This window comes from Camelus bactrianus, chromosome 19, assembly GCF_048773025.1.
Source record: "Camelus bactrianus isolate YW-2024 breed Bactrian camel chromosome 19, ASM4877302v1, whole genome shotgun sequence".
NCBI classification, from domain to species: domain Eukaryota; kingdom Metazoa; phylum Chordata; class Mammalia; order Artiodactyla; family Camelidae; genus Camelus; species Camelus bactrianus.
Genome location: NC_133557.1, coordinates 46910336 through 46982424, shown reverse-complemented (window position 1 = coordinate 46982424; position 72089 = coordinate 46910336). Strand labels below are relative to the sequence as shown.

The window sequence follows — 72089 nt, the reverse complement described above, 5'->3', positions numbered from 1 at the left end:
TCCCACCCGACTCTACACTAACCATGTGGGTGACCTGGGAAGGCCTGTGTGCTTCTCTAAACCCCAGTTTAATCTCAAATAGAAATGAGGGTAATAACACAAGCCGCAAAGGGTTAGTGAGTCAATAATGAATTGTACCCCAAACTTGCAAGATGGAACCATTAAGGAAAATTGGGCAAAGAGTACACAGGCTGTCTCTGTATCAGCTCTTACAACTGCATGGGAAACTTCATTACATCTCAAAATAAAAAGTCTAATTTTTTAAAGAGGCTATTGAGATTAAATGAGCTCACTGTCTTAAATAAGGAACACACACTACAAATAGGACAATGCACAGCCCATGAGATACACTCAATAAACATTCCCACCGAGCCCACTGTTCCCTCCAACTCCAGAGCACAAGGATGGGTCCTCATGGCCAGAGGCCACTGCACCTGAAGCTAACAAAGGTAATGGTCCCCACTTCCAAGAGCCCCTGCCACCACCTTAGGTCTAATTTTGTATTTGTAACTTTCTTTTCTTATACTTAAATAGGAATACCCAATTGCATAGCCTTCAGGTCACCAAAACCTGACCACGGAAAATATGACAGCAGCCCTCCCCAGTGAAACAATAAAATTAAAAGCCATATCCACAAGAACTCTGTGTAATTATAACGGCAGGAACTTCATCCTGGACTGAGAGGAAGAGACCTGGGGAGGAGGAGGAAACTGGGGCCCCCAGACCCAGGGGCCACCTGTCCCATGATAGAACTTAGTCTCAACCCACACACTCCAGGAAATTCTAATTACACATAGAGTGCTATGGACAAGATTTTTTTTTTTTTTAAAGAAACCCCTGATTCTCTAACAGGTCAGGTTTCTACTGAGACACAATTGGCTTATGTGTATATTGTTTCACGAAAACCTAAAATAATATCACTCCAAATTGACACATTAAGAAACGGAAGAAAAGAGAGGTTTATCACATTGTGCAAGATTAGAGAGAGGCCAAGTCAGAGGCTGTATTTAAACCAAAGCCCCTGCTCCAGCACTTATACGAAAAGTTTGACATATTGTCCCCCTCCCGCCTCTGCCTGCAATAAACCTCTGAAGTCTTTTCTGCACCACTTGGAAAGAACCAAAATCACATCAACTTTCCACAAAGATCTGTGTCACCCCTTGGAGGATGTATCAAAATCTGAAGCGTTAGGGTGGGAGGAGAGATTTGAGTTCTCGGTTTCTCGAAAGGAGATATGGGTTTAAAAGAAACCAAAAAGCACTTATCTAGTCCAAGCTCTCACTGTGCAGAGAAGGAGATGGAGTCTCAGAAGAGATGAGGATAGGGACATATTAACAAATATTGCCTCAGTGCAGCACCAAGCCAGCCCTGAGCACTGCTGTGGGAGGATCTGGGAGGCTCAGGAGAATGAGTGTTAGAGAAAAGGAAGGAGAAAAAGTATATAAAGCCCTGTCTCTACACCGCCATACCATGAAGTTCCATCAAATGATCCACTACAGGTGCAGCCAACATTAAGGTGGGCTAAACGTCGGTTACAGAAACCCAGAAGTTTAAATTGTACTGGAAATTCCAACTTTTACTATGTTTTTTCCCAGTTCAAGCATGAGCTCAGCGGGAGCTCCGTGCCAGGCACTACACGATGCCTGGAGTTCTCCCAAATACAGATCTCTATGAACACGTGTGCAAACCACATGCAGGCCCACCAGAAGAAAATCACCTACAGATAAGATGGAATTAATGAAAGTGAAGGCAGCCAACCAGCATATATTACTAGCAAAAAGTATGCTGCTATAAATACTCATGGACATAGCAAACCGTGGTCAGCAGGTGAGAAAGGAGGAGGGACAGATTAGGAGTTTAGGATTAACAGATACACATAACTATATATAAAATAAATAAATGACAATGACCTACTGTATAACACAGGGAAATATATTCAATTTCTTGTAATGAGTTGTACAAAAAACACTCTGAAAATTATATGTGTACATTTGCATAAATATAACTGAATCACTGCTGTACTCCTGAAACTAACATTGTAAATTGACTACACTTCAATAAAAAATAAGAAATTAAGAAATAAATAAATAAAAGCAACACCATTAAAAAAAATTAAAAGAACTCTTTAATCTCCTTAGCTGTAGGAGGGAGAGAACACTGGTTGCAAGCACCAAGTCCACTGGATCACTCCAGCACTGGTTGTCAGTCTTTCTGACCATCAGGGAGGCACTTGGCTTCACTGAGGTTAGTTTTCTCTTCTGTGAAACACTACAGTCACAACTAATGATGCATATAATCTCATCATTCACAGATCCAACAATTAGTAAGGACTTCCCATGGGCCACGCTCTACAGAGATAAAAAGATAGGGTCCCAAATATACTCATAGATAGAAAAAGTTTATGTCATAAAGACATTAATTCTCCTCATTCTAATATATAGATTCAATGCAATTCTGATTAGAATTTCCCCCAGATCTTTCATGGAATGTAACAAGTTAATTTATGCTCAGGAACAGCCGAGAAACTTCTTTAGAACTGGGGAGGGTTGGATGGGTCATTCATTTCCACAGCTATTTTTGAAGCAATGAAAACATTCTGGAATAACGATGGTCGCACCACTGTGAATATGCTAAAAGCCACCAAATTATACCATTTAAATGGGTGGACTTCATGGTGTGTGAACAAATTTGCAATGAAACTGTTATATGAAAAAAACATATCCTGACAACTATTTATCCCTCTATACTAGTAGTATACCCCACATTTTAAGACAAACAAAAAAACAAAACCAAACAAAAATTTTCTAACAGACCTTTAAGACTGAAATATTCTTGGGTCTCCAATGCCTCTGGTGGTGCTGCTCCTGTTAACATACACTAGTTGAGCTGGGCTAGTTAGGGACTGTGGCTATCTTTTTAAAATTGACTGTCGTATGTTTCACCCTAGGAGGGGAGAGGTTGGAGGATGTCTCATCCCTCATGCCCTCAGCTCATTTTTAACTGAACCAAGCCCTGCTTTCAATACTGTAATAACTCTCGCTATAAAAACACATGATATTGGAGTTTAGAAGCAAGATGGAGGAGTTGAAGAATGCTCATAGTGCACTCTCTCCAATGAATACACCAAAATTCACATCTACGGACCCACTCAGCCAACCAGAGCACCTGCTGAATGCAGACAGAACATCACCTTCTTTGAAAGACAAAGAAGTGAAAAAATCTGTTTTATTCCTGCATAGGCTTTAGGTAGATAAATAAATACACTCCTTAAGGACCATAATAGAAAACTGATAATCCTTAAGTCACAGTGCCAGAGAGATATGAGCAATATGAAGAAGCAGAGGAACCACCCCCAATTAAAAGAGCAAGAGAAATCCCCTGAAAGCACAATCAAGGAAATAGACATTGATGACCTACTAGATGAAGATTTCAAAGAAAGGAGTGATCAAAGTACTGAAGGAACTAAAAGAGATAGTGTTTAGAGATATAAAATATGTCAAAAATATAATAGAAGCTATAAAGAAGAACCAAGTAGAATTGGTAAACTCATTGGCTGAAATGAGAAGTGATCTAAAAGCTGTACATAGCAGGCTAGATAATGCAGAGGAATGAGTAAGTGACCTAGAAGACAGGACAACAGAAACCACCCAATCAGAACAGCTGAGAGAAAAACAAATAAAAAACAATGAAAACAATAAAGGGACATATAGCATAATACAAAGCATGCTAATCTATGCATAATAGAGTTTTCAGACGGGTAAGAAAGAACAAACGGGATTGAAAAGGTATTTGAAGAAATCATGACTGAAAACTTCCCAAACATAAAGAAGGAATCAGATATCCAAGTACAGGAGGCTCAGAGGGTCCCAAACAGGAAGAACCCAAACAGATTCACACCAAGACACAACCTAATCAAGATGGCCAGAGCCAAGGATAAAGAAATGACCCTAAAGGCAGCAAGAGAAAAAACAAAAGTGAGTTATAAGGGAACCCCCATAAGGCTCTCAGCTGATTTCTCCACACAAACACTACAGGCCAGAAGGGAGTGGCAATATATATTCAAAGTTCTGAATGAAAAAATATGCAGCCTAGGATACTCTATCCAGCAAGTCTATCCTTTAGAATAGAAGGAGAGACAAAGAACTTCACTGACGAGCAAACACTAAGAGTTTAACAACAATAAACCCATGCTAAAAGAAATATTGACAGGTCTACTCTAAATAGAAAAGAAGAAGGATGCTACAAAAATGAGAAACTCAGAACTGGAAAGGAGATGATTGCCATGAATTACAAATAGAATAAATACAAAATTGTAAAAGAAGACATCTAAATCATTAAGAGTGGGAGAGGGAAGCAAGAAAACATACAGTATTTTGTTTTCCTTTCTTCTTTAAAGACAAAATTGTGTTCTCAGTAGGATGGGTTTGAGCTAATATTATTATCTGTTTACTACAAACATTTACAGTAATAGGTTAATAGACTTACAAAAAAGGGTAACCACAAGCCAAAAGCTTACAAGTGAGTCAAAAAAACTAAATGAAATCCAAGATAATACACAGGAAACTTACCAAATCACAAAAGGAAGAAGAAAGGAACAAAGAGAAAATGCCAAATCAAATGCAAAAATAAGTTGAAAATGGCAATAAATACTCATCTATCATTAATTACTGTAAATGTTAATGGACTAAATGCTCCAGTCAAAAGGCGTAGAGTGGCAGACTGGATAATAAAGCAAGAACCTTCAATATGCTGCATATAAGAGACACACTTTTGGGAGAAGGACACATATAGATTAAGAGTGAAATGATGGAAAGGATATTCCATGCAAATGGAAAAGCCATAAAAAGCAGGTGTTGCAGTACTGATTTCAGACAAAATAGACTTTAAAACAAAGGCCATAAAGAAAGATAAATAGCCCATATTATGATGATTAAAGGAGTAATACAGATGAGGATATTACAATCACTAATATATACGCACCCAACATAGGAGAACCTAAGTACGTAAAACAACTACTAACAGAGATAAAGGAGGAAATTGATGGGAATACAATCACTGTTGGAATATTTTAACACCACATTAACATCACTAGACAGATCTTCCTGACAGAAAATAAATAAGGCAACAGAGAAATTAAATGATACAATAGAAAAATTAGATTTGGTGGGTATTTTCAGAGCATTGCACTCTCTAAAAATAGGATATACATTCTTTTCAAGTTCACATGGAACATTTCCTAGGATTCATCATGTACTTGGGCACAAAAGAAGCCTCAACAATTTTAAGAAGATACAAATTATCTCAAGCATCTTCACTGACCACAATGCCATGAAACTATAAATCAACTACAGAGAAACAAAGAAGAAAACAAGGAAAGTATGGAAATGAAACAACATGCTATTAAAAAACCAATGAGTCAATGAGGAAATCAAAGTTGAAATTAAAAAATACCTTGAGACAAATGAAAATGAAATCACAACCACACAAAACTTATGGGATGCAGCAATGTCAATGCTAAGACGAAAATTTACAGCAAAACAGGCCTTCCTTATAAAAGAAGAACAATCTCAAATAAACAATATAATCCACCAGCTAAAAGAACTAGAAAAAGAAGACCAAAAACACCCAAAAGTCAGCAGAAGGAAGGAAATAATAAAAACTCAGGGAGGAAAGAAATAAAATAGAGATTAAAAAAATACAAATAAATCAATCAAACAAAAGGCTGGTTTTTTGAAAGAGTAAATAAAGTTGACAAACCTTTGGCCAAACTCACAAAGAAGGAAAAAGAGAGCACAAATAAGCAAAATAAGAAAGGAAAATGGAGAAATTACAACCAATAAAAATGGAAATATAGAATATCATATGAGAATATTATGAAAAACTGTATGGAACCAAAATGGACAACCTACAGGAGATGGACAAGTTTCTGGAAACATACAGTCCACCAAGATTGAATCAAGAAGAGACTAACCACTTGAACAAACTGATCACTAGAAATGAAATTGAATTAACAATAAAAAACCTCCCTACAAATAAATGTCCAGGACCGGACAGCTTCACAATGGAATTCTACCACACATACAAAGAGGAACTAATACCAGTCCTTCTCAAACTCTTTCAGAAGACTGAAAAAGAGGGAATATTCCCAAACTCATTCTATAAAGCCACCATCACCCTGATACCAAAACCAGGCAATGCCACCACTAAAAAAATAGAATTACAGACCATTATCACTGATTAACATAGATGCAAAAATCCATACCAAAATACTAGCAAATAGAATCCAACAGCACATTAAAAAGAGTAGACATCATGATCAAGTGGGGTTCATCCCAGGGACACAAGGATGGTTCAGCATATGCAAATCAATCAATGTAATACATCACATCAACAAAAGAAAGGAAAAAAATGATCTTCTCAATAGATGCAGAAAAAGCTTTTGATAAAATTCAACACCTATTTATGATAAAAACTCTCACCACTGTGGGTATAGAGGGAACATATCTCAACATAATAAAAGCTACAGCCACCATAGTATTCAAAGGTGGAAAGCCCAAAATCTTCCCTCTAAAATCTGAGACAAGACAAAGCTGGCCACTATCACCACTCCTAGTCAATATAGTCTTGGAAGTCCTAGCCACAGCAATCAGGCAAGAGAGAGAAATAAAAGGGACCCAGATTGGAAAAGAAGATGTAAAAGTGTCACTATACGCATACGACATGATACCACATATAGAAAACCCTAAAAGGTCCACACAAAAATGACTCGAAATAATCGAAGAATTCAGCAAGGTAGCAGGTTACAAGATTAACATTCAAAAATCAGTTGCATTTCTTTACACTAATGGTGAATCAACAGAAAAAGAAAGTAAGGAAACAATTCCCTTTAAAATGGCACCAAAAGTAATAAACTATCAGGAATAAATCTAAGGAGGTGAAAGACTTATACATGGAAAACTATACAAACACTGATTAAGGAAATTAAAGAAGACTTAAAAATATGGAAAAAATATCCATGCTCGTGGAGTAGAAGAATCAATATTGTTAAAATGGTCACCCTGCTCAAAGCAATCTACAGATTTAATGTAATCCCTATCAAATTACCCAGGACATATTTCACAGAACTACAACAAATCATAATAAAATTTATATGGAAGCACAAAAGACCTAGAATTGACAAGGCATTACTGAAGAAAAAGAAAGAAGCTGGAGAAATAACCCTCCCAGATTTCAGAAAATACTATAGAGTTACAGTAATCAAAATAGCATGATATTGGTACAAAAACAGACATATGAACCAATGGAACAGAATAGAGAGCCCAGAAATGAACCCACAAACTTTTCATTAACTAATCTTTGACAAAGGAGGCAAGAACATATAATGAAACAAAGACAGGCTTTCCGCAAGTGGTGTTGGGAAAACTGGACAGCAGCATGTAAATCACTGAAGCTAGAACACTCCCTTACACTATACACAAAAGTAAACTCAAAATGGATCAAAGATTTAAACATAAGACAAGAAACAGTAAATCTCCTAGAAGAAAACCTAGGCAAAGCATTGTCTCTCATACATCTCAAAATGTTCTCCTACGGCAGTCTACCCAAGCAATAGAAATAAAACAATAATAAACAAGTGGGACCTAAGTAAACTTACAAGCTCTTGCACAGCAAGGGAAACCATAAGCAAAACAAAACAACAACCTACAGAATGGGAGAAAAGTTTTGCAAAAGATGAAACTGACAAAGGCTTGATCTCCAGAACATATAAGCAGCTCATACGACTTAATATGGAAAAAACAAACAATCCCATCCAGAAATGGGCAGAAGACCTAAACAAGCAATTCTCCGAAGAAGAAATACAAATGATCAATAGGCACATGAAAAAATGCTCAATATCACTAATTATCAGAGGAATGCAAATCAAAACTATGATGAGGTATCACCTCACACCAGCCAGAATGGCCATCATTCAAAAGTTCACAAATGACAAATGCTGCAGAGGCTGTAGAGAAAAAGGAACCCTCTTAAACTGCTGGTGGGAATACAGTTTGCTGCAGCCACTGTGGAAAACAGTATGGAGATTTCTCAAAAGACTAGGAACTGACTTACCATACGACCCAGGAATCCCATTCTTGGGTATACATCCAGAAGGGACCTGACATCAAAAAACACCTACACCACAATGTTCACAGCAACACTCTTTACAATAGCCAAGACATGGGAACAGCATAAATGTCCATAGGAAGATGACTGGACAAAGAAGATGTGAAATACCTATACAATGGAGTACTATTCATACATGAACATGACAATATAATGCCATTTGCAGCAACATGGATGTCCCTGGATAATGTCATTCTAAATGAAGTAAGCCAGAAAGAGAAAGAAAAATACCATGTTGCTCATATGTGGAATCTTAAAAAAACAAAAACCAAAAAACTAAAAAAAAATAAACAAATGTAAAACAGAAATAGACTCACAGACATAAAATACAAACTTGTCATTGCCAGGGGAGAGGAGGGTGGGAAGGGGCAGACTGGGAGTTCAAATTTTGTACATACTGACAGGTATATAAAGAATAGATAAACAAGTTTATACTGCATACCACAGGGAAATATATACAAGATCTCGTGGTAGCTCATGGTGGAGTAGGATGTGACAATGAATAGCGTATGATTGAAAAATTGTGCTCTACACTTGAAATTGACACAACATTGTAAACTGAGTATAACTCAATAAAAAAAATAAAAAGAATATTAAAAAAAATAAAACAGTTGTCCTGGGGTCCCCTACTCCTCCCAATGCCAGAACCCAAGGCTGGGGAGCCTGATGCTGGGCTTATAATTCCCACTCCTGTTGGAGGTTCGTTGTGACTTATTCTTCACCTTGTGAGTTGCCCACAGTGAGGGGTATGGGGTCCACCTATATCATGAGAATGCCCCTCCTACCATCCTGCTGTGGTTCCGTCTCTGTGATTCCACTGAATGTCTTCTTTTGCTAGGATCCAGCCTTTTTTTTTTTTTTTTTGATGCTTGTTTAGCTGTCAGTTGTGGTTTCACTGTAGTCATGAGGAGAGGCAAATAGTGGAAGCCTATCAGCTGGCTTTCAGCAGAGTCACGGCAGGCCAGAAGGAACAGCCATGATATATTTAAAGTACTCAAAGGAAAAAACCTGGAATCTAGGCCACCTACTCAGCAAAGTTATTAATCAGAATTGAAAGAGAATTAAAAGCATCTCGGATAGGCAAAAACTAAGAGTTCATCATTCCTAAACTGACGTTACAAGAAGTATTAAAAAGTTTTCATTATGTGAAAAAGAACAAGAAGTAAGAACTTATGTGAAGGGGGAAATCCCACTTTAAAGGCAAAAATGGAGCAATGGCTGTGAATCAAACACTTAAACAAGCTACTACATAGGCTAAAAGACAAAATTTGTAAAAACTATACTTACAATAAACACTTATAGGATGCATATGAAGATGTAAAACATACAATCAAAAAAGGAGTGGAGAGGGAGTAAAAGAGCAGATCATTTTTGAACTCATATAACCTTAAATGACAATCACTTTAAAACAATCAGATATTGTAACAAAGCAACTTATATGAACCTCATGGTGTCCATAAATCAAAAACATACATTAGATATGCAAAAACAATTGAGAAGCACAAATGTAACAATAAAGAAAATCAACTACCCATAAGGGAAGAGTATGAAAAAAGGACAGAGAAGAACTACAAAAACATGTAGCAAGGTGGCAGGATACAACATTAACATGCACAGATCAGTTGCATTTTTTACACTAACAATGAAATAGTAAGAAAAGAAAGTAAAGAAACAATCCTCTTTAAAATCACAACCAATAAATGATAAAATACTTACGAATAATTCTGACCAAGCAGGTGAAAGACTTATACTTATAGAACTACAAAACCCTGATTAAAGAAATTAAAGAAGACCTAAAGAAATGGAAAGAAATACTATGCTCTTGGATTGGAAGAATCAATATTGTTAAAATTGCCATACTGTTCAAGTCAATCGTCGGATTTAATGCAATCCCTATCAAGTTACCCAGGACATTTTTCACAGAACTAGAACAAATAATCCTAAAATTCCTATGGACTCATAAAGACCAAAAATTGCCAAATCAGTATTGAAGAAAAAGAATAAAGCTGGAGGAATGACCTTCCACAACTTCAGATGAATCTACAGAAATACAATAATCAAAACAGTGTGGTACTGGCATGAAACCAGACATATAGATCAATGTAACAGAACACAGATCCCAGAAATAAACACAGACTGACAGTCAATTTGTCTTCAGCACAGGAGGCAAGCACACACACTGCAGTAAAGACAGTCTCTTCTGAAAATGGTGCAGGGAAAACTGGACATCTGCATGCAAATCAAAGATGTAAGGACACTCCCCCACACCTCACACAAAAACAAATTCAAAATGGCTTAAAGATTTAAATATAAGACAAGACACTATAAGCCTCTTAGAAGAAAACATAAGCAAACCATTCTCTCACATACTTCTCAGCAATGTTCTCCTAGGGCAGTCTACTCAAGCAATGCAAATAAAAGCAAAAAATAAACAAATGGGACCCAACTGAACTTACAGGCTTTTGCACAGCAAATGAATCCTTAAGCAAACAAAACGGCAACCTACGGGATGAGAGAAAATATCTGCCAATTATGCGACTGACAAAGGCCTAATTTCCTGAGTATATACACAGCTCACACAATTTCATAACACAAAACAAGCAACCCAATCCAAAAATGGGCAGAAGATATAAACAAGCATTTCTCCAATGAAGACATAAGGCCAATGGGCACATGAAAAAATGCTCAATACTTCTCATTATCAGAGAAATGCAAATCAACCCTACAATGAGGTACAACCTCACACCAGTCAGAATGGCCATCATGAATGAGAAATGCTGTAGAGGTTGTGGAGAAAAAGGAAGCCTCCTAAACTGTCACTGGGAAATGTAGTTTGGTACAGCCATTATGGAAAACAGTATGGAAATGCCTCAAAAAACTAAAAATAGACTTACCCTATGAATCAGCAATCCCACTTCTGGGTAAATATCCAGAGAGAACTCCAATTCAAAAAGGGACCTGTACCCTAATATTCACAGCACCACTATATACAACAGGCAAGACATAGAAGCATCCTATAATGTAGCAACAGATGACAGGATAAAGAAATTGTGGTATATTTATGCATTGGAATACTACTCTGCCATTAAAAAGGATGAAATAATGCTATTTGCAGCAAGGTGGATGGACCCAGAGAATATCATTCTAAGTGAAGCAAACCAAAAGGGGAAAGAAAAAACCACATGATATCACTCCACATGATATCATGTGGAATCTTAAAGAAAAAGAAGAAAGAAACAAGGTCACTATGAATTCATCTACAATACAGAAACAGACTCGTACACATAGTTAACAATCTCATGGTTACCAGGGAAAGGGGGTGGGAAGGGATAAATTTGGGAGTTTGAGACTTACAAATGTTAGCCAGTATATATGAAAATAGATTTTAAAAAAAGTTTCTAATCTATAGCACAGAAACTTACATTCAGTATCTGGTAATAACCTATACTGGAAAAGCCGCTACTGCCACCACCTGAGGAAGCAAGAGAAGAAAGGAGAGTGAGTTACCCTGGGCTAGAGCCCGGTCCTCCACAAGTCCTTGCCCGCTGTGGACGCTGCCCTAGACAGCACTGCACCCTCATCCCAGGAGCGGGCTGTCATGAATATGTGTCTCCGAACCCGAGGCAGCAGAGGCCGCCCCGAGAACAGGCCCTGGAGGAGATGGGAGCAAGTCAACCTGCTCCCCCTGAGGACAGGCATCCTGCCTTTCAGCCGCCGCCCACTGACTGCAACGCACCAGCCTCCAGGGAGCAGGCCATGGTCTGAGGGCAGGTTGGAGATGTTCCGGGGCCACACCTGCTTTCCCAAACCCGGGAATAAGAGTCAGGGAAGACGCGGGGTTCAGGGACTATTACGGAGAGCGGACAGCACCACGAACCAGGCGGCGGCCTCAGACCCTCCTCAGGGTCCTAATGGGCCTCGTGGCCCGGGACTCAACTAAGCACCCCTACCCATGCGCCTCCCCAGCTGCGCAGCTCAGACCGCACTCGCCGGCTCCGTGCCCCATCCAGCGCCCCTTAACCTCCCAGGTGCCGGCAGCGGAGGAGACGGTAAGTGTCAGCCCAGAATCCAGGCCGTTCTCCTTTTCAGGGAGCTGCTCCAGGAACACCTGGCTTCCACTTGGCTGCCACACGTTCTTCGTGGGTTCCGCTGTCCGCGCGTCTGTGCGTTTGCGCATGCGCGCCCCTCCGCATCCCACCGGCATCGGGGACTTTCGGCTGGGGCTCCTGCTGTACCGGAAGTGGTGCCTGGGGCCAGGAGGACCTGGGTGGGGACAGCGGTGGGGCGGTGGGCTGGGACCCAACCTTCTGCAGGCCCACTCTCCTGCTGGCCTACCCTCCTGCCCGCCACACCACTGCCCGCCATTCCCCAGATCTCCATCCCCAGTGCCCCCATACAGCCACGAATGGTGTCCTGGCACTCAAAGCCACGACCGCCCTGGGCCGGAACACACCCCCAGCCCCACTCCCCTTGCTAGCCTCTCCCTTCCCGATACTATCCTCCCATCCTGGACAGACCCAGTCTCCCACCAGACACCGAAGATGGGGCTCCTTCTCCTCACACCGAGGTCCCTGCCACATACTCCATCCTGCTAGGTCCTAACTTATGGCCCCTACACCCCAGCTTCACCACTCATGCCTCACCACAGGACCTCCAACTTCCCGAAGTGGTCCCCCTCAAGCCTCAACTTGGTCAGCTCCTTCTGAGCGGCCCATCACCTCTCAGCATGTACCTTCTTCACCGCAGGTTCCCCCCTCACCGCTAGTGCACCCCTACCTGGGGATGACTATCTCACCACTCACCCCGTGTTTGGGGTTTGGTAGTCCGGACTCCAGTCCCCATGGTGACTGCCACCAGCGAGGGTTCCGGCCTAGTGTGCACCTGCATAGCTAGTGTCTGTGGCTACAGGGAGAGGCGGGCCGAGCTAGAGGCAGATAAAATTCCCGCCCTGGTGTCCTGAACCTGCGTGCTGTGCCTCATCTGAGTCTGAGTGTCAGGGTGACCTCTGGCTGCCCGCAACTGGCCTGTGGACCTGGGGTGGTTGATGGTCCTGATGGTGATCCAGACCCCTAGGGCAGAAGCACTGGGAACGTGGACCTGCAGGGATTGGGGAGTTTGGAGGGTGCAGCTAAGCCCAGAGATGGAGAGCCGGCAGTTGGCTGTGTGCACAGCGCTGTGTGCATGGCGTGGGCCCAGCCCATGTCGGTGCAGGGACCCTGTTCATTCACACTGGACCAAAGGGAAAAGGGATGGGAGCTTTTAAAGTGTTCATGTTAGGAAGCCAAGGCTGGAGAACAAAGCAGGCAGCTTCGCTGGCAAGGCCACCTTGGAACGCACCATGTTCCTGGTCCCTTGCATCAGGGGACACTGACCGTTGGCTGGCCTATGAGATGTCCCTTGACATGGTATGGTTTACAGGCAATTGAAGGGACTTTGACTGCAATTTTAATCACCAATAATTGTTACTTTCTCTGCAGGAGATCAAGTCCACAGTCATGGTGAACCTGGAAGGACTCCTGCCCAAACCCCAGCCTGGGGCAGAGGAGGACCCACCTGTAAACATCCTCTTACCTCTCACTAAAAGGCACTGTAAAAGAAAAGAACAGATCTGAATCAATATTAGATCTGTTCCTTTTCCTTTAAACCTGTCTTCTGTTATCTAGGCTTATTCTTGCCAGCTCTGCACCTTTTGTAAAACAATGTTGCCTTTAGCCTGAAATATGCATGACAGCCTATTATCAAGGCTCTGACCTTTAAGGATATTAACACTTTTGCCCTCCTATAAAGATAACAAGTTGCAGGATAGAACATCACCTTTGCTTTCTTCGAGGTTTTACAGGGATACCATGATCCGACCCAATTGGACCACTGCAAAGGATTCCAAGAACAAAGAAATCCTACACCAAGAAGTTTGCAGCAACGAACCACAGCCCCCCCTTTTTCAATAGAAAAGGAACCTGAAGTCTGACATGGGGAAGATGGTTCTCCAGGACGCAGTCTACCATTTTCTTGGTCTATAGCTGTCCACGTGGGTCAGGTAATGGTGCCCCTGCAAAACCTCTAACAAAACAAGGTATTTTCTATTCGGCAACTTATTGTCTTTATATCAGTGCAAAAGTGTTAATATGCTCAAAGGTCATGGCCTTGAGAACAAGCTCTTTCATTTACCAGACAGGCTAAAGGCAACATTGTTTTACAAAAGGTGCAGAGCCAGCAAGGCTAAGCCTGGAAGACAGGGTACAGGGTTAAAGCCAAAAACAGATCTAATGTGGAGACAGGTTTGTTCTTTTCTATTAGAGTAACATCTAGTAATATGTTTTAAGTTTACAAGAATAAAGTTTAGCCTTTTCCCATTTAAAATTCTACAATTCAGGGGCATTAAGTGCACTCATAATGCTGTGAGACCAACACCACTGTTTGGTTTCAGACTATTTCCTTCCTCAAAGTAAAAACTTGTATTCAAAGCACAGCCCACTTCCTCCCTCCCCTAGCCTGTGAAAAACCCCAATCCCATTTCTCTTTCTGTGTCTTTACCTATCCTAAATGTTCCCTGTTAATGAAATCATATAAAAGGTGGCTTTTTGTGTGTGCCCACATACCTTAAGAGGGGACTGGTGATTTTTGTGTGTGTGTTTACATGAATTAGCATGTTTGTATTTTGAAAGGAAAAATCCAGATGAATTAAAGATGATATGTACAAAATAAAGCCTTTTAAATAACTCTGTACATCATCTGGGGGTAGGCACTGCTGTTCTAATTATGAAACCAGAGCCAAAAGGGAGATGCTTAGCTCTTCCTGTGGCAAAACAAATCAAACAAAACTAAAAAAAAAAAACAAAGGCCAAGAAAGACAGTTGGAAAGCCAAACCACAACGTGGAAAAAGCTTTCCTCATGACCCAAGGTCAGAGAAAGATTTCATATCACTGTGGGCCAAAAACCTCATAAAACCCAGTGTTCTAAAAAGAAACAGAACACACACATGCAGTTCCAATGAGAGGCAATGCAGGTGGCCAGTGTGCTCGAGATGCTCATACTCTAAGGTGAGGACACAGGCAGATGGACACACTGTGGAGGCAGCACTGTCACCATCGCACTGGCAGGTCTTTAGCCTGGTGACAACGTGAGGAGGCAGAGGCCCCAGCAGCTACCCTGGAGGGAACAGAGAATAGAAACTCCTCTCCAGGGGAACAGTGTGCAGGACTCATCAAAGGGCCACAGGTGCATCCCTTCCTCAGGGGTACTGTTCCTTAGAGCTGATCCCACCAAAGTGTTTGCACAACTTTCAAAGATTTTTTTTCTTCAGTAACATGAATACCACATAATATGTCATCAAGGCATTTTCAGAAGTGATCTGCCCTGGGTTCTAACAATACACACACATGAATACGCACATATACACGTAAACATATGCACACATACATACAGGAAAGAGACAGACAGGCTGAAACACAGAGAGGCAGAGGGAGAGAGAGAAACAGAGAGAGACAAAACAGACAGAGAAGAACTGAGAGACAGGGGAAGAATGAACACTGGAGCTGGGAATGTGTGGAAGTCATGCACGTTTTCACAAGTCAGTCTACATGTCAGAACCTGGTCCTAATGTCCATCCACCCTTCAGGGGAGGGTGTGGGTATCACACAAGGACGTGTGACCAGAAGGCAAACAAGCAGGGAGACACTGAGCCTGAATCTGAACATGACAGAATGACTTAGGAGGTTGTATGCCAGAGTGGACAATTTCAGAATTGTATTTAATTTCAACCAGGGGACAGGGAGCTGGGAAGCAGGCCCCAAGAAGGGAGAATTTCCCCTTTCATCAGGGCAGACCCCAGCCTGTGTAGGCTGTGCTCTGCCCTCTGCCAGCCCTGTGTGGTGTCCTTCATTTGCTAGGTCTGTGCACGAGCTCCCTGTGATCCAAGCCCATGGGGGTGACATAGGCAGTGGACACTTATGTGTCTATAGACTTATGGCTTACCTAGGAATCAGGGGCCTGAATGATGCCCTCTGCACTGATGGGCGACTGGGGAGACACTGAAAGGCATGTGGCTTGTCCAGGGTGACAGCACTGCTGACGGGAGAACCGGGTCTGAACCCAGCTGTGTGCTCAGAGGTGTGTCCAGAGCTGGTGCCCTGGATGTATCCAGGTCTCCCCAGGGCTAAGTGCTGAGCTGAGTTGGTGTCACTGTGTGTGGACATGGCATGGGGTGGGAAGTGAGCCATCGGCAGCCCAGAAATGCCCTTGGGGAGCTTTGTGTAAGGAGGAAGCTTGGGGAAGGGGACCCCAGGAAGTGACCTCACAATAGAGCTCAACAGAATTCGGAACCTAGTTCCAAGTTCCAAGACACCGACTTTGTAGAGGAGCCCCCTACTCAGCTCACTTGGTTGGTCAACTCAGCGCAACTCAGAGATGTTCTGCCGCATCCCAACACCCGAGGCGCGGCCTGTGGAATGCTTGCAACAAGGGACTGTTATCATCGGTGCTGACACTGGGTGAATCTTCACCCCAGGCGCATCTGGCCTTTTGGCCAGAGGGACACAAAGGTAACACAGGGAGCCCCAGGGCAGGCTTACCGAGGCTGTGCGACCACTCAGATCCCACCTGGGTAGCCCCACAGCCCTTTCCTGGCTGGTGCAGATGGGGCCGTCATGTTTGTGTGGGAGGGTACTGCCTCAAGCAAGAGCAGGCTGAGGAAGAGTCAGAGGCCTGTGAGGCCGGTCACGTCCACAACCCGGGTCCAAGATGGCTGGCTGGGATGTGGAGAGCCAGGGCAGGGCCCTGCTGCCTGAGGTGGAGCCCATGCCGTCTGGGTGTGTCTCTTCCCTCCCAGGTGACTGTCTGAGCTGACCAAGGTCCAGTCTGATGTGGCAGCAGAGGGTCGAGTGGGCAGAAGTAGGGGTGGTCCTGCTCGGGCAGGGCTCTGAGAGCTCCAGGCCAGGGTGGCTGCTGGTCACTGTCATTGCAGAGCCAGACACTACAGGAGCTGGTGGACAAAGACACCCATTCCACATCCCCAAGTGAGGGGCTGGTGCACCACACTTCTGAGGGCCAGCACAGGCTCCGGGTGGATCTGGACATGGAGGTGACCCCACTACCACGGCCCATAGGTGAACAGGGCAGGCCTCCTGCCCAGACAACACCCAGGCCTCTCACCAGGGTCAGGCCCGGGGCTGACGGGCAGCTCAGCACACCCGGCTCCGACCTGGAGCACCGTGCCCTCCTCCGTATGAGTCAGGTGGAGGACCAGGAGCCCACAGGGGCCTAGCCCAAAAGTGAGAAGGGCAGGGCTGGGTGCATGTGTGTAGGTGAGGGAGGGCCGAGGGCTGGGCCACACAGGGAGGCATCCCCAGAGGCTGCTGTTGGGACCAGAGCAAAGACTGGCCTCAGACAACCTGTCTGGAAGAATTCAGTCACAGAACACATCCTGTGGGCTCTTCCTGGGTGAGACGTGTCTGAAAAGCTCTGGGAAGATTTCTGTTCTTGAAAAGTCACATGGAAAGGGAGGCACATGGGTAAATTGTTTTTCTGTCACAGCTTGAGCATTTCCACAAGACTCAAAGCTCTCTCCAAGTCTAAAAGTTACAGATCCAGAGCAGGCGGGTTAGGGGAAGATGCCAGAGATCAAACGAAGGACCATCTGGGCCCACCAGGAGACCCCAAGCTCCGGCTTGCAGCTCCTACTGCTCCTCCAGAACCTAAACCTGGAATGCTGGGTAACGGAGAACCAGTTCAGGCATCACCACCCCCTAGGGCTGAGCACCCTCTGCCCCCAGCCACACCTTCTTCTCCAAATTCCCACGATCAATCCCCTCCCCCACCCAAAGTTGACTTCCCTTCCCCTGGAGTTGTTTTCATTTGGTTTTTCTTTAGTTTCCTTGGTTTCTTTCACATCTTCTATGATATCTTTATTTTTATGTTTTTAGTTTCTTGCAATAAAATATAGACTTTTTCCCTTTTGAATTGTGCAATTCAGGAGAATTAGGTGCATTCACAACGCTGTGCGACCATCACTACTATCTAGCTTTTCACTATTTCTTTCCTCAAAGTAAAACCCTGGATCCAAAGCACACACTCTGCTTCCTTCCTCCCCAGTCCCTGACAACCACAAGTCCTCTTCCTCTCTGCCTGTTTTTACCTCTCCTGGTTATTCCCTATGAATGAAACCATATGAAAGGTGGCTTTTTCTGCCAACCACATGGTTTAATTGGGGGATGGTGAATTTTTTTGTTTTCACTTGAAGTAGCACTTTTCACTTTGCCTGCCCCCAGGAGCTTCCTAAGAACAAACCCGAAACAGACTCGCACACACATTTTTGTCTGAGGATCTGCTTCCTGGGGAGCTCAGCCTTGACATTCCATACAGAACTTATCACAGCACTCACGTATTAACGCTGGCTTTTTGCTTTCTTCTATATATGTGATCTCATCGATGAAGTCACAAGTGATTTTAGGGAAGGAACTACACGTATTGCATCATCAGTTTTCCTCATCGTCTCCTGAGCAGCACAGAATTTTATGTAGGACGGGGAGTGTGAGTCAACTTTTCAGTGCCAAAGTTTTCCATTATGTTGCAAGTTTTCATTTCTACCACCTGGTGTTTAGGATACTCATGAGTTTAATGAAATGCATGTAAAATATGTAAATAATATTCATATAAGGTATGTCATTATTGGAGCCCAAGCTCCTGGTTTTGGATGTACATCATTTTTGTACATATCCACCAAAGGGGAGGTCAGCTGGGAGAAAACAGCCTGTAGTTTCAGGAGTCAATGACTGGACATAACGTGCTGGCTTATCTTTTTGAAGTGGAAGACTGAAGGGTATCTGGCTGTTATTTATAGCAGTTCACAATGTCACTGAGTCAGAGGGACCTCGGGGCCATCTGGTGTCTGACCTTCTTCTATCCAGTTTGTAATTTGCAAAGAGGTCAATATAGTCTTAGCATTTCAAGTAAGAACGTGAAAACACCTTGGTAAACCAGATGAAGAAGTAACCAAGTGGAAAAGGGTCTCCCATCAGATTCTATGCCCATTTTCCTGGATCCTCTGTGTTTTAAGATTTTTGTGCTTTGGAGATGGATGACCTGGGCCCCACCTCCATCATTGGTAATTAGTATTAGAAAAGTCACTCCTCTTCCAACCTCAGCTTCCTTATCTGTCAAATAGGGAAACAGTAAATGCACCAACTTCATAAAGGGCTTGTGAGGGTTAAAGTAAATGAATTAATTACTGAGTATTGTGCCCAGTATGGTCTTGGGCACCTCCAACCCCCACTGTCCTCATTATCACAGCAGGGACTCTCAGTATGTGCATAAGAAGTGGGGTGTGAGCTACTGGATTGGTTTCCATCTCCCCTGAGGCCTGTCTTGGGGGCAGCTTCTGCTTCCCCAGGTTCAAGGGATGCAATTCTCCTGGTTAACTTGCTCCCAGGAAGCTTGCGTGGTGAGGTCAGGGGTCTGGGGGTATGGCAGTGACAGAGGCAGGTGTATGGGACCTGCCCAGTATACTCTGCTCTGGTCATCTTGATCCCATCTCCCACTCAGACAAGCCTGGAGTCTGCAAACACAATTCTTCAACTTCTTGATTATGAAAATGCTAAGGAGGACAGCAAAAAGGTTATCAGTCCCTTTAAAGGGAAGGCTCCATTGACTGAATATATAAAATTGTACCAGGGATTGGGAACAGAAAGTTTTAAGGCCAATATGATGTTGCAAGCCATGGCAGGATTGAAATTAGGAAAAACTTTTCAAGGCAAATATTTTAACTGTGGAAAAATTGGTCATACAAAAAAGGAATGAAGAAATACAAAACAAAAGGCTGCACCAGAAAATTTTATGTGAAATAAAAAGGAAAAATCTCCTGGAGTCTGTCCAAGATGTGAAAAAGGAAATCACTGGGCAAATCAATGTAGGTCTGTGTTGCATAAGGATGGGACAATGCTTCAGGAAAACTTCAAGAGGGGCTTGCTCCCGCCCCGTGACAAAAGGTAGCGTTCCCTGTACATGACAGCACGAACAAAGATTAGAGCACAATGTCATGGAATTATCCCCAGCAACCGCAGGGAGTGCCTCCATCGATATCCCCTGTTTAAATTCTCTTATTCTTATGCCAGGAGAGGAGCCATCATTAATAGAAACAGAAATGTATGGAACTCTTCCTCCTGGGACAGTAGGCCTGTTATTAGGAAGATCGAGTTTAACTACTCAAGGTGTCCGGGTTCATACTGGGGAGACAGATAGTGACTATACAGGAGAAATTAAGGTTATGATGTCATCTACAAAGCCATGAAAAGCAGAAAAAGAAAATAAAACTGCTCAGCTGCCGCTGCTGCCACACTACCCTGCAGGAGTCAGCAACAGTGTGCGAGGAAACGAAGGGTTTGGAAGGACAGGAAAGGTGGGGGTGTTTTTAACCAAAAAGATTCTGGATTCACATCCTGTCTATATACAAGAAAAATCTTTCAGAGGCTTAATTGATTCTGGAGCGGACATTTCTATGATTAATTCTACTCTCTGCCGAGTCGATAGCCAACACAGCCAGCAAATATTGATGTTGTGGGTCTAGGGAGAACCCAGGGATTAAAATGTAGCAGTCTGATCCTTGATTGTTGAGGCCCTGATGGTCAGATAGCTAAGATACAACTTTATATTGCTGACTTGCTGATAAATCTATGGGGGAAAATCTTATTAAAACAATGGAAAGCTAAAATTTACATTCCTCTCCCAATCTAGTCAAATAAGCCAAGCAATGTTGGCACATCAAGGCTACCTGCCTGCTATACGATTGGGGAAAAACAATCAAGGAATGTTAAGCCCAATAGAGCTTAAAATAAATTAAAAACAAAAGATATTCTATTTTCCTGGATTGGAAGAATCAATATTGTTAAAATGGTCACACTGCCAAAGGCAATCTACAGATTTAATGCAATCCCTATCAAATTAATTAGGACATATTTCAGAGAACTGCAACAAATCTTAATAAAATTTATATGGAACCATAAAAGACCTAGAATTGACAAAGCATCACTGAAGAAAAAAAAAGAAGCTGGAGGAACAACCCTCCCAGACTTCAGACAATACTATAGAGCTACAGTATTCAAAACAGCATGGTATTGGTACAAAAACAGACATATGGACCAATGGAACGGAATAGAGAGCCCAGAAATGAACCCACACACTTTTATTAACTAATCTTCGACAACGGAGGCAAGAACGTACAATGGAACAAAGACAGTCTCTTCAGCAAATGGTGTTGGGAATACTGGACAACAGCATGTAAAGCAATGAAGCTAGAACACTCCCTTACACCATACACAAAAATAATCTCAAAATGGATCAAAGACTTAAACGTAAGACAAGATACAATAAACCTCCTAGAAGAAAACCTAGGCAATGCATTGTCTGATATACATCTCAAAAATGTTCTCCTAGGGCAGTCTACCCAAGCAGTAGAAATAAAAGCAAGAATAAACAAATGGGACCTAATGAAACTTACAAGCTTCTGCACAGGCAAGGAAAGCATAAGCAAAACAAAATGAAAGTCTATGGAATGGGAGAAACTTTTTGCAATGATGAAACCGACAAAGGCTTGATCTTCAGAATATATAAGCAGCTCATACTGTTTAATATAAAAAAAAATCCAAAAATCGGCAGAAGACATAAACAACCAATTCTCCAAGGAAGAAATACAAATGATCAATAGACACATGAAAAAATGCTCAATTTCACTAATTATCAGAGAAATGTAAATCAAAACTACAATGAGGTATCACCTCACACCAGCCAGAATGTCCATCATTCAAAAATCCACAAATGACAAATTTTGGAGAGGCTGTGGAGGAAAGGGAATCCTCCTACACTGCTGATGGGAATGCAGATTTGTGCGGCCAGTGTGGAAAACAGTATTGAGATTCCTCAAAAGACTAGGAATTGACTTACCATATGACCCAGGAATCCCACTCCTAGGCATATATCTGGAAGGAACCCTACTTTGAAAAGACATTTGCACCCCGATGTTCATAGCAGCACTATTTACAATAGCCCAGACAGGGAAGCAGCCTAAATGCCCATCAACATACGAGTGGATGAAGACGTTGTGGTATATTTATACAATGGATAACTATTCAGCCATAAATATGACAACATAATGTCATTTGCAGCAATATGGATGTTCCTGGAGAATGTGATTCTAAGCGAAGTAATCCAGAAAGAGACAGATAAATACTACCATATGAGATCACTCATATGTGGAATCTAAAAAGAAAAGAAAAGGACAAATGAATGTAAATACAAAAGAGAAACAGTCTCATAAAGAAAGAATGCAAATTTTTGGTTGCCAGGGAGGAGGGGGGTGGGAAGGGATAGACGGGGAGTTTGAAATTTGTAGATACTGACAGGTATATATAGAATAGATAAACAAGAACATACTGTATTGAACAGGGAAGTATATACAAGATCTTGTGGTAGCTTACAGTGAAAGAGAATGTGACAATGAATATAGGCATGTTCATGTATAACTGAAAAATTGTGCTCTACACTGGAAATTGACACAACATTGTAAATGACTATAACTAGGTAAAATAAAATTAAAAAAAAGAAAGAAGAATCAGATAATTAAATGCTTATCTAGCACACACTGAATTCTGCTTCAGGGTAGGGAGTGGTATTCAGCATTTAATCTGAAATTGTATATACTCCTGAATATAAACAAAAGACATAGGCTCATGGAAACTCATCTTAGTAGTGGAAAGAATCCAGTCCAGCCTCTTCATTTTACAGGAGGAGAGACTGAGACCCGGCATCTGTCCTTCAGGCAATCAGCAGCAAAGCTCTCCTAGTCCTCATGTCTTGCACTATGTCAAATGCCAACAGATCTGCATTAATCCTATATTCATAAAAGTCACTTCTGCATTTTTCCAACAGTAGGTAATCTAAGTGTCTTGCAATAATACTTCCCAAAGAGTCAGGAAATCACACCAGTTTGCTGAAATACAAAAATATTTAGTTACATATTAAAACAGCTTGAAGTTTATTCTCTCTATTTAAAAAGTGACATGTCAAATCAATGTTTTGATATTTTAAAACCTATTAAGAGTACAGAAAAAAATCAAAATTTTCTTCAATCACAAATGATATAAGGTTATTCCCTGAAAATATTTAATGTTGGTTTTTCTAAATTTATGGTTCTGGTCAGATTCCTTCAAATTTAAAAGTTTTAGTGGATGGTTACATGGCAATATGAATTCTGAGTTGTAAAAATACACATTCTATGTAAACAATCTTCAAGGTTGTCTGCTTAAGGCACTTTAACTACTCCCTATCTTACTAGAATGACATTAATTTCATGGAAACTTCATACTGCACTAATCAAGTCTGTCTGGTCTTCCACATAAATTCCTGATGTAGGATGAGGCTGCCGCCACAAACTGCCTCAGCTTGAAATTAACACCCAAGGTGAAGCAGCAGATACACATATGTATTCATGATGTCACCTCTGTTCACAGGTCTGGGCCCTTTACTGCCTGAACGGGGGTGAAGTCACCTCCCATGGCAGTGAGGGAAGTGCGGCTCTTCCAGGTCTCACCTGGGCTTCACTGACTGTTTCCCCACAGACTGTCTTCAGTGATTAAAAAGCTCTCAAGGTTTTTACACCATGCAAAACTAAATAAAGACATTTCTGCAGACAGAGCCCTTTCTCAGGCTTAAACCTTTTTCACGTACACTCAGCAAGGGGGAAAAAGAAACACGACTCTGCAAAGTCTCTGAGCCTCACTGCTCACATGAGTAGAACGGCCTCAGCACATGAGGAGTCTTCACATTGCAGGGTGACAACAAAACAAAGACACCCACAACAACAGGCACTCCCAGAGAGAGGGAGCAGAGGACCGGGGGCTTAGAAAGCTGGAACCTCCTCCCAGAGACATCAGAGACGACGGCAAGGGATAAACACAGTGGAAGCAACACTGACGGGAGGGACCTCAGGTCAGAATCAAGCCCAGGAAAGGGGGAACAGAGACATCTAGACCTGATCTCCTCTATCACATCTCAGGCTGCCTCTTCCCTCTCCAGTAGCTGAGACCCCACTGAAACCACAAGAACGGTCTGAGGAAGAATGATGAACCTATCTTCAAGAACCATCAGATTCACTGCGTACAAAGGGTGCACCCAGGTTCAGACCGCGCAGCTTCAGTGGTGGATTATAAATGTTCTCTGTACCACTTGTTGGTGGTGGGGGATGGAATAAATCAGGGAAAAGGAAATTTAAGGCATTTCCTCATCTAATACACATCTACTACCAGAGGCTTTCTCCTTGGAAGGAATAATCCATAAAAAAAAAATAAATAACAACTCATGGATGAAAAATCACCTGGCAGCTCTGTGTCCCACCTGGATCTCCGCATTCTGTTATTACCTTTGCAACCTGTGCGATATGACAGCTATGTCCTGAACCTTTAGAGGCAATTTCATTCATTAGGGGCCCAAAGGGTCAAAGTCATTCAGCGATCATTTGCAGGTCATCTCCTGAAAAAAATTCTTTGCTGTCTGCAGCTGCTCATGAACATAACCAAATCTAACTTCACTCAGTAAGAGAAATTCTTCAACCAGGAAAAAAGGCAGCAGCCCCCAGGCCCTGAATCAGCTGTTAAAACTGACATCTGGGATTAACATCAGCAAATACACAGGATGAAAAGAACCCAGAAGTTCAAGGTCGATCTACCATGAAATGTTATGTATCTGTTCCAGAAATCAACCAATGACTGTAATCCATTATTATCATTCAATAAGACTCAATAAGATCGATGCATATTCAGTAAAATCAGAAGAGAATATCTCTTGTGCAGGATTCTTGACGCAACGGATTTTATACTTTATTTAAACTTTAGTCAAGCTTAACTGAGGGGACAATAACAAATTACTCCTGCTTGCTGAAGGACTGACAACGAGCCCAGGAGAGAGGTACGGTCAAAGTTTACCTGGGCGGTGTCTGTTGGCTGCCTCGGCAGGAAGTAAGCTGCCCTGGAACCTCTGAGCCCCAGCTTGGCCATCAGTCCCAGCAGGATAGTGACAGATGACAGAGGCTGAACACAGCCCCTCAGGGTCAGCTGGGCGTTAAAATGAAAGTACAATGAACAAAATTACGGCCCATCCTCATCTCAGACTGAAGTGACTAAGAATGATTTGGACAGTCTGATTACGTGGAAATGCCAATTTTCCCCCCAAAGATCAAACCCACAGATCTCTGGTTTTGTTACAAACAGGAACACGCCACTTTTTCTGCTCTGCACGCCCGTGTCAAGGCTGGCAACATGGAAGAATCTCACGATGCTCAGGGTTCCACTGAGGGACTGAGCCCACACGTGAAACAGGCCATCCAGTCCTTCATTTAACCAAGAATCTAATGTGCGCTCTGTGGCAGGCTCTGGGCCAGATGCTGGCACTGCAGAGAGATGGATTGAGCAGGAAGGACCCCGAAATGAAAGTGTTTTAAAATAATACCACCTGAAGCAGGACCAGAATACCTTTCCACCTCCTGCACCCTAAATTCATCTGCCCCACCTGGAATAAATATCTAACTGGCCTGCCTCCTTCTCAAACGCGGCCACAATTAGTAGCTACATCTTTTTGCTCTCCTCTCTCTGGCAGTTCCACCCTGAGAACCTTATGCAGCCACATGCCTGACAAGCTGGGCTACAGTCTTCATCTGTATTCTTTAGCTCTGCGGGCCACCAACTTTTCTGTCTTAGATCTCCCTGACACTCTGAAAAATCACTGAGGATCTCAAAGAGTGCTTTTGTGTGTGTGTGTGTGCAGGTTACACCTGCAGATACTTATCATATTCAAAAGTAAAACTAGGGGAGAAGGATATTGCTCAGGGTTAGAGCACATGCTTAGCATGCAAGAGGTCCTGGGTTCAATCCCCAGTACCTCCATTAAAAAAAAATGAAGAAAAATAGAGAAGGATTTAAAACTTTGTGTATTCATTCCTATTAAAATAATAAGCCCATTAAATGTTAAGTTTTTATGAAGGATAACTATTTTCAAAAACAAAACGCCAGAAGAGTGGCATCGTTTTACAGTTTTACAAATTTCCTTACCGTCTGGCTCAACACAAGTGAGCCGTGTCACCACAAGCACTTCTTCCCTCTGTCTGCTGTGGTGTCGCACGTCGTGGAGCCCCCGGGAAGCTCCATTGTACCTTTCCAATGGACTGAAGGTGAGAGGCCAAGAACACAGGACACCGTTCTCTGCAGGAAGCTGACAGCCCGTCACCACCATGTGGGTCAGGGTCCCGGGTGGGTTCTCATCCTGGAGAAGTGAACAATCTCACAGCTACCCTCCAGCCATCAGTCACGAGGATTTAGACTTCTCTTTCAATACAACGTACTCAAGCTCCCATCATTTCCTTTTCTCATTCAGTTTAATTATTTTTACATGTTTTCTCTTTTCTCTTGCATTGATTTCTTCTCTTTCCCACTTTTATTTCTCTCTACTCTTTAAATAGCCAAATTAGGAATTGTAAGCCCATTCAAGAATCTCTTCTACTTAGTGTGTACTACAGCTCATTGTTAAACTTCTATCAGAGAATTTTGTTACTTCACTCTGACCCGTATTTATCCTAAGTGGCTGGCAGGCCCTCTGAGCTGACAGCTTCTTCCAGGAAAGAGCCCCATTTTAGTCCTTACCCCCAGAGCATTTATTAACAAACATTTAGGGAACATCTACAACATGCTAGATGATGGAGACACATGGACCGTGCCTCCCGCTCCCACCTCCAGGAGACAGTACCTGCAGGAGAAAACCACGTCACAAGCATCTCAAGCACAGAGGGAGACTGACAGAACCCACTGCGGGGCAGGCCCAGGAGAGACTGTCCTTTGACTGAGTTTTTTTTTTTTTTCCGGTGTTTTATAATTGAGATATAATTCACATATTTTAAAACTTACCCACTTAAAGGGGTACAATTCAGCAGCTTTCTGTATATTCACAGTTGTGCAGCCCTTACCATCATCCATTTCCAGAACACTCCATCACCCCAAAAGAAATCCCCTGTCCATTAGCAGTCACTCCCCATCCTCCTGTCCAGTCAGCCCCTCGCAAGCATCATCTGCCCTCTGCCTCTGCATGTGCCAATTCTGGACATTTCAGATCACTGAAATCAACAATATGTGGCCTTTTGTGTCTGGCTTCTTTTACTTAACATGCTGTTATTAACGGTCATCCATTTCAAAGTGGTATTAGCATCTTATTTTTTTTAAAGTTTATAGTTTATTAGAAGGTGGTAAGTACTATCAAATAGAGAGGAGTATAAGGGGTGGGGTTTCAAAGGGAAAAGGGCGGGCTGAGCCGTCAGGGTGGACTTCCCAGAGCAGGTGGCCTTTTTCACCCCCCCTTTTTTTTTCTTTTTTATTCATTCTTATGTCTGAATAATATTCCACTACATGGAGATATTGTATTCTGTTCATCCACTCAGCAGCTACATATGGACGAGGTCTGGAAGAATGAGTTTAAGAGATTCCTAACAAGAATTTCATTCAAAGCAAAGGGCAAGATGTGCTTTAAAAAAGCCAACACACAGAGACACAAGGAAATTCAGCGCGTTTCTGAGCAAAGGGCATGCTTGCTTCGGCAGGACTAACGTGCAGGGCTGGGGCGGATATTGGCAGAAATCACTGTGAGGGAGTCACCTGAGAAGACCCCCTACTGCAAGCAGCTCATCCAATTCTCCTCCCTCATCCTGTATTTTTAGAGCTGTGTTTCAAGGTTTTCTCTTATTTCAAGTAATAGCACTTTAACTAAACATCTGATCATCTGCATCAGACCACCTTACCTCCAAGCCACAGAAAGTCATTCACTGACCGGAGCAGCTCCAGAACAAATGGTGATGGACCAGGGAGTCCTGAAGCATTCCGGCCTGCAGGCACAAACCCCCTCGTGTTTCTGCATGCGCCCTGGGGATGTCCAGAAAGAAAAATGCACAGAAATGTCTCACTGCTGGTGCACAACGTCTGCCCCAAAATTGCCCCGAAAGCATGCTGGCAAAGCACTACTCAACCCTCTCACTACAAAAAAAAAAAAAAAAAAAAAGGGCAAAGAATGCAAATTTAGACTCTACAATTGAAAACCAGCAACCATCACTGCCAGTATCTGAGCTGCAATGGTTCTGATTTAGAAAAACACTGTGTAGTTATTTTTCAAATGTGATAGACATATAAGTATTTCATGTAGATGACATTACAGGATTTTTCTTTTCAAAATTTCCAGTCGCAACATTAGCACAAGAATGTTTATGTTTCAGCTTTAATATCTATCTTCTACTTTCTTAACTTTTAACCTATTATTTTATAAAAAGAGCTATGATGCATATTATAAACTAACTGCTTGGATTCTGCAAACAAGATCTTTACAAATTCACAATTTCAGAGCAAGATCTAATGATGCTTTGAGAGCTGGGGCCTGGGGCGCTCACTAACAGCTCTTTAAATACTGACAAATATGTGCTATTAAGTAATGCAAAGGCTCTAATTCCGTGTCAACTCTGAAACCAAAGAAACTACACCGAAGCCTTACTTTATCATTTCAGAATATTCCTATTCTTTTGAATATTAAATTTCTTTAAAGATAAGATATTTTTGAGAAAAAGAGCAGCTACATTCAATTTCCTTCACCAAGAAAGCAATCTTTATCAAGAATAAAAACCCCTATGGAAATGCAAAAGACGGTGAATTTCTAGCTAAGTGAACGTGCAGATCTCAACACAAACCTAAATCCTATCACTTGAACAAGCTCAACAAAGTCCTGGGCTTCCCTGGAATTAAGCTCTTCTGTTTCAAATATTGGCTGAGCTAAGACCATCACACAAAGCAGGGAAGGACAGAAGAGGAAATTCAGCCTGGCTGCCACCATCTGCTTTCTTCCAGCCACAAGGCACCGCGAGGGCGGCCCCGCTAACAAGCCCTCCCCATAAGGAAATACTACATCCACACTGTCCCTGTTGTCCCCACGCAGCCCTGACGCCCCTCTCCCACTGGTCGCCTCCCAGCCTGTGAATGGTCTTCTAATGACCCTCCCACTCAGTGGCACCCACCCCCTCCTCCCCACCACACACACACACACACACACACACACACACACACACACACATACACAGCAAGAGCGAGAGTGAGACAGCCAGAGAGTGAGAGAGCGAGAAAGCGAGCAAGAGAGAGAGAGAGCGAGCAGGGCAGCTTTCCCAAAGCAAGATTTGATTACATCACTCCAGAGGTTCGCTGGTACAATTCTAGCCCCACCACCGCCTCTGCCTCTCATCTCCCAGCCTCACCGCGGTACCCAGGTCCCCAGTGATCTCAGGGGCCCCCTGACCTGATGCCTAGCTACTTCCCACCTGCCTCCAGGCTCATTCTGATTGTTTCTCAAGGAAACCTTCCCTGCCTCCAATCCCCGCACTTTGGTTTAGGTTTCCCTGCTGTGTTCCTAGAACATTCCAAGCTAAATCAACTTCAGACACTGCTACGCTCGCAAGAAGCAAATACATTTTGCTTACTACTGCCAGTTCACCCCTCTCCCCTAGACACTTAGAAGTGGGCGTGTTATGAATAAATGAATGAAGGGGTGGGTCTCAAAGGGACAGACAGATCTGCTCTCACCGGTCCCGACCCCTTCTTTCTGTGGAACATCAGAAGCAAAGCCAGCAATACCTCTCCTGAGGGTCATTTCCTGCTGACACACTTCACTGCCTCCTCTGTCAGTTCTAGTAAAAAAACAAGCTCCTCCAAAGCCCTCCACCCCAGGCCCTCTCCAGTGTCCTCCCCAGCAGGGGCAGCCTCCACCCTGGACTGCACAAGGCAGTCTCCCCTAGTCCCCACCCACAAGCCTCCAGGTTTCTACCCGGGCTGCTTCTGCCACCTGAGCCACCCTCTTGACCCCTTCTCCTGGCTGATTCTTACTCTGTTCTCACAACGGAATGTAGAGTACATTTCCTCTAGGAAGTCCTCTCTGATAATGTCCTGTAGCTCTTGGCTGGGCTCCCTCTACACAGCACTGCATAATGACCAACTGGGTGTTTGTCCACCTGCTCCTTTGAGAACACGAACTCTTGAAGGCCACGTGAGAAGAAGGAGTGAGAGATGATCAGAGGGGTGGGAAAAGCAAAAAGCAAAATCACAGCCCAAGTCCCAAATTCAAGGAGTCTTTCTCAGAAAAAAACAATAAAATATTTCATATGTGTGCAATTTGGCTTCTATTTTTGTCGCTTGTGGAAAGCAAGAGCTTGGTGTTCTAGTCCAAAAACCAAGTGACATGCAAAGAAATATATGTACTCATATGCAAAGGAAACCGCAGCTGCTCAACAACAGTTTGCAGTTAGAATCCAAAGGAACTTTGATAAATGTAATTTCTCTCTGTCTCCTTTTTTTTTTTTTTTTTTTGGCATCATATAGTTTTAGAAGTATTTGCATGACAAAGTGATGACTACAGCCCTTGATATTGCACTGGAGCATTTGGGACCACGGAAGCCCAGATTACATGCCCTGTGTAAATGCAATCACACCAACACACTGACAGGTGCCCTGGTGGTGGAGCTGATGTTCCAAAGCAGACAATGTTAAATACGAAGACAGCTCTAAGTAGAAAGTAAGAAATGCAAAGTCCTGTACTCAATTTCATATATTTGGGCCATTAACTGATAGCGCATCTTGTCTAATGAAACCCAAAAATAAACTGTCAACGTCGATTTTCTCCATCTGATCATTTTATGCTAATATTGGATACCAAACGCTCACTCCATACGGAAAGCTCAGGCCTACGCTGCAGCAGGTACATCCCGCGGAAGATAGCCGATCAAGGGAGAACTGGAGAGTTTCCCTTCAGAAGCTGCTAAGTCTGGTTTTGCACCTGTATGTCATTTGCAACCATGTCATCCTCAAAGGAGTAAGACCTTACATCTGTGGGGTGTAAAGCACTGCGGTGCTTCCGAATCATCAAAGAACACTGAGCTTTGTGAAACAGTCCTGAGGCACTTAAATCGCACTTTTTCTGAAAGACCCCAAAACTGACCCACTTCACCATTCCACGTACAACAGGGAGTTAACGGAATTAGTAGAGAAAACATGCCCTTGAACTCTGACAAGGCCCTGCTTGAATCCTGCTACAGCATTTACTAGCCTCTAAACGGAACAAATCTTTAACCCCTCTGAGAAGTCTTCCCAATCTGCAAAAGGCGGCTGCCACAGCCCACCTGGGAGGCATGGATGTGAATGCAACACGCAAGTAGGGCAGCCGCCTGGTACTTGACACTGGGCCTGGCTAGTTTCCCTCTGCTGCCCTTCTCCCCCTTTAAACTTGCACTGTTCCCCCTGGTAAGGGTCAAGCCCCCAGGACAAACTGCCCGATTCTTCTGTGTATCCCTGGATACATGCCTTACCCTTAAGAGGCCAGAAAAAAAACTGCCTCCTCCCTAGTCACTATCCGTGTTTTTAAGGGATTTTTTTTTTTAAGTCTACTTGGCAGGGAGAATATTCCAGAACTTTCCAACCACCATTCTCCAGGTTGGCTCCCCTCCCAACCCCCATCCACTCTCACCTCAGATTCTCTGTTTGATCACCTTTGGTTTGTGGAAAGCGGAAAGGGATTCCGCTGGGGTGGGGGCTACCCAGGCCTCCCTCCCTCCCTCACAAGTTAGTGTGACTACCTTCTCCCCACTCCCCACTGCAATTCCATCTTCTGAGTATGTGTCTCACCCAGATCTTGCGGCTTCCGCATCTTCCTGAGATGCACATGTGGCCAGGACCCTCCCTTCTGATTTCTTCCTGGGTGGCAGTGCCCCCCTCCCAGGCCCCTTGAGGCTAAATGGCATTGCTCTGAAAATCGCAAATGCTGTTGACTGACACACCAAGGCAGCATGGTCTGGGCTTTCCTCCAGACCAGGCACAGCCCTGCCCTCCCTCAGCCTCAGTCTGTACATCTCGAGATGAGCTAATCCACATGCACGGCTGTGAACACCAGCTAAGAATGACGACTCCCAACGTGTAACTCTAGTCTGGCTCCTTCACCTGAGCCCCAGCCTCATAGACAGGAATGCCTCTTTGAATTCATAACTTGGATGACAAATGGCATCTTAAAATGCCTCATGTCCACCATTTACTATGTAATTCAGCTCCTTGCAGGTAACTCCCGTGTTCCCATTTATTAACAACCCCAGCACCCACATAGGTGTTTGAGGTCAAATTCAATTTCCCCTGTTCCCTAACACCAGCCCTGCCCTGGATTTGGTCCTGTCATTTCCGTCGCTAAGCTCATCTCATGTCTGGTTCTGCAGAGACTGCGGCCAGAACTCTGCAAGCTCACAGCACGGTACAGTGAGTCACAGTCCTCTGAAGGGTACTCCCTGGAGGGGGAGGCATCTCCTGGCACAGGTCACCTCAGAAGGCACTGGATTCTCATAAAGGAGGCCCAGGAGATGGGATTCAATGTTCTCCCGTGGTCTGAAATTCGAAGGGCCTGAGGTCTGGGGGAGCTCCTGGTTAGCAGACACACACGTCAGTGAGCAAGTGAGGATGGAGGAACCCAGGCAAGGCTGTCCTCACTCCAACCCCTGGGCTCTCGGGAGCCATGGGAAAGGCCTGTGTCCAGGTCACAGCCCAGCCATCACAATCCCAGCTTGCATTTGCCAACCCAGACAGCCTAGACTCCTTCTATTTTGACACTTACTTCTATGCTGTTCCCCCCGAGAATGTGATGGACTCTTTCAGAAAGTTTAGCCTGTCTCAAGTGTGACCGAGTCAGTGAAGCATGAAGTGTCCACATTTGGACCAGAGCATGAAAGGAGAAACAAGGTCTCATGTTCAGCATGAAGGTGGTGGCCAAACCCTTCACTCGGGTGAGATGAAGCAGCTTGGGGGGGTGAAAATGCAAGGTCCTAGGTCGGCCAAAGCATCTACCTCCACGGCTGACTTGGGTGTTGAAGTCCCACTACCTCAAACTAACGACATGGCCGTCAGTGGTGGACATCAGCTGCAACAGACACAGAGTCAGCTATTTACTGCCAAAATGAGTTAAAAGTAAAGGTTGGTGCAGGGAGGCCTGCACGACTGCTGAGGCAAACCACAGACCCGGCTCTGAATGCCCACTGGCTGAAGCAGAGAGGAAGCTACGGTCCCTTTTAGAGGTCCCTGTGTCCACCAGATCCAGGTGAGCCAGCTACTTAGCAGAAGACCATGTTATCCTGATACTCAGAGAAACCAGCCTCGTAAAGGGAGTAAAAGTGTGAGATGGATTTTAGACCCGCTTCTGGGCCTTTACGAGGACAAAGTAAAGTAAATGGCATGGGGAAGGGAAAAGCAAAAGAAAACCCCGTGACTACTTCCTCCAATAGCGCCCCCTGAAGCTGCTCACCCCCGAGCTGGCCACTTCCTCACCAGTGACCGCCGGCCAGGAAGCGCCGTCATGCACGTCACACAGCGACAGCCAGGAACCGCGTGCTGAGCACGTTTGTGTAAAAGCCAGAATCAACCAAGGTGCTGCAGACTTTGACTTTCCAAGTGAAAATACAAGTGAAAAACATCCCTCAGAAGCCGCCTAAGTCAGTTAGCATCTCACCTCCTCAAAACAAACAAAATTAAAAAGGGCTAATTTGTCACCAAATGTAAGGAGGACCAAACATGTTTCTCAAAGCAAGGATTCTACCAGGTATCAAACACCAGCAGGTGACATGCTAAGAAAGCAAAAATTCCAAAAAATTAGAAAATAAAAACATGACTGAGATAATACATGAATCAAGGCTACCATTACATTTCTGCTTTTTAAAGCGATGGAGGAAGCACGGAGGGCAATCTCGCTATTTCCAACGCAGGGTGTGCACAGCCTACATTTTCAGACCCAACAACATGCTCACAGGGAGTTCCGAGAGAAAACGGAAAAAGCAGAAAAAGAGGAACAAGCAAAACTTAGAAACCCACAGTGCTCCTAACATAAGTGGCTGTGGCTTCTCTATTGGACAGCAACTCCAGGGATCCCACCAGGGGTCCTGGCTGAAAAGGGAGAGTCAGTGTCCACACTAACCCTAAAAGGATCTCTGTGAAACAAAGGCGGATTCACTTTTAAACGCCTGAAAACTGGCGGGATGCCCCTCCCTCCCCCCTTGGCTTCAAGACAGCCCTCCTCCTTGCCAATCCCTTTCTGGATGTAGGGAAGCAACCCGGCACACAGCCAGGGCAGTCGGCCTCCAGGTAGTCTTATCTGCTGTCTGTGTCCAGACCCACCAAGTCCTCCTGCTCAAACAGGATGCAGGGGAGGGGGATCTTGTCCCTAGAATTGTCGGGGGCCCCGTCCAGGCTCTTGGACACGAGCACGATGAAAAGTGACTTGATGATGTCCTCGACACTCTTCTCCACCACTCTGCAGGCCTTGTAGGTTGAAGGCCACATCAGTGGGCGGCTGCTTGACCACCTCCCCATGCAGTCCAAAGGCAAAGAGCTGAGGGTCTTAGAGCCTGGTGCCATACAGCTCCTCTGCATGTGGAGCTTCTCGAATGTCTTGTCCAAGAGGCAGTCGGTGATGGTGACAAGGCCCACACCTTGCAGTGGGTCTGGAAGTTGCTCCACCCATCCTTGGGCCTGCAGTTGTGCCTGTAGTGGATACAGAGTGCCCACTGGGAGTCACATGGTCCGATCTGGCTCACCGAGGTGATTCACTTATAGATGCAATAGAAATTCTCCTCTGAGACGATCCCCAACAGGTTGGACCACCACATGGAGGTTCTGGTTGTCCTCAGCACACTGCACATAGTAGGGATGCTCATTTTGCAGGCCCTGCTGAGAGGAGAGAGGAGACTGAGGTACACACTCTGCTGTGGGCTGCAGGCCCTTCTGGGATGTGGTGACCTGGTGTGTAGCAGCCGTAAGGCAGGGAAGCCCAAGCAAAGCCAGCGGTACAGTTTGTCCTCAGCGTCTGCACATGGTTACCATAGCTCGGATCACATTACCCAGCCTTTGGTCTAGGCTTCCAGCCCCTGCAGAAAAGGGTCATTTCTTGTTTTCAGTTTCCAACACCTAGCCAGGCCTTGATGCAAAGTCAGTGCTCAAAAATGCTGAATTAAAGAATGAACAAAGGAACTGCTTTCCCCAACCCCCTTCAGCAGAATATAAAGAAAAGAACCACAGTGGGATCAAAAGATCTGGATTTCAACTCCAATTTATTTGAACTTCTAAGCTGCAGAATAATGGATAAGAAAACTTTCCTTGGGGAGGAGGGTACAGTTCTGCGGCAGAGCCCATGCTTAGCATGTATGTGGTCCTGGGTTCAATCTCTGGTACCTCCATTAAAAAAAATGAAACAAATAAATATACCCAATTGCCCACATCAAATATTAATTTTTTTTAATTCAAAATTCTAAAAAAGGCCTTGCAATTGACACAACATTGTAAACTTGACTATACCTAAATTAAAAAAAAAAAAAATCCTTGCCTTACAAGAATATATCTGGATTATGGAAGTTTGCAAATGTAAAATGCTTTGGGTACAATCTGCATAAAAAATGGGGGACTGTACACATTTACTATTCCTACTTTATGAGCTATATTTCCTTTGCGGGTGGTTATAACCTCTCAGAGCTAAATTTCTCAGATTAAAAAAAAAGAAAACATTACCTGATTCTCAGTACTGCTGAAGAATTCGATAACCCTATGAAAGCATCTGACCCACAGAAGTTTCTCAATAAATGTTTGTTGAGTGAATGAATAAACACGCAAGTGAATGCTGCCCCTGCCACAGACCATCACAATGGTACTGCCTGGAAATCCTTTACCCACGTTCCACCCGACTCTACACTAACCACGTGGGTGACCTGGGCAGGCCTGTGTGCTTCTCTAAACCCCAGTTTATTCATGAATAGAAATGGGAGTAATAACACAAACCTCAAAGGTTTAGTGAGTCAATAACAAATCGTACTACAATTTTGCAAGATGGAATCATGAAAGAAAATTGGGCAAAGAGTCCATAGACTCTCTCTATATTATCTCTTACAACTGCATGGGAATCTACCTTACATCTCAAAATAAAAACTCCAATTTTATTAAAGAGTCTATTGAGATTAAATGAGCTCACTGTCTTAAATAAGGAACACACAGTACAAATAGGACAATGCACAGCCCATGAGATACACTCAGTAAATATTCCCACGGAGCCCACTGTTCCCTCCAACTCCAGAGCACAAGGATGGGTCCTCATGGCCAGAGGCCACTGCACCTGAAGCTAACAAAGGTAATGGTCCCCACTTCCAAGAGCCCCTGCCTCCACCCTAGGTCTAATTTTGTGTTTGTAACTTTCTTTTCTTATACTTAAATAGGAATACCCAATTGCATAGCCTTCAGGTCACCAAAACCTGACCATGGAAAATATGACAGCAGCCCTCCCCAGTGAAACAATAAAATTAAAAGCCATATCCACAAGAACTCTGTGTAATTCTAACGGCAGGAACTTCATCCTGGACTGAGAGGAAGAGACCTGGGGAGGAGGAGGAAACTGGGGCCCCCAGACCCAGGGGCCACCTGTCCCATGATAGAACTTAGTCTCAACCCACACACTCCATGAAATTCAAATTACACATACACATAGAGTGCTATGGACAAGATTTTTTTTTTTTTTTAAGAAACCCCTGATTCTCTAACAGGTCAGGTTTCTACTGAAACACAATTGGCTTATGTGTATATTGTTTCACAAAAACCTAAAATAATATCACTCGAAATTGACACATGAAGAAACGGAGGAAAAGAGAGGTTTATCTAATTGTGCAAGATTATAGAGAGGCCACGTCAGAGGTTGTATTTAAATCCAAGCCCCTGCTCCAGTTCTCACACTAGAAAGTGTGACATACTGCCCCCCTCCTGCCCCCTTCCTGCAATAAATCTCTTAAGTCTTTTCTGTGCTACCTGGAAAGAACCAAAGTCACATTAACTTTCCACAAAGAGCTGTGTCACCCCCTTGGACGATGTATCAAAATCTGAAGAATTAGGGTTGGAGCAAAGATTTGAGTTCTCTGTTTCTTAAAAGGAGACAAGGGTTTAAAAGAAACCTAAAAGCACTTATCTAGTCTAAGCCCTCATTGTGCAGAGAAGGAAACGGAGGCTCAGAAGAGATGAGGAAAGGGCCTTATTTACAAATCTTGCTTCAGCGCAGCACCAAGCCAGCCCTGGGCACTGCTGGGGAAGGATGTGGGAGTCCCAGGAGAATGAGTGTTAGAAAAAGGAAAGAGAAGAAGCATACAAGCCCTCTCTCTACACCATCATACCATGCAGTTCCACCAAATTATCCAGTATGGGGGCTGCCAACATTAACGTGGGCTAAACAGGTTATAGAAACCTGAGGTCTCAACCACAGTGGAAATTCCAACTTTTATATGGTTTTTCCCAGTTCAAGCATGAGCTCAGTGGGAGCTCCGTGCCAGGCACTACACGAGGCCTGGAGTTCTCCCAAATACAGATCTCTATGAACACGTGTGCAAACCACATGCAGGCCCACCAGAAGAAAAACGCCCACAAATAAGATGGAATTACTGAAAATGAAGGCAGATAACCAGCATATATTACTAGCAAAAAGGATGTTGCTAGAAATACTCATGGGCATAGCAAACTGTGGTTAGCATGTGGGAAAGGGGGAGGGACAGTTTAGGAGTTTAGTATGATCAGATACACATTACTATATATAAAATAAATAAATGACAAAGACCTTCTGTATAGCACACGGAACTATACTCAATTTCTTTTAATGAGTTGTACTGAAAACTATCTGAATAATATACATGTACATATGTATATATATAACTGAATCTCTGCTGTACACCTGAAACTAGTATTGTAAACTGATTACACTTTAATAAAAAATAAGAATTTTAAAAATAATTAAAAAAATAAATAAAAAATAAATAAAAGAACTCTGTAATCCCCTTAGCTGTAGGTGGTGGAGAACACTGGTTGCAAGCACCAAGTCCACTCAATCACTCCAGCAATGGCTGTCACTCTTTCTGACCATCAGGGAGTCAATTGGCTTCACTGAGGTTACTTTTCTCTTTCGTAAAAAGCTACAGTTGCAACCAACGATATATAAAATCTCATTATTCACAGAACCAACAAATTAGTGAAGACTTTCCATAGGCCAGGCTCTGTACAGATGAAAAGATTGGGTCCCAGATACATTTATGGGTAGAAAAATTTATGCCATAAAGACATTAATTCTTCCTGTTCTGATACAATGCAATTCTGATTAAATTCCTACCAGATTTTTTATGGAATGTAACAAGTTAATTTAGGGTCAGGAACAGCCAGGAAACTTCTTTAGAACCACCACTGGGGAGGGGTGGATAGATCATTCATTTCCACTGTTCTTTCTGAAGTGATGAAAACGTTCTGGAATAATAATGGTTCCACCACTGTGAATATACTAAAAGCCGCTTAATGGTACCATTTAAATGGGTGAACTTCACAGTGTGTTAAAAATATCGCAATAAAGCTGTTCTACGAAAAAATATTTGTGGACCACTATTTTTCCCTCTATATTACTAGTCTGCCCCACAATTTAAGAAAAACAAAAAAACAAACCAAACAAAAATTTGCCAGGAGATCTTTAGGACTGCAATGTTCCTGGGTCTCCAAAATGCCTCTGATGGTGCTGCACCTGTTAACCCACACTAGTTGGGCTGGACTAGTTAAGGACTGTATCTTTTTAAAATCTATGGTCATATGTTACACCCTGGGAGATGGGAGGATGGAGAATGTCACAGCCTCATGCTGTCATCTCTTTTTTTTTTTGTTTTGTTTTTTTTTGTTTGTTTTTGGAGTAGAAAAAGTTTTTACTGCAGGGCCAAACAAGGAAAACAGTGGCTCGTGCTCAAAACCCCTGAAATCTCTGATGGTTTTTGAGGTGAATTTTTTTCTTTTCTTTTTATCAGGGTAAGGTTTTTAATAGGTAAAATGAGGCTTGAGGGCTTCCAGGTGTGTGACTTTCTTCTGACTAGTTGGTGGTAGGTAATAGGGCCGTGTTCCAGGAATCTCATGCTCAGCCTGAAGTTACCATCCTCCACCAGGGTGGGGGCCTTAGCTCCTGCAGAACAACTCAAACATATTAAGTATAGCCCTGCCCCTACTCCTCAGCTCATTTTTAAGTGAACCAAGCCCTGCTTTCAACACTGTGATCACGCTCACTATAAAAACATGTGACATCAACAAGCACCACCATCCTAATAACAGAAAAAGTATTAAGGGTATTTACCTGGGGCAGAAACACTGAGGGAGGAGAAAGAAGCATGCTCACCATTGGCGCTCTCTTTTCCCAAGTCTCTGCCAGGAGAAGCTGGGCTTTACAGCCAGAGGATCTCAGCCCCAGGGAACAGCGTCCACGCCACTGGGCTGGACCTCGGGGACAGGGAAAGGGAGAGGAGTGCAGTTTAGTGGTGGCGGGGCAGGGAAAGCGGCTGGGGTCGCGGGCTGCAGCCCCGCTCGGAGGCCAGTCCCAGACAGTGTCCCCGCCCTCGCCCGGCTCCGCAGATCCCGCCGGCCCTGGACACAGCCGGCCTAGGGGCGGGGCGGGGTCTGTGGCCTAGGAGAGGAAGCCCAGGAGGAGGGGACCCGCGGTGGGAGAGCGGAAGGGGGCGCAGGCCGCGGACTGAGGGGAGCCTGGCTGCGACAAGAGGTGGCAAGTGCGGGCCGCAGTATGGACGGGGGTGGCCATGTCCCCGGCAGGTTAGTGCCCAGCCCTGGACAGGTGTGGTCTGGGCGCCGGGGCAGGTGGCGCAGGCAGAGGGGGCTGGTGCTAGCCCCTCAGCTGGACAATTGCTGACTCGAGCCCTCACAGGCTGTGACAGGCGGACCCCCTTCCCCAGAGGTCCCAGCCTTCCATTTACACAGCCGGAGGCCCCGACACGGGACAGGAGCCAAAGGCCTACCGGGCGACAGATCCGAGCAGCCACTGGGGCTGATACCTGGCTCGGAGCTGGAGATTCGGACCGGCGGTCCAGCTGGCATCCAACCTTGGGCATGGGCGGGAGGGCGAGCGATCCGCTCTGGGCTCTGGGTTTTGCGAGATACACTGGGGAATCAAGGGAGGGAGAAGATGGGAGGGGGAGAAGATGGGAGGAGTAGGAGAGGAAGGGAAAAGTGGAGGGAGAGAGATGGACTGAGGAGGAGCAAGGAGAAGTGACAGATCTAGAGAGAGAAGGGGGGGAGTAGCAGAGATGAAGAGAAAAAGCTTTACCTTCAAGGGCACCCCGAAGGAGGTGCCAGTCCTGCCTCCATGCCCTTCTCTAGCCCCTCAAGGCCAGAAGCTCAAATTACACCTCCCTGGTCAAGCCCTCCAGCCAAGGCCCTGCAGAACCCCTACGGGGATCACACCTGTTGCCCCCAAGAGGAGCTGGGCTTCCTGTTGCTCCCGGAACCAGACACCCACAGGCGTTGTCGCCTAGAACTACCTTGGGAATGAGTATAAATTCCCCTTTTACAGGCCGGGAAACTGAGGCAGGCATGACCTTTGCCTTAGCTGCACTGTCCCAGGTGTTGTGCTGGCAGGGAGCGGGAGGTACAAGTTCAGAGACCCAGACAGAGCAGACTGCCCAAGTGTCGGTGCATAGTCCCCATCTCTCCTGGGTAAACCACTTTCCACCATAGTGGAACAATGAAGGGCTCACAGTAGGTCCCTGGGTGTGGGAGAGCTGTCCTCAGTTCCAGTGCCCAGCTTGCTATGTACATAGGAGTGTTCTCGAGTCCAAACTCATTCTCCTCAATGCAGGACAGGCCAATAAATCAGGAGACCAGGTGTTGGGGTATGGAATAGCAAGTTTCTATAGACGTAGATGGCAAACTAATGTCCTGGAAAACCATCTCCCCAAGTCAGATTTCAGGATCTTTTCCTACTCGCTTGGTTGTTGCAAACTTCTTGGTTAGGAATTTTTTGTTAGAATTCTTTGTTCTTGCAGCTATCCGCCTGGATCAGATCCCTGTAAACCTCCAACAAAACAAACGTTATTTTCTATTCTGCAACTTGTTATCTTTATATGAATGGAAAAATGTTAATATCCTTAAAGGTCACAGACTTCAGAATAGTGTCTCCTGTCTATTTCAGGCTCTAGGCAACATTGTTTTACAGAAGGTGCAGAACCAGCAAGACTAAGCCTAGGAAACAGAGCACAGGGTTAAAGTCAAGGAACAGATCTAATACAGAGTCTGATGTGTTCTTTGCTTTTATCGAGGCAGAAGCCACTTGAGGATTTAAATCCTTTTAGGTTAAAAATAAGTAAAACTTTAAAGGAATTTACATACATAGGTTGAAATGTGCATAAAATATTTGGAAAAGCTCACAAAGGATTGTAAACAGTGGCATCTCCAGGGAGGGCTGAGAGAACAAAGGATGAGGGAAACCTTTCCCTTGTGTATTTTTGTGCTGTTTGATTTTGTTTTTTTTTTTTTATCATACGCATGGGTTTCTTTTTCAGTTAAAAAAAATAGTGTAATGGAGGGAAGGAGTAACTAAATCAGCAAGTACACCAGCCATGGAAAACTGAGCCGTCACTTTTGCTTTAAGCCAGGAAGCATTTATTGACTCTCTCCTATGTGCCCAGTGCTGTTTTATGACTTCATTTATTATGTATATTTTTTATAAAATAATAACATGCTAACCCTGACCCCTGCCCAGGGGAGCTGGTGGAAAACCAATTGAGTTTTTATTGAGTTGTTTTCCAAGGAGTATAAATGAGTTATTAACAGAACACATCTTCAGGGCAAATCAGGTGGAATGGGTTTCCAGCAGGCCAGAAAGCTAGGAAGGGTTTTCCACAGAGATGCCCAGAGGCTGAGAGAGAAATCCTCCAGGGCCCCACAAAAAGCTGCCCAAAGTGGTTTTTCCATGGCACTATTGTAATAGGAAAGAACAAATCTGACTCCATATTACATCTTTTTCTTTGACTTTGAGCCTGTGTCCTGTTTCCGAGGCTTAGTCTTGTTGGTTCTGCACCTTTTATAAAACAATGTTGCCTGGAGCCTGAAATACACAGGAGAACCTATTCTCAAGGCTTTGACCTTTAAGGATATTAACACTTTTCCATTCTTATAAAGATAACATGTTGCCGAACAGAAAATAACATTTGTTTTGTTGGAGGTTTACAGGAATCTGACCCAGGTGGACAGCTGCAACTACAAAGGATTCTAACAACAAAGGATTTCTACACCAAGATATTTCCAACAACCAAGCACACCCCCTTCCCCTTTTTAATATAAAAGGAGCCTGAATTGTGACTAGGGGAAGATGGTTCTCCAGGACAATTACTCTGCCATCTCCTCAGTCAGCTGGTTTTCCAATTAAACATGCTACTTCTTGCCACAAAACGTGGTCTTCCAATTTATTGGCCTGTCCTACAGTGAGCAGAATGAGTTTGGACTCAGTAACACAACCAAACATTGAAAGTATTCATTTGGTATATTAAATGACTTGCTTCTGCTGGTCTTTCTTCCTGACTTTTTCTTTTCTTGACCACTCCTGCTATGTTTATGAAAAAGTTGTCTGTCTGCTCCTGTGGACACATTTACATCTCTAGCCACTACCCTTCCAGATAAGAACTGATGTCACCAAAATTGCTAAGAGATATTACATGGTCAGAAAAGACCAGAAGTGTGTACTGGCTGATATTCAGGAGCAGGCTGAGACACCTGACAATATGTCATAAGCATGGATAGACAGCTGGGCACAAAAAGAGAAGCTTCTAAGCCTCCATGAAGGACTTGCTGGATAAGAAAGAATAGTCCCAGATTGTAGATCTGATTCCACCATGAGCTTCCTGTGTGAGGCTCGGCAAGTCATTTCAGTTCTCTAGGCCTGTGATGTCCAACATGTGAGCCACCAGCCACATGCAGAATTATGAAGTTATTCTGTAGCCAGGCAGAATTATAAATAAACATTTTACAGCAAATGTTCAGCACGTATGATGTTTAGAAACATTAGTGGTTTTCTTGCCCTAACAGTTTATTTTTGTATGTCTAGCTTTCTGTGGTTTGTAACGCCCATGACTAATGATTCCCTTATAGTGAGGTATTTTGAAGTTATAAGTTACTGGACACAGTACCGTCATATCACAGTTGAAAAATAAAGATCAACATAAGCCAGGCCATTTGATATAGTAGTTATGAGCAGGGTCTCCGGGGCCAGCCTGCCTGAGTATAAATTCTCACTCTGCCTCTGTGGGGTTCTGTGTGAATCTTGGAGAAATTTTTATTATTATTGTTGTTGTTGTTGTTTTTGTTGTTGTTGTTGTTGTTGTTATTTTACTTATTTGTGCCTCTTTTTCCAAACCTTTTAATGGTGAAGAATATGTAGACTCTATCTCCTACTGTGCTGGCAAGATTAAGTGATTTAATGTCTGTGCTGCCCACTTCCCTGTGTTTCAGCATTCTCCAGGCAATCAGTTTCAAACCCGGAGGCATAATCCACTGTCTTAGTCAGTCTGGGATGCTGTAAAAATTTCCATGGGTCAGGTGGCTTAAACAAGCAACATATTCCTCAAGTTTTGGGGGCTGAGACATTCAAGATCAAGGTATCTGGGAGAGGATTGCCTTCATGGCTTGAAGATGGCAGTCTTCCCACTATCTTCATAGGGTGGACAGCAGAGAGAAGCAAGCAATCTAGGGCCCCTTATAAGTGCCCTAATCCCATTCATGAGGGCTCTACTCTCTTGACCTCATTTTATCCTACTAATCACTTCCCAAAGGCCCCACCTCCCAATACCATCACCCTGGGAGATGGGGTTTTGACATACGGATTTTGAGGGGATGCAAACTTTCAGTCCACATATCGGCTAACTCTCCCCAAAATGCAGTCATCAAACATGTAACTGATTTCAAAGTAATGTTTATATCTCTCTGCCCATTTCCATTCCTACATCCACTAACACTGAAGCCCTGTTAGATTTTATTCCTTATTTTTCTGGTAGAGATTTAATTGATTCCTCTACTCCAATGCTCTCCTCACTCCAAACAGTCGGCTTAACAGCCCTGCCAGGTAGGTCTTCCTTAAAACACTTTCCCGCTTCACCTCGTTTTTTAGGTTTAAATGTCAGAATCCTCTCCACATCGCATCCTAGACCTTTAATCCCTTACACTACCACTCACTATGTTATTTTTATATTACCACTGTAACAAATTCCTATAAGCTTAATAGCTTAAACCAGCACAGATTTATCAGCTTATGGCTGTGGAGGTCAGAGATCCAACACAGTTCTCATTGGGCTAAATTCAAGGTACCAGCAGTGTTCTTTCCTTCTAGAGGGTCTAGAAGAAAATGTTTCCTTGTTTGTTTTTTTCCAGTTTCCAGCTTTCACCCACCTTCCTTAGCTTGTGCCACACGATTTCCTTCATCTTCATGGCCAGCAGCCTTTCTGAACATTGCTCCATGGCTGTACCTCCCTCTGATCCTAAACTCAGATGGGAAATGTCCTATGCTTGTAAAGACCCCTGTGATTACACTGGGCCCACCTGGAAAATCCAGGCTACTCTCCCTATCACCTCATCTCAGGATCCCCTTGTCCCACCCCACTCAGGCATTATGTATGTGGCTATGACACTCACCTTGGGTAACATTTCCTCTCGTAAGCAATTAAAGGTTCAAGACACTTGTGAACGGCTTTTTGTTTTTCTTCCTTAGTCTTTCCACATTCAGTACGTCTGGTGAGATTATACAGATCCTGTTTATTTGTAACCTGGAACTAATCTTTAACAACGTATTATGGGTTTAGAAGGCTAATAGACAAATTAGAAGGAAATCCTCTAAGATTTTTTAAGATGTTTGTCCTAAAATGCCTGTCATCCCTTTTACTGTCCAGAGTAACATGTCACAGGTGGCTTCCCTGTGGGGGTGAGGGACACATTGTTCTGCCACCATAGTCCCTTCATTCACACCAATTTGCTGGTCTCCTAACAGAGGATCTATGCTCCCAGCTTTGCTCACTTCCTCCTCCTTTCCACTGACCATCCTGTTCCCACTGCTTCCTTCGTTCACCACATCAGGATTTCATGACCACATTCTTCTCTAAATGGAATGGATATTGTGCATCTAACGTCTAATAATTGTTCTCAGTGTATACGCACACACTCATCTAAGTGTCTCCCCATCCATTTTTTTATTTTCCTAGAATCTTCCAGAGGAATCCGTTCCATGATGATGATGATGATGATGATGATGATGATACTGACAGTGATGACAGGGGCCTCTCAAGGAATCTGATAAAGAGAGAATCAATGAAGAGAGGGAATCAATGTAAAATTACCCCAGAAACAGGTTAAAGGTAAATAACTGTTATAGTGTTTAATGAAATTGACTAAAATTTAACTAATTTTAAAACTTTATATCACTGTATTTTAAATTTTAAGGGGAATTTTCATTCACCACTAACCAAGATTTGAATTTAGGGCCAAAATCTAAGAGGACTTCTATCTTCTAACAAATTTTCCACCAGCCTTTTAAACACGTGATTCTTAAATAAATAAATAAATAAATAAAAAGTTAGTGCTGGGCTGCAAATAAGGAGGATTCATATAATTTCACCAGACACACTGAATGTGGAAAGACTAAGGAAGAAAAACAAAAAGCCATTCATAATATCTTCAAACTTACGTTGCTCACAGGAGAACACGTTAGCCAAGATGAGAGTCACATCAACATGATGCCTGAGTGGGATGGGGAAGCTGATCTTCCTCATCAGACATTTATGCTGATTTGTTAGATGCCAACACAGTTTCCTCATTGGATTTGCTTCTAATAATTATGGAACAGTTTAGGCTCTACCAAAAGCAGACTAAACATTTTCCCCTGCCGCCAAATCTCTGGACTGAATGTCCCCACAAGAGGGACATGTTTATATTTCATAGGAAACTCTTCCTGAGAAACAACAGGCTTTCTGAGGGCAGAACTACTGGTCCCCCAGGGAGGGCTGGAGGAGGGATCGAGGGGACACTGGAAATACAGGAGGAGTCAGTTCAGATAGTGCTGCTCAAGTAGCCAAAGACATCCTACCAAAAGTTTCGTGAGTGAAGGAGCCTGTGAACACTGAGTAGGTTGTTAAGGCACAGCAGTACATAACTAGCATCACAAGTCAATTGTAGCATGTTTTGAAATTTGGAATAAATAAGCTCATTGCTCTTTGAAAATGCAGCAGTAGCAATAGAAATAATAAACACTGAGCTGTCTTGGAGATAACAAGCAATAAACTAATTCTAAATCTGCAGGATTCCTTGACAATATGCAAGCTATGAGCTGGATGTGTGCTGCAGATACCTCTTACTGCAGGTCTCACTCCTGCAAAGCACAGAACTAGTTTTCTCAGCAGACAGAGGGAACCAAGCCAAGATTTCTAATCTTGAGAGGTTTACTATATGGCAGGAAAGACCAGACAAATAAATACAGCTTAATATGAATAAATGTAATCAAATATTATGAAGTTTTTATGGAGCACAGAAGAAGAAAAATTCCTTTCACCTGGGACCTAGAGAAACTTCTTCCGAAAATGTAGCTTTGAAGATGGCCGAAGACATGCGTGGAAATTCGGCAGAACAGGACGTAAGAAATTTAAAAACTAAATCTAAAATTCATATAAAAATGTAAAAAATCACAAATATCCAAAAGAACTTTGAACAAGAAAAATATTGAAGACTTACACTATCTGATTTTCAGACTTTTTTAAATAAAGCTACAGTAATCAGAAAGTATGGTATTGTTGTAAAACAGGAAAATAGAATAATGGAACAGAATAGAATGCTCCGAACTAAACCAACACTTAGATGGACAATTGAATCTCAGTAAGGATGCAGTGGAGAAAGGATCTTTTCAACAAGTAATGCTGGAACAATTAGATATCCATATGCAAAAACAGAAAAATGAACTTTGACCCATACGTCACAAAATACAGAAAAATTAATTCAAAATGAATCATAGATCTTAATAGGAAATCCAAAACTATAAAACAGCTAGGAGGAAAAGCATAGGCTTAAGCAATATGACATAGGGTTTGGCAAACATTTCTTTGCTATGACACCGAAAGTATAACCTATTTTAAAAAGTAACTGATATAGTGAACTTTATCAAAATGAAGACTCTTCAAAGCTCTTCAAAACACTGCTAAGCAAATGAAAAGACAAGCCATAGAGAGAAACTATTTGCGCCAGGTTACCCACAGCCTGACCGCACCGCGCCCACCCCCCCAGCAGCAAGCTCACCTGGAGACGGGCGTCCGGCTTCTTGGGCAGCAGAGGCCACCCCCAGACCACGCCGCGGGGTGGAGCGGAGCAAACTGCCGACTCCCGGGGGGCGGGCCCGCTACCCCTTTCGCCCCCGCACCCTAATTGCACTGCCCTGCTCCCCTCCTCAGCAAGCTGAGTGGGACAGGTGTGTCAGGTGACCTGGGGCAGCAGAGGCCGCTCCCAGGCCCGGCCCCCGGGGAGACGGGAGTTAAACCACCAGCTCGCCAGGGGCAGAGCTACTCCCCTTCTCTGCCGCTGCCTCTGCCTCTGTGGCCGCCCCTGACCGAACCGCCCCACCTCCCAGGAGCAAGCTTACCTGGAGTCCGACTTACGGGGAATCTCCTGCAGCAAAGGCCGCCTCCAGGCCAAACTGAGGGGAAGAGAAGCAAACAACCAGCTTGCCTGGGCAGCCCACTCCCGCCGCCACCACCCCAAACGCACCACACCCGCCTCCAGGGGTCAGGCTGACTGCGAGGATGTGCACCAGCCTTCTCATTTTGGTCACGAGCCTGAGCACCTCCCTGCACCCCTACACCCCTGCAACCCCTGCACCCCCTGCACTGCATGCACTCCTGCACTCCCTGCGCCCCAGAACTGCCTGCACACTCCACAGCCCGTGCACTCCTGACACAAGTTTCACCTTGCACCACCTACACCCCTGCACCCCAGCATGTCCCACACACCAACTCTTGGGCCTGTGGCAGAGCCTCTGCTGTTTCACCAGCGTGCAGGGACTCATATCCTTGCCAGTACATGATGCATCAGTGGACCTCTGGGGTTGCCTGCCAGAAAGTATATGTTCCCTGCCACTAGGCTGGGCCACTAGGGTGATCTCTGTGAGTTCACCCAGGACAGGCTCAGAGATGCTGTTCTCTGGGAAGAGAGGAGTTGAAACCGCTCTTGAGGGCAGAGCTGTGCTCACCAGGCCGTCCACGCTTCATGTTTTACACAGGGCTTCACGGAAGTGAAATGGACCCGGCCAAGTAAGGCCTGCTGTGCGCCCACCTCAGTCCTGGGCTCTGAGGCAGACAGACTGGCTCACACCATCAGGGCCCAGTTTGGGCACCTGAAAGGTCCCTTGGAGGCATCCCATCAGTTCTCAGGAAGAAGTCTGGCTGCTTCCACCCCATGGCCCTCCCTCCCACTGTGCTGGCCTCAGGAAGTTTCCTTATTTGGGGAAGAAGGCAGCCCACCCCCTACCCCACTGCTCACAGTCCTCTCACCCAGGCTGGTGTTTCTCTGCCCGTCAGAGTCTGGAAAGCCATCCCTCTTCAATTATGCCCCTTCTGAGATGGACTTGCTTCCATTAAATACTAGGCGAGGATGCAAAGTGGGATGCCCTGGGTAAGAGAACCAAAAGAAATAGTTTCTTCTGTGAGGTTTTCTGTTTATCTACTGGGGCTGGGCTGTGTGTAGTTTGCTACAGCTACTGGTGTGAGAGGCTAAAGCCCTCTGTGTGTCCTTGTTTTCATCTCCCCACTGTCTTTGGGTTTTCCCTTGACACTCCTGAGACATTTACTTCTTTTAGTTTTATTCCGGTTATTACATAGAGGCCCTATTCTCATGGAGGTAAGGCGATGGGGTGGTGGGACAGAGGGGACCATCTGTAGTTCTGTGATTATTTCTCATTGAGCCTGTGCCCTGAGCTGTGATGTCCAGAAGTGTGTCTCTTTCCCCCAGCCCAATTTGGGTGAGACAGAAGGGATTTCCCTTCCCCCAGGTTGGTTAGGCTCTGGTAAAATAATTTCTCCTTAAAAAAACAAACAAACATAAAACAACTTCCCCCAATGAAACAGAATGTTCTGGGTGTATTTCAATAGAGCTATTTTATCCTTTCCAGGCAGGAAGCATGAGTGGCTTTACTCTGACCTTCATTCTGAGAACAGGACACGGTCCTGGAGGTAAAATGCATGAAAAAGAGCATGGGGCTCCTCTGACTGGCCCCCTGGAGTTGTCAAACTCAGACTTCCCCACGCTGAGCCTCCCGCTGGCCTCAGGGACCTGTTAAACCTGCCTGCCCCCGGGGTCCTTATAACAGCGGGTTCTGCCCTGGGAGCTGTGACTCTCCAAGCCTGCCCGGCTGCCTCTCTGGGTTGGGAGCAGGTTTTACCCTCAGTTTTCTGGGATCTAAGAAGAGCAGTGGGTTTGCAGCTCCCTCAGCTCTGGTATTTTCAGGACAGAAGGAGCAACTTCTGAGCTCCATGCGAGCTGGACCAGAGGCTGGAAGCCTCCCCTCCTCTGCCTCTGTGCAATCAGTGGCTGTGGTTCTAGCCAAGTTTCTGAAGATGTGGATTTAAACACACACATCGCAGCCCCTACAGGAGCACACAGTCCCATATATCTCCCTAGTTTCCACTGGTAACTACGGAGCCAATGGGGACACGGGTTTTGGGACCACAGAGGCCTGACTGCACGACTTGCTCCGTGGCCTATTAACTTGGTTGCTCTGGGCCTTGTCTGAAGTGGCTTGCTTACTGCACCTGGTACGTGGGAAACACAAAATAAGTACTAGAAACTTCACTTTTTCTCCCTCAAGGGCCTTCAAACATAGAAAGTAATAAGTGAACGCAGACGGCCTAGTCACCACAAAGAGGTCCATCCAGCCTGGCTCTCCTGAGTGATGGGCACTGACTTGCACCTTAACTCGGAACAGTAGGAGAGCCGCCTTCCTCTAACTGGGCATCTCCCCACACCAGGCACTCCCTCAGCTGAGATGGGGCCAACTCCGTGATTGAGGTGTGTGCTGGTGGCTTCAGTGTGACCTGGCCCTGATGGGACATGAACCTGCAGTGAGGTGGAGGGTCAGGAGGAGGGGGGTCCCTGCTGGGGCAGCAGGGGGCCCGGTAGCACCCGGCCCGGCCTGGTGCCTGGGGCTCCCTAACACCTCCTACAGCTCCTGGGCTGACTCCGGTCCTGGCCACTCCACACACCCTCCCAGTATCTTTGCATTAAGTCCCTTTTTTGATTTTATCAGCAAGAAGTTGCTTCTGTTGCTTGTTCAGTGAAACAGTGCATCGGGAAACCAGACTATTTCTAACATCAGTAAAATACCAACCTCAGTCAGCTCGCCGGGCAGACCGTGCAGCACAAAGGCCTGCACAGGGCTGTGGGAACGGCTTACGTGAAGGGTCCTCATCATCTGTCTTCAGAGATACAGGAGCTGGTGGTTCAGGTAAAACCTCAGGGAGGGATTGAGGAATCCAAAGCTGGTTGGTTTCAAAGGCTAACTGGTCAGACCAGACCCCCGAGCTGTGGTCAGGAGCCTAGATCAACGACACGCAGACTCAGCGCCCTAAGTGCCGGGTGGGGCCGGTGGTGTTCCCTTTGCAGGCTCTCATTGGGGATTCACTGTAGCCCCTTAAATGCAGCAGAGATTCCAGCCCCCTTAGCCCTCACCCTGAGTGTTCCATGACACAAATCCCGGGAGTGTTTAATTTTCATCTTTGGTTAGGAGGATGAAGGTGGGGCAAGGGGAGACATAAATTCATACTGACTGACACAAGGTCACAGACAGTACCTCCTCCTAGGAGAGCTATGTGCTCTCACAGTGGTGGCTGGGGGGCTGGGCAGAGACCCTCCGCTGTTCCCAGAGGGACTCGCTCCTCTGGCCACAACTTATGGGTTGGACAACAGATCCAGAGGGAAACAGAGCACCTTTCCTGGGAATTTGGAAGTGACACACAGAAATCAAGTTCACTCATCTGGAGATTGGCTAGGGGGAGGGGCGGTGGTTGGAAATCAAATGAAACCAGAGCATGAGAGAAAGTTAGAAGTGAAAGAGAGAGAGACAGACAGAGCTTGTGAGAGCAAATAGTCAGAAAGAAGGAAAACAATCAGGGGACAGAGGAATTCCAGCTCCTGACTGTCTAGTCTGTCCCAGCCCATCAACCACCCCGCGGGATGGTTAACATCATTCCAGTGTTGCAGAATAGGAAACAGGCTGAAAGAGGTGGGGGCTGGGTTTGGGTGCACAGTTAATTTAAGTGCCGCTGGACCCCTCACTTCCCGTTGCCTGAAGGCACCTTAATCCTCACTGGGACCCCTGCGGTCCCCTGACAGCCCAACACCCTGATCAAAGGGCCCCTGCAGGAATGGGAACCCCTCTGAGTGTGGAGAGTTCCCTCCACCGAGATGCCATGCATCAGCAGGCTCCCGCTCACCCCAGGTTAACATCTCCCCAGCTGTGCAGTCTCCCGACCCGCTTCCCTCCCTGCCAGGCACCCCCATCATTACCACCGAGTGTACTGCAGGAATTGAGGCACAGGGATGCCCAAAGCAACAATACCCCACCGGCTGTACAAACAGCAGAATCCCCGCCCCACCTGGGTTCCGAGGGGACAGTAGCTGTCCTCACATTTCATGTGTCTAAGACAAACTTTTTCTTCAGCTGGAGGTTATAGAGAAAAAACATAGTTTGGTGAGGAATTCCTCCAAGGACCTGACTCCAGAGTCTACAACCAGGTGTACCTACCCGCCAGACTTGGGGTGAAGGTGGATTATTGATCAGCACAACCCGGTGGCCCAGCTCCTCAGCTTGGCTGCCCAGAGGGGGCTGGGGGAATGGGTAAGGCCAGGGCACTCAGGAAGAACACAGAGGACATGACCTCTCCCCTCCGCACTTGTAAACACTTCCCCAAATCTCAAGGCATCGGACAGAGAGCAGCCACCACAATAAGGAGATGCTCCCATCTCTTCAATCACTCCTGTCAGTTCACTACGTGCTGAGAATCCAGTGGGTCCCAGGACATGACACACAGGATGGCCGATGGGACAGGCTTGGTCCTTCCCCCTGGACCCTGTTCAATCTGATGGAAGAATGATCACTCATAAAAATTTTCTCAAAATTTTACAGAGACCAAAGACAAACTGCAGACTGAAACAAATTTAAAAATATATATGAAGATCCCCCAGTCTCCCCACCTAAGGTTAACAGCATAAAGCAAAAAATCTTGCCTTTGATCACCAAGGAATTTGTCACCCCCTCTCAGGTGGAAAGGAGAGTTATTCTTTGAGCAGGACACAGAAGTGCTCCATCGGACTGGACCAGGGCCTCTACATTCATTTAGCAAATGTGTATAAGCTCCTACTACGTACGGGAATCTCCTAACTTGACCCGTCCCCAAGGATTTCAGGCTTTATCATTCAACAAAATAGACATGAATCCCCATCACTGCGGGCTCAGAGTTTCAGCAGAGGAAACAGGCAGCATGTTGTGGTTAGCAAGAGCTTGGAAAAATTTAAAAAATAGTGATATGAGCAAACTCGGGTGATGGCGGTGGGGTGGGAGGCAGGCAGGAGGGAACAAGGCAATCCTGGCTGATCTCACGGAGTAGTGAACTTGAAGCAGAATAGATCCGGAGGAAGAAGGAAGAGCCGGACCCAGAGGCCCCCAGAGTGAGGGGGAGAGTGTGGGCAGAGAGGCAGAGCATGCAGGGTCCTGAGGCCTTTGTGACGACTTTGGCTCCTAATGAAATGGCGACCCGTTTAGTGAGTTTTGAGGGGAGGGGTGATGTAGTCCAACTTATGCTTTTGTGTTTGGGTTTTTTTGGGAGAGGTAATTTATTTATTTTAATGAAGGTGCTGGGGATTGAACCCAGGATCTCATGCATGCTAAGCATACGCACTACCACTGAGCTACACCCACCCCCTCAATATATGCTTTTATAGGCTCCCTCTGACTCTGTGTGAATGAGAGATTGTAGGAAAGCAAAGATCAAACAGGAGGCTATTGGTGTCCAGGAAGGTCTGAAGGTGGCTCTTAGGAGGGTAGGGAGCAGGGAGCTGGTGGTTAATGAAGACAGAATACCCAGAATTTTCTAACAAGCTGGATTTGCTGTCTGTGTGTGTAAGAGAAAGAGAGAGAAAGGACATGGTTCCAACATCTGGTCCTGGACAATGGGAGGGATGTCCTCTCCATCCACAGGGGATGGGACAAGGTGGGGCTGAGCAGGTAGAAAGGGGCTGGTATCAGCTCAGTTCTTCAAAGTCATAGCTAAGGGGTGTATTACATATTGCCACAGGAATGCCTAATATGTAGAGGAGTCTTTTTTTTAACATTTAAAAATTATAATTTAAATGTATTAATTGTATTATGTGAACGAATTTGGAATTTTATTTCATGCCAAGGTATATGTTATATATAGCCAAATGGGAAATATATCAGAAAAGGGGAGAAATGAGGGCTTTCACATAAACTGACTGTCCATAACGTAGGTAAAATTTCAATAAAACCAGTCTTCAATGAAAAAACCTCATCTCGGTGTTACATAAAAATAAATGAAAAAGGACTATGTTGATGTATCATTATTCCATGTTACATAATAGCCCCAAACACACTGTTTAAGTATGAGGCTTGTAGAAATACTATTCACTTTATTCACATAAATACAGAAATGCAGAAATGTTCTAAGGTAGAATAAGCATCTTAGTGGAAATAATACAGATTTGAGCATTTTACATGATATATATGTACAGATTCAAAATTTGGAAAAGTAATTACATAGTAGAACATTTGTATGAATGTGAAAGCAAGATGAAAGAAAGAAAAAGAATGTGAGTCTCAGGGATAAAGGTCCAGATGGAAAGGGCAAATCAGGGAGTTTTTGAGAAATCGAGAAATTGATGGCATGCCAATTTCCACGGCTGGGTTGCTTCCACCAAAGGAATAGCAGAGAGAGAGAGGAGAGGCCCAGGAACCAACCCTGGGGCACACCCACAGTATATGTTTGGAAAAAAGAGGAGACATTGGCAAAGGACCAGCCAGTAGACCAAAAGCAGAAAGCAGACAGAGCGATGGGCGGGAGGTTGAGTGAAGCAGAAACACGGGGGATGAGGGATGGAAGATCTGGGTCAAATGCTGCCGAGGGGCCACGCATGATGAGGACTGAAAATTGACCACTATATTTTGCAACGTGGGGTCACTGATGGCCTTGACATAGCAGTTTCCATAGAGTGAGGGATCAGGGGAAAAGCCAGAGTGGGTGTAAAAGGAGATGTCTCAAGACAAGTTGCAGACAGCGAGTTTAGACAACTCCTTAAAGATTTGCTGCAAAGACACAGGGTGGCAATTGGTGGGGGTGAATTAGGGTCAAGGAGTGCTGTTTGTTTCTTTTAAGAGGATGGACGTTTATATACTGAGAGGAGCCAACTAGCAGGAGAACAAAATAGATGAGGTAGTGAAAGAGAGGTTGGTTTTGGGAGTGACAACCCAGAGAAGATGGGAGGGATGCGGCCCCGGGGACTTTTGGAGGAAATGGCTTTCGATGTCACTTGTAATAATAGGTGGGGCACCGAGAGTGAGGTCACAGACATCAGAAGGCGAGGGATGTGCTGGGAGTTGCTTGTGAAATTTCTCTTCTGTTGGCTTGTTTGCTTGTTCAAAGTAGAAAAGTAACCTTACCAGCTGAGGGACGAGGAGGAAGAAAGTTACTGGAGCCATGAGCAGAAGATAAGAAAGAGCCTTCCAGGGAGAATGAGACAGTGAAAAGAGCAGGGGCAGACGGGGGAGTGCGCTCCCAGAAAGTTACATTTTCTCTTTGACGCCCCCAAATGTGTGATGTGTGATTACCCTTCCTGCTGTCTACGAAATAAAAATTAAGTATGGTTCAGAGGAAATGCTATTTCATTCTAAGAGGCTGCCTGTTTCTCAGGAATGGTCACCTTAAACTGCAAACATTACAAAAAAGGTTGAAAAGATGAACCTGTGTACCTAAAATCCCCTATTTTCTATTAATCTGGTTACTATTTAGTTCCCCTATCAATAACACATAACCAATACTGCCATGATGGAGGTACATCGATGCTTAAAAGGAAATGAGATCTGTATCCTTTTCCTAAATTCCATGGATTCCTTAATAAGCAGTTCCCCTTGGAATTTAGGAATGTCTGGTATAAGAAGTGAGAAACAGTTTGAGAAAATCCCGGCTCAGAATTACATAGCACAACCGCATCTCAGAAGTATATACAGCCGTAAAAAATTTTAGAAGCAAAACTCCGTAAATACTCTTAAATACTTTTGCAAACCTGGGCCTGCCCAGATGTTTCCAAACTGGAAAGGAACTCCAATCACTTGCCTGGTACCGGGACCGGAGGCTGGCCAGCCTTTTCTGTAAAAGCGATAGAGTAAGTATTTTCATTTTGCAGATCATTTTGTTGTAACCATGCAGGTCTGCAATAAGAAAGCTAAGAGCACTGGGAGACAGGAAACAAATGGTCATGCCCACACCCTCCTTTCCACTCAGGGCAGCTTCTCTGTGGTGGGGAGCTTTGCCACAATCACTTGCTTCTTTGTTTCCATTGGTTTCTTTGTTTCCACCTTACTGGTCAAGCTCAGAACTTCAGGTGGGCCTGGTCCTTCAGCATCCATGCAGATAGAAAGCTGAGAGGGTTTAGGAACCTCACCTGATGGAGAAGAGAGATTGCTGGGAGGGACACTGCGGTGGCCAACATGACACGAGACAATCACACCTTCCGGGGTGAAAGGGAATGAAGACAAGGGAGGGGCACAGCAGTGGGACCCCTAGGTCACCTGCCAGGCTTGCTCTCCCTCCACGGCCACCCTGGGGGCCTGGGGGGTGTTGGGCTTCAGCTATGGTGATTAGGTTGAAGGGACTAAATATAAAGGACCCTCCACCTCCTCACTAGGTTCCAAACGCAGCCCCTCTAAGTCCACCCTCTGAGTTTCTGGAACTCAGCTGGAAGAATACATGATCAGGCCAGACCCGGAGCCCAAGCCAAACACGACAGGGGTCAAGTGGGGTTGTAACCCTGTGCTCAGTGGTCAGGGACTCCTTGCAAATCGGCTGAAGTCCCTGTTCTGCCTCATTCCTGGGAGAAACTTCAGATCTCCTCCTGCTCTGTCCGTTCTTCTCTTGAGGCTATTGTCCTGGAGGGATGCAGAGTCCTTGAACCTGGCCCTCCAAACGTACATAAGCAGTCTGTTCAATAAAACAAATTATTCACTTTTTCACATTTGCCAGTTTTTTCATTCCAGAAATTTTGTGGGACTCATTCTCACAGTCTCCTGTGCCCCCACCACTTGGTGGCCCTCTGCTCATGGAAACACGATTTCCCACAACTGCACCCTGCCTCCCAGCTGGTCAGAGGGGAGTGTCCCACAAAGACACAGGTGTTTGTGAGGATCCTGTCACCCAGCACAAAGACTACTCCTGGAGCCACGGACAGGGATCTGGCCTCCTGAGACACTCAGCTCTAATTCAAAGCCTAAACTGGTGACCCCGAACATTGTTGAATGACTTTCTGAGTCACCTGGACTGGAGGGGCCTGATTTTTCTTTCCAGGAATGGATGTAGCGCAGCCTCCATTTTCAGGGCTGACATTGACGATGGATCTAGTTCCCCCCACTGCACCGCAGGAAGGAGAGGCCCTTCCATCCCACAGCTTGGAAACCCAGCCCAGGGGAGTTCTGAAGCACCGCATCACTGCCAGGTCCAACATCCCTGCAGAGTGGCTTCTGCCCCCGAATGAGCCCCTTCCCTGGGCCTTCCCTGCCCTGACATGACCACATTCCAGGCTGTGCCAGAGCTCTGGGGCTCTGCATGTCCAGGGCACACAGGTGGGACCTGAGCCAGGTGTCCCCTGGGCCTCAAGGAGGAGAGGTCTGCCTCGGCATCAGGGGTAAGTGACCCCACATGGCTGGCACGACACTCTCATTATGGACCTCCAGGAGCCCTGGGAGCAGTTTCCCTGCAGGTGTTAGGAGCCATCATCAGGAGGGCAGGCCCCTCTTTGTGCAGACCATCCCGCAGTGCTGGGCCCACGTGCTGACAACAGAAATCTACATGCCCCCAGGATACCCCAGGCAACCTCACAACTTCATCACTTGGTGACCTGGGTACTACGGGCTCCTTGGCCATCCCATGAGGGTGGTCCTGGCAGGCATGGTCTCCAGGTGCTCCCGTTAAGAAATCCCCCTGGGTTTCTGTGGTCACAGAGTCCACACCAGAAGATTCTAGTCCTGCAGTGACCCCCACAGCAGTAGGCTCCCCTGTGCATGTCCAGGGACAAATGATAGCAATTTATTGCCAGGAACCGTGATGAAATAGGGGGTGGGAGTCCATACTAAGTTCAGGATCCTGGTAACTCACTCTGCACCCCAAAAAGCATACATGAGAAATGTGTGTATTGGGATGTCTGTGCCCCTAGAAGAGCTGTTCCTGAGGGCTCCTGGGACCCTCCAGCCCCTCTCAAGTTTCTCAGAGCCTAGGTCTAAATTTCTGTCTCCCTCCTTTGGTGTACGGTCACCTGTGTCTCGTGGTCACGGGTCACTTTATTGCATGACTTGGCATGTTCTTAGTGCTCATCCTCCACACCTTTAAAAGACTCCCAAGATGTTCCCACTAACCCTTGGCACCCTGTGTGTGTCAGGGGGCCCTAAGTCTGCACCCTTCACTCTCCTCCTCTACCCCCAACACTGGGGGCACCCCTAGGTGGACTGGGAGTTGTTTGTTAATGAGTCTTACACAAGGACATGATGGGACAAAGCAGGACCCCACCCCCGGAAAGCACACCTGCTCCCTTCCCTGAAGAGGACCCCACAGCCACTCATTGCCTCCCAGGGGTCTACTCAGGACACAGTCCTCCAGTTCTGGGCAAGGCGTCTCCATGGAATCCTTGCTTCCAGGAAGAGTCTTTCTATCCTTCTTCAGAATTTAGAGTTGTTCCCATGTCCCTGACCACCAAGGTGCCCAGCACAGACCCTTCAGTGACCTGGAGAGACAAGGAAGATATGTGGCCACAGGTCTCACAGGACACACCTGCTGGGACTCTAGGCCAAAAGGCTGTCCTTCTGCCTTCTCAGGTGTGGACCCCGTGGTACCTTTTTGCAGGGGGCCCAAATGGGGAGTGGGGCCCAGAGCAGTTCATGGGGCTCTCTGGGCAGGGAAGACTTGGGTCAGGCGGCCTTGCTTGGTTTCCATGCTGGGCCAGCTCTGAAAACCCCCAGTTCCTCTGGCTGTGGCTGGAGGCCCCCCAAACCTCAGGGCGGCGCCTTTTCTCTCAGCCTCCACTGACTCTAAAGCCACGCTGGCACTGGCATGGGGAAAGAGCTTTCTTGCCCTCTTGTGGCCAAGTTGCCACAGGTGGATGCTGCGGGCAGCTGGAGGGAGAGTTTGCACTTTCTCAGATGTGAGTGGTTAGTCAACTTGACACCCTGTCAACTAGCCTTAAACATTGGAAAGGGGACTTTCCTGGGAAAGCTTGAAGTTACTTTCAGTATTTTGTCTAAAGATTTCTCTTTTTTTCCCCTTAAAGACTCATAAAACTTTTCCCAGGTCATTCCTGGTATGGACCATTATCCAGGGATCAATCAGGAAATGCAGGAGAAGAGGGGTGGTGGTGGGGGAGAGGGGAGGGGAGATCAGAGCCCACAGAGAGGAGATGCCCCTCCCAGGAGCCACACACTGGGCAGTGGCTGCTGGCATCCTGCTCTCCTGTTCTCAGGCCCATTTCATCTGCGGGGTGTTTTCAAAAGAAACAATGGTGGAAGGGCCATGGAGGACACCTAGACCTCCCAGAATAGACAGGGGGAGCAGAGTCACCATGCTGGCCCTGGGCTTGGAGACAGACCAGTGGAGACCACAGGTCTTTGGAGAAGCCAGTTTCAAAATAAAGGCAGTATGCACTGGAATACCCAGTTCGAGCGAGTGCTTCATCATAGACATGTAATTTACATAGTTCTCACCACGAAACTTTGTGTTCCCAACACGCTACATGAATGACGGCTTCAACACACATTCATTTCTGAGATGTGAACAGGTGTAGAGCCGCTCTTTCATCCAGCATAAAAGGCATGGTTACACCCAGGGAGATTTACCCAGATTTCTCAGCTGGATCCTTCACCCAGATTCAAAATAAAAGCAGTTTGTGCTGGAAAAGCCTTTGTTGGGGAACAGTGATCTTTGGGTTAGATATTTTGCGGCTCTGTCTAAAAACTTTGACTTAAGTTTGCATTCTAGTCACCAGTTCCAGGGCAACAGAAAAAGCATACCCTACATCCCTTTGCACTCAAATCTTCCCAAAAGAGCAAATATTTGCCCATGAAAATACCAGCTGCTCTTCTAAGGCCCCCTAAATATCCAGCAGTGTGGGCGGTGCACTCTTGATCAGGGACAGGAGGAGAGGGACCAGCGGTCCTCTGGCAGGCTTGGCCCGGTGTGGCAGCTGCGCGGTGGGTGTGTGGTGGGGAGGGCCATGCAGTGAATCCTGTTTGAGGGGCCTCTGTGCACGCCTGCATTATGGCCTGAGGCTTCATACAAAGGCTCCAGGCATCCTAACTGGTCAGATACAGCCCCCACCCTCGGGCTGGAACCACCAGGAGCTCAGTACCTGTAACAGGGACAGTGCCCGGTGTGGGGAGAGGTCATGGGACACTCCGGGGGCAGGGGCGGTGGTGCTGGGGAAGGCAGGGGATGCAGTGAAGGGTGGGGGGAGCAGGGCCCCTTGCTTGGGGGTTAGAGTTCTTGGGGAGATCACAGAGCATAGTACACACCATCCCCACCCCATACCCCAAATTCCTAGCCCCGCCAACACAGGGGCAGCTCTGCGCCCTCTCACCGTGGCTCTCCCGTGAGACCACACCCAACCTGGCATCTGGCACCCCTGCCCTACCTCCCCTCTTGGGACAGACACTGTCTTCTTGGAAACTGCCCAGCAGCGCGAATTCAAGGCCGGCAGCGGGCCTGGCGGATCTGCACTTCAGGTGCCCTACCTGGCCAGCCGTGCGTGCCTGGGCTCAGTCCTCTATCTTGAACACCGGCAGCCTGTGTCCACGTCCGGTGCAAACGGAGGCCGCGGAGCCCAGGCTGAGCGCCGCACACGGACACGTGAGTGTGCCTCCGCCCCGCTACCCCGCCCACTGTTGGCGGCACTGCCCCAGCCTCCGGCCAGCGCCACCTGCAGGTGAGGACATCCGAGCGGCCCCGCCCGCCCCTTCCCCGCCCAGCTGTCCCATAAGCCTCCCCCCACCCCCGTCCTGGCCGCGCCCTGGCTCCCATTGTCTCCGCAAGTTCTCCCCTCGCAAGTGAAGCCGCGGGAGGACGCAGACGCAAGCGCTAGGGGAGGGCCCCGCGGCGTTGCCATGGCTACAGGCGCCGCGCTCAGCGCGGGCCGGCCTGCGCTTCTGGGGCGGGCAGCGGGCTCCGGAAGTGTGCAGCTGCCCGGGACTACGGCGGTGCTTGCTGCTCGGGATGGCGGCTTGCTCGGCCTGGTGACTAGTTCTGGCCTGGTCAGTCGTCGGCCGACATCCTATCTGGGGCGGCTTCCCACAGACGGTAAACGTACGTCCGCGCCGTTGTCGGGGCCAGCGTACATGGACCGGGGTGGGATCCGGGTTGGTTTGGAGGCCGGGGAGGGGCTGTGGTGCCGGGGAGCGGGTTGGGGCGGGGGGAACAGGGCTGGGGCACAGCCTCGGGCTTTCCTCCCCCTCGGGCGCTGGGGCTGGGACCGCGAGTCCGGGTAGCCCTGCGTGGCCGCGGCCTCCCAGAATCCCCCAGGAAGGGCAGGCGGAGGACCCCTCTTTTATGAAGCGGGGCCTTACCAGGGTTTTGAAGAGCCCCAGAATCAGATGTTGGAATGGGGTGGTTTATCAGCCTTGTTTATCTGCAGGGAAATTTCAGTTCCATCCAGATGTTGGCTCCTTCGATAAACCTCAGGAGTAAGACAAGGGTCAGTGCCGATTAGCAGTTATTTAGGGCTTGACTCAAAATAGACTGTGCGGGGTGTAGGGATTGTAGATGGGCCCTCCCTCTCAAGGTTGGCAGTCTTCTGGGATTAGAGGCCCCAGTTGAGGATTACATCCTCATCTGCAGTAATGGAGGTTGTGGGAAACATTAACACAGGGAAGGGAGGTGTGTGGCTGCGGTAAATCATTAAAAAAGCCAGGACCCTTGCCTGGCTCTTGTGTAGGAGAGTCTCGCCTAGGGTAGGGCAGCAGTTATCAAAGTGTGTCCGAGGCCCCTGAGATGCAAGACTTTTTTCGTAGAAACGCCGGTATGTCACCTGCCTTTTGCACACTCTTGCACTCCCGAGATTCCTGTGGGGTTTTCCAGGGAAAACCTGGTCTGTGATATCACAAAACAGGGAATGTAGAAGCAGATAGAATTCAGCTCTCACCGGTCCAAAAGAGATTTGCAGAAATTAAAATCACTGCTATTCTTCTCATTAATGATTTTTGTTTAGGAAAATATACTTATTTTTTGCTTAAGAGTATTAATGGTAACATGTAGTAGGTTGTTATTATTTTTAAGTGAACTCATAATCATTTTTTAAAGTTCTTATTTAACTTCTAACACAGGAACTGTTGATAGATTTAACCCACATATACAGCAGCCTTTGGAGTCCTCAGTAATTAAGAGTGTACTGGGGTCTATAGAACATGAAGCTTGAGAGCCCCTGGAGAACGGGTGCTAAGGTACTAATCAGGTGCTTAGCGTTGTTAGACAGATGCCAAGATGTCTTCTGTATGTGCTCCCGGACTCGAAGTAATTGGCCACATGGAGATGGGTGGGCAGTGCCTCCACTATACAAACCAGAAGCTGCTGAACGTGTCTTGAGTCTAGGCCATGGGCTGTGCAGGGATTCCCGTTGTATCTGTTCTATCTAAGCCAGGATTCCTGTGCAGAGGCCTGGCCCTGAAGACCCGCTCTCCTTTGCTCCCTGCCAGGTACCTTCTGTGTGACGTCAACCCTCCAGAGGGCTTCAGCCTCCGTAGGGGCATCTGTATCCACATCGCCTTCCTCCTGAAGACCCTGCTGAAAATGGAAGGGTTGGTGCTGGTGCTACCCCCTTGGGGCCGCCTCTACCATTGGCAGAGTCTGGACATCCACCAAGTTCGGATTCCCTGGTCTGACTTTTTTGATCCCTCAAGTCTCAACAGAAACATCCCTGACACTGAGTACGAACAGTTCATTGCAGGTGAGAAGGTGATCGTTTAACTAGGGCCAGACGGTTGTTGTTCTGGTTCCGATGTGAACATCGGGCCGTCTTGCTTCGGGCTTGTCAGTCTGCTTAGGGGCCCTGCTCATGTTTCCCGCACTGCAGATGAATTTGGTCTTTCCATAGTTTTTCTCAGGAAATAGATCTGAAGTGTATGAGCTCTGTGTTCCCTCCCCTCTGAAAACCCTGGCCTTCTGGTGAGATGGAGCTGTGACAAGTAGGCCACTGCCACAGAGGCCTTGTCCCAGCAGGACTCGCTCCCTGGGCAGTAAGGGCCATTCTTATCTGAAGGAAAACACGATGTGTCTGTAGCATGGGCCACGTGCTGGAGAAGGTATGTAACCTCTCATTCAGTATAATTTGGTCCTGCTTAAGCTTCCCATTTTACTTTTTGTAAGAGTTAAGAGTTGAAGATTTTCTTTGAATAAAGGTATTTAGAGCTTATCTTTTTTTTTATTTGAAATGTGGTTGATTTACAATGTTTTGTTAGTTTCAGATATACAGCTGTTTTGTTAGTTTCAGGTATACAGCATAGTGGTTCAGTTGTACATATACATAGTCTATTCTTTTTCAGGTTCTTTTCCATTATAGGTTGCAAGATACTGAATATTTTCCCCTGTGTTCTACAGTGAATCCTTGTTTTTTATCTATTTTACATATAGTAGTTTGTAATTGTTAATCCCAAACTCCTAAGTTTGTTTTCTAAGTCTGTGAGTCTGTTTTTGTTTTGTAAATAAGTTCATTTGTATCATTTTTAAAAATTCCACATATAAATGATATCATATGATACTTGTCTTTCTCTGTCTGAGTTATTTCACTTTAGTGTGATAATCTCCAGGTCCATCCATGTTGCTGTAAATGGCATTATTTCCTTCTTTGTTATGACTGAGTAATATTCTTTTATATCTGAATAATACATCTTTATCCAGTCATCTGTCAGTGGGCGTTTAGGTTGCTTCTAAGTCTTGGCCATTTTAAACAATGCTGCTGTGAACATTGGGGTGCAGGTATATTTTGAAATTAAGGTTCCCTCTGGATATATGCCCAGGAGTGGGATTGCTGGGTCAAATGATAAGTCTTTTTTAGTCTTTTGAGGAATCTCCATAGTGTTTTCCACAGTGGCTGCACCAAACTACATTCCCACCAAAAATGTAGGAGGGTTCCCTTTTCTCCACAGCCTCTCCAGCATTTATGGTTTGTGGATTATTGAATGTTGGCCATTCTGACTAGTGTGAGATGACAATTTATTGTAGTTTTGATTTGCATTTTTCTGATAGTTAGCGATATTGAGCCTTTCTTACATATGCCTATTGGCCATTTGTATATCTTCATTGGAAAATTGCTTGTCTATTTGTTCTGCCCATTTTTGGATTTGGTTGTTTATTTTTTTTTCTTATTAAGTTGTATGAAATATTTATATTGTCTAGAAGTTAAGCCATGTTCAGTCTCATCTTTTGCAAATATTTTCTCCCATTCCATAAGTTGTCTTTTTGTTTTGCTTATGGTTTCTATTGCTGTGAAAAAGCTGATAGGTTTAATTAGGTCCCATTTGTGTATTTTGGCTTTTCTTTCTGTTGCTTGGCTGGATTGCCCTAGGAAAACATTGCTGAGATGTATGTCAAATAATGTTTTGCCTATGTTTTCTTCTGAGAGGTTTATAGCATCTTGTCTAATGTTTAAGTCTTTAAGCCATTTTGAGTTTGTTTCTTTTTGCTTTTTTTTTTTTGTGACTCTATTATATGCTTTCGATTTGTGGTTACCTTATTTTTCAAGTATATCAAACCATTACTATATCTATTTCCTTTAGACTGATAATCACGTAGGCTCCAACACATCCTAAGAATAATGAGAAAAAAAAAGAAAGAAAGAGAAAAAATCTATCTTTTCTTGCTACTGTCTCCCATTCCCACCTTTTTGTATTTTGATGTAATTTTTCTTTTTTATATCTTCACGTTTATTCTCTTATAACTCGTTATTGCATTTCCAACTATGGTTTTCCCATTTCTTTAGCATCCTGCTTCCTTTCTGTTTAGAGTAGAACCTTTTAATGTCTCTATTTGGTTCAATAATGCTGAGTTATCTCCCCACCCCCTCTCTCCTGCGCCTCTGAATCCTCAGTCCAGGGAAGCCAAACCATCCTAGCCTTCATTGGTTCTGGGAAAGCAATCTTCAGAGTGGGAAAAAAACATTGAAAAATAATATTCTGCATGTGGCTTTCTATCCTTGCCCAGAGAGTGAGAATCACCTCTGAAGGTGGAGGAAGAAAGTTGGAGGTGCGGGGCACAAAGTCTTTTCTCCTTTTGCTACTGAAAAAATGATTGCTTTTGTAATTAGTGATGATGCCCTTTAAATTGGTGAGGTCGAGATTCCACAGCTTCAGAGCCTGTGAATAACCAGCCTGGAGAAAGCTCTCCAGGGTCCCTGCAGTGGGAAAGGCAGCCCCTCTGAGCACCTGTTGTTCTGTATTCTTACTGCCTCCACAAGTGTTCGCTAGGCACCGTGCAGGACAATGCAGTTACCCAAGGTGGAGGACGGGGAGACCCCTGCTGTGTGGCGAGTCACAGGAGCCCACACTTGAAGGACAAAGTGAAGAGTAGTAGGGCGGGCATAGGAACAGAGGATGGTTGAGACCGAGGATGGTGTCCTGGAGTACAGCAGGCGAGGCTGGCTGGGCAGATGGGGCCCTGGGGAATGGGCAGTCCTTGAGGGATCTGAAGCAAAGATATGAACCAAGAGACTGGATTCGTGTGGGGGTACAGCACCCACTGGAGGCCGCGGGGCAGTGCAGCGAGCGCAGGAGGAGCGGGCACTTCCCCAAATTTGGGTTGACAGGTCACAACCAACTCACTGGGAACCGAGAGGTACCGATATATTGTTAACTTTTTGTCCCTCTTCCTGGAAAAAAAAAAAAAAAACTGCTTCCTGTTGAATAGCCAGTGTCGTTAGTGAGAATTAAAGACATGAAGCAACATTTCCTCGAAAGTCATCCATTGTGTAGTTGTTAATAAGGGCAAAATGCACACTTGAATAGATTAAATCAAACATTCATCATCGGATTTTAATATCCTTTAAAATAAAAATTCTTCCTGTCTTTGTTCTTCATTTCAGGGTTCACTTGGTGATAATAATAGTAACCAAAGCAACAGCAAACCCTTACTGTCATGCTGTTCCAGGAACTCTGTGTTGACGACAACCCAATGAGGTGGCACTTTACAGGAAGGACAGTCATTAATCACACAGCTAGTAAATAGCAGAGCTGGGACTTGAACCCAAGCTGTCTGGCCCCAGAGCCCCCTCTCAGCCCCTTCACTGCAGCTCATCACTTGGCATGCCCGACACAGGACAGCATTAATGAGCAGTGTGACCTTGGCCAAGGCTGCTTCACCGCTTGGTCTGTTTCCTCATCTGTAGAATGGGGGTGTGGGCAGTGAACTTTGTGAGCTCAGGGGTCACTTCCTCCAGCTCTGCTATTCTACTGCTTTGAGTTAGTTTAGTAAGTATCCGAGCCTCTGCATGGCTCAAGAATGGGCTTGAGCTTTGCTAGGCCGTGGGTTACGGAGAAAAGTAAGATCAGCCTACTTCTCCAAGGAGCCTGTGTCCCTCCACGGGAAGCAGCTGCGAGGCCCAGGCTCCCTCACTGGCGGTCGGGGGCTGGGCAGGAAAGTCTGATAGAAGATGGAAGCAGAGCCCCTCCGGGAACAGTGGTGGCCACACAGCTCTCAGGAGTGGGAGAGTCTGTCCAGGCTGCTGAGAGGGGAGTCCTCATGAGGCCAGTAGCCCCCACAACCTAAGCCCTCAGGACAAAGATTCAGCCATCCCTGCAGTGTCAACATAGAGCCAGTCCATCCTCATCACTGTGCCTCTCTGCTTCTTTGTCCTGGGGCCTCTCTTCCCCCTACACCCAGAAGACTCTTCTCCCTCTCTTCTCTGAGTGTCCCCTCACTTCACCCATGGTCCCTGCTTCCTGGGCCACCATCTCTGGAGTTGACACTTTGCCCCCTTCACACCCCCCGTTTGATCAGGAGCCTGGGTTGCCCTCCTTGTGCTCACTTTCCCCCTTCAGATGATTGATCCTCCTCTCTTGGGAGCACCTGGAAAACCCAGATCCATTCCTAGCAGTGCCTGCCACCCTGGCCTCCCTGATCATCTGCCTCAGTAAGGAGCAGCTGGACCACCAGCTCTGTATTGCCTCGCCTCCTACCATCAAGACGTCAAAGTTCATTCTCCCTCCACCACCCAGTATGGTCATTGTATGGTCTTCTTCTCCGTCAGCCTGAGCCAGCCATCCCCCATTCACCCTACCCCCGGGCTCATACCCGGGCATGTCTCCACCCCAGGTCCAGCCTCTCTCCTTTAAGTGCCCACCTCTAGCCATCCAGCTGCTTCTCCACCAACCTCCCTGGCCCTCCTTCACCCTCACTGGGGCATCATGCACTGACTCCTCTGCTTTCCTGCCTGTCCACGTTCCTCTTACTTCCACTTCCCCACCTTCCAGCTCTGTATCCAAAGTCAGCACTCTCTTTATGACAAACAAAACTCCCTTGACCCTTGATCTTTTCAGTTCCTCAACAGGACGACTTCCATCTCGGTTCACCCAGCTCTACTTGTTCTGAGCCTGCAGGCAGCAGGCTCTCCCAGCACCGAGTTCTAAGACTACAAATCAATGCCCACCATGTTGCCGCTGCCAGGCAATCCTCCAGGATTTCTCTAGTGAGCACATTTCCCCACTTATCACTCAGTGGTGTCAACATTCTCTGCTCTCTGCACATCTCTAACCTTCCCTTTGTCTCTTCTCTGACTCCCAGCAGATGGCCTTGCCTCCTGCTTCAGAGAGAATGACATGTTACTGGAAAGGATCTCACTGTCCTGCAGCAAATCTGCTCACCTCACCTTCTATCTGTCCCTCTCCCACCTGGACTCTAGCTGTAGTTGTTCTTAATTTAGTGAGTTTAGTTGACATATATATACACAGTTAAAAGCATAGCACGCTATCGGCTACCTTCTAGGGCTTACTTTTTCAATTTAACATAGAGTGTGTGATTCATCCATTTCGTTGCATGTACCTGCAGTTCATTTGTTTTAACTGATCTTAAATGTTGTGCATGTGAAAGTAACACAAGACAAGTGTAAGCCAGGATTCAGGATGCTGGTTACTACCTGTGAGAAGAGGCCAAGAGCAGGACAGGACATAGTATGTCACTGTCAGTAGTCCTGTTCTGATTCTGGGTGATAGGTTCACAACTGTTTCTTATAATTTTTATTTTAATACATAAATACCTCTGACAGGCACCTAAGATGAGAATGTGTCATGAACCAAGACATAAAATGGGTAATATTACATCATTATTGTTATGTAATCTTGTTATAAAATATATTAATAATAATCCTACATTGTTATGTGTTATATATATAAAGATGCATGAATTATATATTGTGTATATAAATACCTACGTATGTATTATATACTATCTGATAATAATAAACAACATAAAATGCTAGTATATCTACTATTATGTATTATTTAATAAATAATAACATAATATATCCTGCTATATGACATGGCACATAATCTTTAATCAAATAAAAATATGTCACTATATGTAATGGTAATTAATAAAATTAAATAAAAAATCCCACCGCTTTTAAAGCCGACACCGCTCCAGCTGTCACTGTCTTTTCTCTTCCCTTTCATGGCCGAGGTCCTCACAGTGCTATCCGTTCCCCCTTTCATCTCCTTATCCTGAACCTTCCTCCTCCTCCCATCCCATGCTGCCTTCTGCCCCGTGGTCCCTCTAGTCACTAGAGGCCTCTGGGGCACTGATTTCCGGGCACGGTCTCAGGCCCCAGCTCACCTGCCTGTCCGCCGCCTCTGCCACTGCCGGTGGGGGCGGGGCAGGGGTCAGAGTGCACCCCTTGTCCTGGAAGAGAACACAGCACAAACTGTGACAAGCAGCAGGTGTGGCCGGGACCTGCAGGACTGGAGGAAGAGCCAGACTGTCTGCATCCAGACCGGGGGCACTTGGAGTGTGAAGAAGCCCCGTCCTTACTGCCCCTGAAGTGAGGAAAACACCCTCAGGTGGGTTAAAGTGCTTATGACCTAGGTCTGTTGGCTGGAAAAGACAAACTGTCCCCTAAGGGGAGGGTAGTTGATGTTCCAGTCCCCACCAAGGCCCTAAGGGCTGGCGGGGAACCAGGCTGGATGCTCCACTGGACCCAGTGCCCCCTCGGGGGTGGGGCCTTCGGGAACAACCAGAAAGCCCTTGGTCTCTGGGGGAGAACGGGGCAGTGTGGGAGCATCCCTGCAGCGAGTGAATTGACGTCAGGGCCTGTGGGATCCGTTTTTATGGCCACATCGGGACTCAGTAGAAGCCACAGCAGGAGTGGATTCCTGTCTCTCCAGCTGTCATCGTGTCTGAGTGCCAGGCTTCAGACCCGATCCCCTGGGGTGCTAGGACAGTTATAGACAGAGGCGGCTCCGGGAGGCCTCAAGAGGGCGGTACTGGCCTTCCTCCCAACACAATTAACCAAAGATCAATCCATCAATGGGAAGAAAATAAGAACCATGGTCACATCTGGACCCCAAGCTTAGACGTGGTGTATGGGTGACATTTATCGACAATCCAGCGAGGTTCTGGCCAGAGCTAGAGGCCAGGGCAGCAAGACGTGAGTGGCACTAAGGAGCATTGTGGTGCAGAGGCTGGACTGGGGTTCTGCAGGCGCGTCCCAGGAGGAGATTCGGTGTTTGGTAGGTGGCTAACATGCCTCTTTCGTGTCACCAGCAAGTGATGCCACCTGCGGAAAATCAGCTGTAATCCTGAGCAGGGTCAGCCCTGGGTGATGTGATAAAGTCTCCTACAAGTGGGGGTGCCAGACGGATAGTGAACCAACCAACAGGCTGATGCGTTTCTGGCCTGTGTTTACCGTGCTTTCGTAGCCAAGAATGAGGAGAGAGTTGAATGGCTCACCATGAAGATTTTAACAACTTAAGAGGGTTCCGTGTCTCACTGCATTTCGGTGTCACCCGGAGGAATTCAGGAGGTGTTTAGACCCAGTGGAGACTAACGGCCTCTTGGTTCCTCATCAACCTGGCAAACCCACCAGCCCTCTATGGCCAGACCTTGGCAAGTGCCTTCCCTTGTTCTAACAAAACCCTTTCCAACCATGCCTGTGGTAAGCTTTCATTTTTTTTTTTAATTAATGGGAATGAAGATACCTTACAGCCTCCTCAGACCTTTCCTTAGGGCTTCTGCCCTTAGACCTCGGCGAGGGGGCCCGCTGCCCTGGGTCCTGCACTACAGAGGGTCCCTCTGGCCCTGACACTTCCTCTGGCCATGCCCTCCATGGGGTGGAGTCAGCAGGGCCAGGGGGACACGGTCATTGGCTCCATCCCGTGCTCTAGAAACCCAGGACACAGAATGCCCTGCCTCAGCAGCCCCTGACCCATTTCTAGTGCCTGCACTGGCTCTCCCCGGAGTTCAGATTCCCAGGACTCACAGAGAGGCCAAAGGGCAGCTGTTTGCATGGAGGTTATGAGCAGAGCCGGACGTGAGGTCTGAGTGTCCCCCTGTGCACATCCAAGGCCCCTTGTGGCGAGGGATGGACCCAGCATTGGGAAGAAAAGGGTCAGACTAGTGATCAGGGACTGGGAATCATCTCTCCCCACACGCTCACTTTCTTTACCGGACTCCCCTGTGTCTGGGAATTCTAAATTTGAATCTGGCCTTCCCCCGTATAATGAATGTGTATTTGTAAAGGCAGGAGTTTAGAACCTACTGCACTTCACATGTTTACATGTATAGGATGTGAGGTCCCAGGTATGCTTTGGCCCTGCACTTCCAAAGATCCAGAGCAGTTATGTTGGCTCTACTGAGACTGTAAGAGGTAAAGACCATCTCCAGAGACGAGGGGATCCTGCTTCACGCTCCAAAGTCAGGATCTTCTGAGTGGATAAAACAATGGACACTGTGACCCTCAATTGTAAATTGACTTAGAATAACGCCAAATTGTGTATGACGTGTGTGTGCGCATGCTCGCACCTGGGGACGTATGTGGTACATGACTGTGACTGTGTGTGTGTGTGTGCGCGCAAGCGCCCCTGGGGATGTATGTGGTTCTGAATGTTATGTGTGTGTGTGCGCCTGAGGACGTGTGTGGTTCTGTGTATGGTATGTGTATGTGTGGTACATGACTCCATGTGTGTGTACGCGCAGGGATGTATGTGGACCAGTGTGTCTGCACGTGTGTTTGTGTGTGTGTGCATGCATTAGTTTTAATAGTAGAATCTGTCCTTTAGAATTCTGAAGTAGTAAAAATTGTATGATGTCCTTTGCTGTATAATTCAAAATTAACATAATCTTCAATCACCAGAAATTTAGTCCCCTTCAGATTCTGATTTTTTTTTCCGTATTGATTGTCTTCATTTTACTGATGAGGAAACTGTAGCTTAGAGATGTTAACTGACTCAACCAAGGTCATGAAGCTCACGAGCCCAGGACCAGGACACAGTCCAAGTCACGCTGCTCCAGAGGCCTGGAGCCCTGCTCACGATCACGTGTGGCCTCTTGGCGGGGGAACAGATTCTAATGGGCTGTGGCCAGCGTGCAGGCTGCCCAAGCCAGGGACTCGGGAAGCCAGGCAGACAGTACCAGAGAGCAGACAAGAGTGAAGGGCTGCTCAGAAGTCAGAAAGCTTCCTAGGTCTTGGATGAGTAAGGAGTCTCACTACTCATCCTTGATCCCTTTGCTGGTGGCTAAAAGGGACAAAGGCCCATGAGAGCACTTCTGGGAGCTGCCTGACAAAACCTGGAAAAGGACTGCTCAGAACTGGCTCTGCAGTAGGAGCAGGGGAAGGAGATGTCGCCTTCTGGTGGACATCTTTGGTGATGGCATAGGAGGGCTAGCAGCCTTGGTATAGAGGTGGCAGGACAAGGTCCTAGTGAATGATCATTTTCACATGTCTTAAAAATCATTGCTTCATATATTTTATCCATTTTGTGGTTTATTTTAGGATGGTAAATATGGTCTCTGGTACTCCATATTACCTGGATTGATTAATTTTTTTATTGTTATTTTTCTCTTCAGTGATTTGGAAGCTATATTGCCTCTTAATGAAAATTCTCTGTAAATTTTTATAAATCATCTCTAAGTTCATAACTTTATATGCAATTGGACCAGTATTCCTATAAGAGTCTCAAAAATGCAATAATCTATTAGGTCCTGTTCCTCAATAATGAGAAATTTAGCATATTTTACCTCTCTGCTGTTCCAAATTGTGTGTGTGTGTGTTTGTGTGCTCCAGTTACTACTTTTTAGACAGTTGCTTTAAGTTTGTTACTTAACAAAGAAAATATATGTATAAACATCTTGAATTTCATTGCTCACTACCACTATTTAATCCCATGTCTTTCCCACTTTTGAGTTATTTACTTATCGGGATTTCCCAATCAACTGGACACATGATTGACTAATTTTTTTCGAGCGGTGGAATTGGAACCTTGCATATCTCTATGCAGATTTATGTTCTCCTCATCAACAACTCTCAGCGTGTTTTTGATGGCCCAAGCCTTGTTTTAAAATCAGGCATTGTTTTTCATCACCAAAAAAAAAAAAAAAAAAAATTTCTTAATTTAAGGTGCTGTCTTTTTATGGCTGGCTAGTCTTGTACGGTGAATGGATATTAATAGAGATTTCCTTAACCTTCCCCCTTCTTTTTCCCATAAC

At 45.7% G+C, this 72089-nt stretch overlaps 1 long non-coding RNA gene across 4 annotated transcripts; it reads right to left on the bottom strand.

The window, feature by feature from the left end:
• Positions 1-21333: 21333 nt before the first annotated feature.
• Positions 21334-60235, bottom strand: LOC141574109 (uncharacterized). Of its 4 annotated transcripts, none has more exons than XR_012500805.1 (7): positions 60046-60235; positions 48642-48758; positions 47735-47788; positions 27987-28107; positions 26254-26464; positions 25132-25260; positions 21334-23141 (listed from the first exon to the last, which is right to left on the bottom strand). It is a non-coding gene; the product is annotated as an uncharacterized LOC141574109 (long non-coding RNA). The 4 variants fall into 4 exon arrangements; XR_012500806.1 differs by lacking the exon at positions 60046-60235 and adding an exon at positions 55441-56248; XR_012500804.1 differs by lacking the exon at positions 60046-60235 and having other exon boundaries at positions 48642-55419.
• Positions 60236-72089: the final 11854 nt, after the last annotated feature.